Below are 60,335 nucleotides of genomic sequence, written 5' to 3'. Positions count from 1 at the left end.
AGCAGGAGATAACCAGAGCATGCACCACTCTGGCGAGGCAGTCTGCGGGCAGGAAGGGTCTCAGCCTGCGTACCAGATGGAACTGGTAGACAGCTGCCCTGGACACAGAACTGACCTGCGCCTCCATGGACAGCTGTGAGTCCAAAATTACTCCCAGGCTGCGCACCTGGTCATTCAGGGGCACAGTGATCCCATTCAGGACCAGGGAGTCCTCCACACCTGCCTGCCTCCTGTCCCCCAAGAACAGTACTTCTGTCTTGTCAGGATTCAACCTCAATCCGTTAGCCGCCATCCATCCTCCAACCGCCTCCAGGCACACAGGACCTTCACCACCTTCACTGGTTCTGATTTGAAAGAGAGATAGAGCTGGGTATCATCCGCATACTGATGGACAACCAGTCCAAACCCTGATGATCTCTCCCAGCGGCTGCATGTAGATGTTAAAAAGCATGATTGATGGGGAGAAGGAAGAGCGGGATCGGGGGGGGGGGGGACAGCCATTTCCCAGACCCCACCCCCCAAAAAACAAGCCTAGATTTATTTTCAAAACCGCCCCTGCAAAATCTGACCCGAGCAGGAGGCCAATTTTGCGGGCTGGTCCTCCCCTTCCGTGGCACGCGGTTGTCCCCAGCAGCCTCCGATTAGCAAAGCGGCTGGAACAGCCTGGGGCGGACTTAATCCTATGAGAGAAAACTGTTTGTTTGCGCCAAATATATATCTATCTCTATCTCCTCTTAAGAGCTGTCAACTTCCTGGTGGAGAGAGAGGCAGGAGAGGATCTGTTGTGTGTCTGAAGTTTGCAGGAAATTGGGGGAGGCTGAGTAATAGTGGGGGGTGTTGGCTTTCCTAATAATAATAATAATAATAATAAATTATTTGTTTGTACTCTGTGGGTGGCACTGTGGGTTAAACCACTCTGGGGATGCGGGTGGCACTGTGGGTTAAATCACAGAACCTAGGACTTGCCGATCAGGATGTTGGCGGTTCAAATCCCCGCAATGACGGGGTGAGCTCCCGTTGCTCGGTCCCTGCTCCTGCCAACCTAGCAGTTCGAAAGCACATCAAAGTGCAAGTAGATAAATAGGTACCGCTCCGGCGGGAAGGCAAACGGCGTTTCTGTGTGCTGCTCTGGTTCGCCAGAAGCGGCTTAGTCCTGCTGGCCACATGACCCGGAAGCTGTACGCCGGCTCCCTCGGCCAATAAAGCGAGATGAGCGCCGCAACCCCAGAGTCCGTCACGACTGGACCTAATGGTCAGGGGTCCCTTTACCTTTACCCTTTTACTCTACCCATATGACTGGTTTGCCCCAGCCGCTCTGAGCGGCTCCCAACAGAATATTAAAAAGACAATAAAACATCAGATATTAAAAAATTCCCTAAACAGGACTGCTTTCAGATGCTTTCTAAAAGCTTCTGACATATAAATGTAAAAATAGCTTTCACATGGAAGTTTACCCCAGGGGTGCCATCGTTCTGTCCCTTTGGAGGGGCTCATTTTAAAAAACAGGGCTGTGGATAACTTCGCTATGATTGAATACAGTGGTACCTCAGGTTACATATGCTTCAGGTTACAGACTCCGCTAACCCAGAAATAGTACCTCGGGTTAAGAACTTTGCTTCAGGATAAGAACAGAAATCTTGCTCCGGCGGTGCGGCAGCAGCAGGAGGCCCCATTAGCTAAAGTGGTGCTTCAAGTTAAGAACAGTTTCAGGTTAAGAACGGATCTCCGGAACGAATTAAGTACTTAACCGGAGGTACCACTGTATGCCTAAATCGTCAGCCCCCCTTTTTTCATCGCAGAAATGTTGCGGGCTGGCGAGTCAAGGAGATAAGTAACTCTACAGCCTTTAGAAGACATCTGAAAGCAGCCCTTTCTAGGGAATTTTTGTTTGTTTGTTTGATGAATTTATATATGTTGGAAGCCGCCCAGAGTGGTTGGGGCAATCCAGTCGGATGGGCGGGCTATAAATATTAAAATAATGATGCAATAAGACACCCCTATTTTCATTGGAGAAATGCTGGAAGGGTATAGATTTGAGGGTTGGCCAAAACCAAGCCTGCCTTTGTGCGTAGCAGTGAACCGGTGGAACTCCCTGCCTCAGGCTACTCTGTTCTGTGGCTGGCCAAAGACCTAGCAGTATATAGCTGCTGGTTCTTCTGCAATCCCTCGTAGCCGAGTAAGATTGTCTTCCATAAACACGGTTTTCACAATGAGTCTGTAAGGGACTGTGGAGGCCAATTCTGGATCCCCACGTCCTTCCACAGTGGGGACATAGGTTTCCGGGCGGGAGTTGATCCCGGTGAGGGTTTGCCTTCCTCTTAGCACGTTTCTCCCTTTGCGTCCTGAGTTCAAGTGTCTTCAAATCCCACAACACCTTTGGTCAAGGCTGTTCTCCAACTGGAGCACTCGCAGGTCAGTGTTTCCCAGTTGCCGGTGTTCATACTACATTTTTTAAGACTTGCCTTGAGAGAGTCTTTGAACCTCTTTTGTTGACCACCAGCATTACGCTTTCCGTTTTTAAGTTCGGAATAGAGGAGTTGCTTTGGAAGACGATCATCAGGCATCCGCACAACATGACCAGTCCAACAAAGTTGATGTTGAAGAATCATCGCTTTGACACTGGCCATCTTTGCTTCTTCCAGTACACTGGCCTTAGTTCGCCTGTCTTCCCAGGTGATGTGTATAAATTTTCAGAGACTCCATAGATGGAATCTTCCGAGAAGTTGGAGATGGCGTTTATAAGTGGTCCACGTTTCAGAAGCATAGAGTAAGGTTGGTAGTGAAATAAGAAGAAGAAGAAGAAGAAGAAGAAGAAGAAGAAGAAGAAGAAGAAGAAGAAGAAGAGTTTGGATTTGATATCCCGCCTTTCACTCCCCTTCAGGAGTTTCAAAGCGGCTAACATTCTCCTTTCCCTTCCTCCCCCACAACAAACACTCTGTGAGGTGAGTGGGGCTGAGAGACTTCAGAGAAGTGTGACTGGCCCAAGGTCACCCAGCAGCTGCGTGTGGAGGAGCGGGGAAGCGAACCTGGTTCCCCAGATTATGAGACTACCGCTCTTAACCACTACACCACACTGGCTCTCAAATAGCTTCGTAAACGAGCATTTAGGTTTCCCTGCAAATGTGTCCCGGTATATATAGCAAGGAGATGGATAACCTGCAAACTTCCACAAGTTGTGGGCCTCAAAACACACACACCCTGTGATCTCTGACCACTGGGCATGCTGACCAGTGCTTTTGGGAGCTGGGAGTCCAAAAGCGTCCGGGGTGGTGGTATTCAGGTCCCTGTGTTCCTGGTCTAAGAGGATCAACGGGCCTCGCTCGATGGATAAGTTGCCCAGCTGAGCGGAAGGTCACGGAGGAGAAGAATAGGCCCTTTGAGAAGTTAGGCCTGGTACAAGGCAGTCATGAGACCCCTTTTAGCTTGGTCATGGGATTCAGCATCAGCAAGGAGACCCCCCCCCGCCCCGCCGCAATTAAGTCCTCTTAAGTCGATTTTCGGTTCCCACTTCCAAGCCCTGTCCGACTCGGGCTTTTCACGTGCTGGTCATATGAATGGCGACAGTATAAAACGGACGCCTGGCAGACCATTGGTTCCATCATCTGGAAAGAAGAAGAAGATGAGGCGTGGGTCACTGAGCTTCCTCGGAACGGGGAGCCCAGCTGCCGCCGGAAAGGAGTCACCCCCCAAAAAACAGTGTTGGTAAGGCGGCCGAGAATGGAGAAGACCCCTTAGGTATCAAGGAAGCGGGATAGATCTTGTTTGCAAGAGCCTTGGAAGTTTTTTAAGCAGAGGTTGGGTGGTCTCGGCTGCTTCAGCCGAGATTCCCGCATTGCAGGGGGTTGGTCTAGATGACCTTTGAGGGTCCCGGCTCGACAGTTCTATAATTCCACGGCGAGCGTTTTGCCACGGACGGGGTCACCGGGTGGGTCCCAAGCTGGTGGCATCCACATCGTACGTTCAAAGCGCGTGGCACCACAACCCTCGGCCAGAATTCTTTGGAGTATAGTTTGCTAAGGGTGCTGGGAACCAATAATAATAATAATAATAATAATAATAATAATAATAATAATAATAAATTTATATCCCCACCCATCCGGCTGGGTTCCCCCAGCCACCCTGGGCGGCTCCCAACAGAATACCAAGCGCAACAATAAAAAAGCGATAAAATATCAAACACTGAAAACTTCCCTAAACAGGGCTGCCTTCAGATGTCTTCTAAAAGTCAGATAGTTGTTTATTTCCTTCCTTTTTGGGGTAAATCAAGGGCTTTAACTCTATCCCATGGAGGTGACCGTCGAATGAGCGTGGCAGTGGTCCTCCTGAGAATCTCGGAGCCTTCTTTTTATTTCACGTTCCTAGTCCTCATGAGTGTAACGATTTAAAGAGCGTGGCTTTCATCTCAAAAGCGGAGCGCTCTGACAGCAGCTTATATTCGGAGGCACGCCATACTTTTCCTCCTCCATGAATTTGCCCAATCCTCTTTGAAAGCCACCCAAATCATTGGCCATTCCTGGCTCCTGTGGCAGGGAGTTCCACAGTCTGGCGATGATTTTATCCGCTCCGTTTGCGAGGCCAGGCAAACAAAAACCGGGAACGGCATTCCAAGCGCCGTCCGGCCGCAAATTCGCACAGCGGCTTTGATAAAGCTGACAGTTTTATTTGCAACTTTCATGGTCATGACAAGCAAGGAGATTTTAGAGTCTCCGATGAAGTTTAAAGAAACGGAAGGAAATGTTTGCTGTATTCCGTGCCAGATTTTTTCATTTTTAATCTATATGCTTAGACGATGCAATTTCTGTGCTAGGGAAAGCTAGATTTGGGAACCACTAGAAGGATGTAAAACCATCTCTTATTTTGCATGGTTTGTTTTATTCTGCAGAGTATGCATTTTTTGCATGTATAATAGCTTTGTAATTTCTCACGGAGGGGGAGATGGGAGACTGTGGATGTTGTCTTCTGGAACTGACCACACCCTGTCGAGGTTTGCAATCCGGAACTCAACAAAGAGAAAGGATGTGTGCTCTGTTGGTATAATAATAATTATAATATTAATAATAATAATCATCATCATCATCATCATAAAATACCCCGCGCCCATCTGGCTGGGTTTCCCCAGCCGCTCTGGGCGGCTTCCAGTAGAATACAAAAATGTAATAAAATGCCAGACGTTAAAAACTTCCCGATACAGGGCTGCCTTCAGATGCTTACTGGATAAAACCAGATTTACCTCCCCATTTCGGAGGTCATGGGGCTTTTGTGAGCTCTGGAAGAGTGCTGTCTGCCACGGAATACGCACAAGCAGTGCCACTTCTGTCAGTTCCAACACACCAAAAACGTTGGGTTAAAATAAAAATTGACACACTGCTGACAATTTTGAGGTCTTAACTCCCCCCTGGGCTCCTTGGGGAGGGGTCAGGGCTGAGATAGGGAAAAACACACACGAATAAACTAAAGAAAAATAAATTAGACGTGCTGGCAAACTTAGCATGCGCTGAAAGCCTCTGTCTCAAGGAGCTGGCGGTTTAGGTATATTCAAGTTTCTAATCCTCATTTTTTTTCTTCCCCCTTTCCCCTCCCACTTTCTTTTTTTAAAAAAAATAATAAAGTTTTTATTGATACAACAAGAAAAAAGAAAAAAAACACAAATACCAAATTACACACAAGAATAACTATAGACATATAATTTTCTTAGCAAAAGTAAAACATCTATTGGTCTTAACACTAAAGACCCAACCTCGCGTCTATTCCATATTTCAAATTCATATTACTTATTGCCAATACACACTTTTATCATCATTAAACTTATTCTTAATAAATCTAATTTCTTATATCTACCTTGCAACTATTACTGAAGTTCCTCGAATGCTGCAACAGAATTTAAACTACTATATTTATTTTTCAGATATTCGTTGAAAACCTCCCATTGTGAAACAAATTCCTGTTTTGATTTATTCTCCTTTCGCAGGACGCCGAATCATCTTGCCTTCCGCTTCTCCTCGACACGTTCTTTCTTTTACACCTCTATTTGTCCCCTTCTTTCTTTCTCCCCCTCTCTCGTTCCACTCAATTGTGTCGAAGGCTTTTCAAAGGATGGGACTTGTCCCCAGAGGATTCCCGCACCCCCACCGCTAGGCTTTGTGGTTTTCCCTTTGTCATCCTATGCCTGGGAGATTCTCGGGAGGCTGGGATAGTAAAGGGAAGCTCACGTAGCTACGGGCCCAGCTCCGGGGAGGAAGATCGGGGAGACACCCTCAAAAAGCGGCAACTTCACCTGAACATCCCCTCTTCCTACTCCATGTAACTGACAGCTGACTCAGGAAGAATGAAATAAATTTAATGATTATTTAGTTAAATTTGTTAAGGTAAAATACAGTGGTACTTCGCAAGACGAATGCCTTGCAAGACGAAAAACTCGCAAGACGAAAGAGTTTTTTGTTTTTGAGTTGCTTTGCAAGACGAATTTCCCTGTGGGCTTGCTTCGCAAGACGAAAACGTCTTGCGCCTTTTTCTTAAAACCGTCAGTGCATTCCTATGGGAAACCGTGCTTCGCAAGACGAAAAATTCACAAGACGAAAAAACTCGCAGAACGAATTAATTTCGTCTTGCGAGGCACCACTGTAACCGGAAACAGCTTGCAGATACTTAATAGGCTTAGGATTTTGTTTATGTTAAGTGATGAATTAATATGCTTAATTATATAAGGTGAAGATTTAAGGATGTTCATGTCTAAGTTAAATGTTATAAAAATTGGGATTTGGAAAACCGTTAAAAGGACATGCAATGAAATTCAACTAAGGGGAAGCGAGGAAGTCACTTAACAAAGTTAATAACAGTAATTTTCAATAAGGCTATGATTTATGTTTGTCTTGTGTGCTTGTTTGTTTATAATATTGTGAAAACCAATAAAAAAATTTTTTTGGGGAAAAAAAGTAACTGACAGCTGACACCGGATCCGCACCCGAAAGCTGCTGGACTTCCCTCGCACAGTCTCGGCCACGACCCTTTTATATACAGAGCTTGAGGGCTAGAAGCTTGACGTCTTTAAAAGGAAAGAATGTAAGCTGGAATTCTCAGGGCAATTGCGTGGCCGCTGCTGACACAGGCTGTCTTCTAAGGTCCTCAGCAAGCAGAGTGAAATTGGAGAGCTTCGCCGGTTACAGCGTGGCGCTGTTGATGCCAATGTTGCAGGTTCGATCCTCATACGGGATGGCTGCATATTCCTGAATTGTGGGGGGGTTGGACTAGATGACCCTTAGGGTTCCTTCCAGCTCGACGATTCGACAATTCTACGATTCTATTCTTCGCAAGCAAAAAGTAGCTGTCCTCTGAAACTCCTCAGAGAAAGGATGTGGTATTAAAAATTGTAAGACGTTGAGATAAACTGTACTTTTAGGATTCTCCAGTGGCGTAGCGTGGGGGGTGCAGGGGGGGCTGGCCGCACCGGGCGCAACATCTGGGGGTTAGGGTTAGGGGGCGCAAATCCACGGGTTAGGGGGCGCAAATCCACGGGTTAGGGGGCGCAAATTACTTGCTTTGCCCCAGGTGCTGACAACCCACGCTACGCCACTGGGATTCTCATTTGTATATAATTATCTCTAACCTGTACATTTTTTTTTCTTTTTTGAAACGGTGGTCTATTGTTTTATGAGCCGCTGGGCAACTGCGGAGAAATGGGACACTGCTTTTGGGGAGCGGGGGCTGAGGGGGCCCTGAGAATGTAAGGAGAGACACGAACCCCAAAATGTTGCTTTCAAAAACATACTCCTCCGAATTCAATGAGACTGGCTGCCTAGCGGAATAGCTCTAAACTTAAATAATAAAAATAAAAATTTATTGGCATAAACACATACAGTGGTACCTCGGGTTACATACGCTTCAGGTTACATACGCTTCACGTGTTCCTGACCAAGAGCAGCTAGGGAAACCACGTTGGGTTCATTACGTCCGATGCATACCTGGCGCCAGGTGAGACGGTTTCGGGCCGCCGTTTATTCCATACCGTTTCGTTTTAATTTCTCCACCGCCTTTCCATCTCTCCTGTGGTTATTATCTTCATTGCGAAACAGACAGTGCAGGCAGACGAAAACAATACCGTAATGACAACTAATAATAATAATAATAATACAGTGGTACTTCGGGTTACAGACACTTCAGGTTACATACGCTTCAGGTTACAGACTCCGCTAACCCAGAAATAGTGCTTCAGGTTAAGAACTTTGCTTCAGGATGAGAACAGAAATTGTGCAGTGGTGGCAGCAGGAGGCCCCATTAGCTAAAGTGGTGCTTCAGGTTAAGAACAGTTTCAGGTTAAGTTCGGACCTCCGGAACCAATTAAATACTTAACCCGAGGTACCACTGTACAGAAGAGCTTTCCCAACTTTCCATGCTGGCGACACCCTTTTCAGACGTGCATCATTTCGCGACGCAGAAATTCGGCTTTACTAGCAAACCTGTTTTCCTAACAAGCCCCAACATTCGCGCGACACACCTACAAACTGCAGCCGGCAAACCAACGTGTCGCCGCACATGGTTTGAAAAGCTCTGACCTACAGAATACAAAAAAATTGACAAAGAAAAATAAACGTGACAGTAGAAAAATAAAACAGAGACACAGAGGTTTTTTTTAAAAAAGCAACAACCAGGAAATGACTGAAAAGAAAATGCTGAATTCAGTTGTTGCGTATGAGAAGAAAATTACAACTAATTCAGATCGCAGCTGCCGGATTGGGGACTCGGAGTGGCTGCTAGGACCATATAACACTGGCCCTCAAAGTTCTTCACAGGCTTCCGGTACGTTTCTGAGCACAATTCAAAGTGTGGGTGCTGACCTTGAAAGCCCTAAATGGCCTCGGCCCAGTAGAACTGAAGGAGCGTCTCCACCCCCATCGTCCAGCCCGGACACCTGGGTCCATCTCCTGAGGGCCTTCTGGCGGTTCCCTCCCTGCAAGAAGTGAGGTTACAGGGAACCAGGCAGAGGGCCTTCTCGGTAGTGGCGCCCATTCTGTGAGGACAAAATGTCTGAATGGTGGGGAGGAACTGAAAAGGCCACCTGGAGCTCCTTAGAGGAGAGGGGGCCTATGACTATAATAATAAATAAATTAAATAATAACCAGCATTCCCTGGCGCGTACAAGAAAAGGCAAGAAGGAAACCTCTACTTAAAATAGGCATTCCCTCCTGGGAGTGCCTAATAATAATAATATTTTATTTTATTTTATACCCCGCCCATCTAGCTGGGTTGCCCCAGCCACTCTGGGCGGCTCCCCAAAAATATATTAAAAAGCACAATAAAACAGCAACCATTAAAAACCTGCCTGAACAGGGCTGCTTTCGGATGTCTTCTAAAAACCAAATAGTTGTTTATCTTGTTTGTGAGTAACTATATAGCCTTTAGAAGACATCTGAAGGGAAGCTTTTTAAAGCTTTTATTATGTTTCTGTGTATGTTGAAAGCTGCCCAGAGTGGCTGGGGCAATGCAGTCAGATGGGTAGGTAATAATAATAATAATAATAATAATAATAATAATAATATCTGTTTGACATCTGATGGAAGGGCGTTCCACAGGGTGGGTGCCACTACTGAGAAGGCCTTCTTGCCTGGTTCCCTGTAGCTTCACATCTCGTAGGAAAATAGCTCCACTTCTCCGATGAAAATAGGGACGTCCTATTCCATCCCCTCCAACGTTTTTCCCTTGAAAAGAGGGACGTCCTATTCCATCCCCTCCAACGTTTCTCCCCTGAAAATAGGGACGTCCTATTCCATCCCCTCCAACGTTTCTCCCGTGAAAAGAGGGACGTCCTATTCCATCCCCTCCAACGTTTCTCCCCTGAAAATAGGGACGTCCTATTCCATCCCCTCCAATGTTTCTCCTGTGAAAAGAGGGACGTCCTATTCCATCCCCTCCAACGTTTCTCCTGTGAAAATAGGGACGTCCTATTCCATCCCCTCCAATGTTTCTCCTGTGAAAAGAGGGACGTCCTATTCCATCCCTCCAACGTTTCTCCCCTGAAAATAGGGACGTCCTATTCCATCCCCTCCAACGTTTCTCCCCTGAAAATAGGGACGTCCTATTCCATCCCCTCCTACGTTTCTCCCCTGAAAATAGAGACGTCCCATTCCATCCCCTCCAACATTTCTCCTGTGAAAATAAGGTAAAGGTAAAGGTACCCCTGCCCGTACTGGCCAGTCTTAACAGACTCTAGGGTTGTGCGCCCATCTCACTCAAGAGGCCGGGGGCCAGCGCTTTCCGAAGACACTTCCGGGTCACGTGGCCAGCGTGACATTGCTGCTCTGGCGAGCCAGAGCTGCACACGGAAACACCGTTTACCTTCCCGCTAGTAAGCGGTCCCTATTTATCTACTTGCACCCGAGAGTGCTTTCAAACTGCTAGGTTGGCAGGCGCTGGGACCAAACAACGGGAGCGCACCCCGCCGCGGGGATTCGAACCACCAACCTTTCGATCGGCAAGCCCTAGGCGCTGAGGCTTTTACCCACAGCGCCACCCGCGTCCCTGTGAAAATAGGGATGCCCTACGGAAAAGCGGGAGCTTCCAGGATTAGAACAGATACCGGGACGGCTTCTGTAAATCTGGGACTGTCCCTGGAAAATATAGACACTTGGGAGGGTCTGATCTCATGGTTGTGAGTTCGAGTCCTATGTTGGGCAATTGATTCCTGCATTGCAGGCGGTTGGTTGAGATGATCCAGGGGTTCCTTATAATTCTACAATCCCCAGTCAAAGAAGCAACTATCTTTGATAGATTGAAGAACGTCCTATTTAATGGAAGTATCCTCTCCTGCGTAGGTGTCCTGGGTGCCTCAGCACCCACAAAACTCCCCATAAACGGCCTTGGTCCAGTATATTTGAAGGAGTGTCTCCACCCCCATCGTTCTGACCGGACACTGAGGTCCAGCTCCAATGGCCTTTTGGTCATTTCCTCCCTGTGAGAAGCCAAGTTACAGGGAACCAGGCAGAGGGCCTTCTCGGTGGTGGCGCCCTCCCTGTGGAATGCCCTCCCATCAGATGTCAAAGACAACAACTACTACAGTGGTACCTCAGCTTACATACGCTTCAGGTTACAGACTCCGCTAACCCAGAAATAGTACCTCAGGTTAAGAACTTCAGGATGAGGACAGAAATCACGTGGCGGCAGTGGGAGGCTGCTAAAGTGGTGCTTCAGGTTAAGAACAGTTTCAGGTTAAGAATGGACCTCTGGAACGAATTAAGTACCACTGTACCAGACTTTTAGAAGACATTTGAAGACAGCCCTGTTTAGGGAAGCTTTTAATGTTTGATGCATTACTGTATTTTAATATTTTGTTGGAAGCCGCCCAGAGTGGCTGGGGAAGCCCAGCCAGATGGGCGGGGTATAAATAATAAATGATGATGATGATGATGAAGAAGGGGCCCGGGCACCCACCAATTTCGGTGCCAGGGCATGGCACCCTCTTGAGCGCGGAGAATGACTTTTCTTTCATGGATTTTTGATGGGCGGCGGGCCCAAAAGTTGTCGAGTTTTATGGGGAGAGATCTCACAAAGCGTTGCTGAGCTTTTGGGGGGAGAGGAAACTCCCACGTGCGCAAAGTCGTGAGAAACTCCCCAGCCGCAGTCTGCGGGATTGCGCCCCAGCCTGCGCCAAGAGAGACGCGCCGGCATCGCGTCCCAGCCTGGTTTCTTTGCGCTCCACCCTCTGCGCGCTCCTCCCTCCGACGGCACCCAGGGGTGGAGACTGGCCGGGTAGGAGGGTCAAACCGTCGCAGCCTCAATTGCCCTCGCCCCTGGCGCGTGCACGAGCGCGAGAGCGCGCACCGCCCCAGCCTGGGCGGGGACGGTCGCCGGCGTCCCTCCCCTCCTGCCGTCTCTCCACGTTGCGCCAGGGGCGAGGCGGAGCAGCGGCGGCGGCGGCGGCGCGCAGCCTGTCCATCCGAGGAGGAGGCGAGGAGCCGCCTGGACGGCTTTTTTGGGGAGAGAGGAAGGCGGTGCCATCATGTCGGGCTTGGATTACCTGGCCGCCGAGTGCCTCGTTTCCATCTCCACCGGAGCCCTGTTACACCCGGCCGCCGGAGCCAAGGAGGAGCGCGGGGCGCGCCCCATCGTCGCGGCCCCGCCGGAGGCGGCGGGGGAAGCCCTGGGAGGAACACCCGACGGCGCAGGCAACCTCTCCGGCGCGGCCAAGAGGCACCGATGCCCGTTCCAGGGCTGCGCAAAAATCTACGGCAAATCTTCCCATCTGAAGGCGCATCTCCGGACGCACACGGGTAAGGGCCGCCCCCCCCAGCCCGGGGACAGTCTCTCCCCCCCCCCACCTCCATCTTACACCCGAGGGGGGTCTTTGCCTCCCCTTCATAACATATCCCCAAAAGTGGATAGGCATTCAAACGCGCGCCATGTGATGGATTATGCGGGTTTACTGGGGGCCCCCGATATTTCGTTCAAGGTGGCACCCTGGGAACCCCGAGGCCCCCCTCCCCTCCGGCCGGTTCCCGCCTCGCTTTCCCGCCCCCGCCCCACCCCCGTGGCCTCCACCCACGTGGGGAGACCGCGCCTCGCTCGCTGGCTCTGGGCGGCGTCGACGCACGCATTTCCTGGGTTTGGGCTCGGGTGATTACGCAGCCCACCCACGTCGCGATAGAGACCTCTGCGCCGTTCTCTCTTGCCCCCCCTTACGAGGTGCCGCCCGGGCGCGCCTCCGTCGCCTTACCCCCCCCGCACGCCCCCGCGCGTGGGCTGAGCGATCCCGGCCCCACGTGCTCCCAAAGCGAAAGCGCGCACGAAGAGCGGAGAGGGTGGGATGCGGAGACTCGCAAGAGTGGGCAGCTTGGGTTTAGATCTGTCTCGTATCCTATCGATATGTCTCTTGAGGACCAAAATCCCAGGTTCGGTCGAGCCTCCGGGGCCAGGCGCAGTCTACCTCGGCCGCCGGAGAACAAACAAACAAGCGTATTTGATCCGGTAGGGCTTTCGCTTGCCAAAAGACTGGAGGATGCGCCGGGTTCTGCATTACGCCCCTGCCTAGGGGTGTAAGGGGGTGGGGTGGGCTAATCAATACAAATCTGAGGTTCTGCTTCTCCCCCCTCCACCCACCCCAACAAAAGCCTGCCCCGCCCTAGCAAAAATCCTGGCTACGCCCGTGTCCCTGCTCCCTAATTTGAAGAAAAACCTTATGGAAATCTTTTCCCGGCTTCAAATCTCGCCCACTTCTTGTTTGGCAAATGTCTTGCCATGTGGGGCGGCGGGTGTGGCCGGCCTAGGGTGGCCTGATTTGGGAGGGGGGCGGGTGGGAGGGACCTGCTGTGTGGAAATTTCAATTTGGGGAGGGGTTTGGCTGTGGCTTGGTTTCTTGGCTTTCCACCCAGACGCGCTGGGCAAACACAACCTTTATACACACCCCCCCCCCCACAAAAAAAACCCCATCAGAAAGTAAACACCTTAAGAGAGTGGGTGGGAAGGTTGTGGCGAAGTGGGATGGGCACGAAACGGGCAAAGATCGCTTGTGCCAGCCCTGGAATTCGACTCTCGGGGAGACCGGTTACCAACCGAAAACCTGTCCTTTTACAGGAATTTGCGGGCGGGCGAGAGGGAAAATGGCACAGTGTCCAATTCCGATTTTGTATTAAAAGGGGCGGAACTGTTCGCTGCTAGAAAAGTATGTGGCTTCCCTGGTTCGGATTCTGGACATTTGCACCATGCCAGCAATGTGCTGAGTTAAAAAACTCAGATACGGTGGTACCACGGGTTAAGTACTTCATTCGTTCCGGAGGTTCGTTCTTAACCTGAAACTGTTCTTAACCTGAAGCACCACTTTAGCTAATGGGGCCTCCTGCGGCTGCCACTGTGCCGCCGAAGCAAGATTTCTGTTCTCATCCTGAAGCAAAGTTCTTAACCCGAGGTACTATTTCTGGGTTAGCGGAGTCTGTAACCTGAAGCGTATGCAACCTGAAGCGTCTGTAACCTGAAGCGTATGTAACCCGAGGTACCACTGTATAGCAGCTAATCGCCAAACAGCATCTTAAACCCAGGCTACTGTCACCACAACAGAATGTCTGCGACTTTGTTTTGGCCGCGTGACTTATTACTATAATCATCGTTATTCATTTCTATACTGCGTTTTATTAACAAACAACAAATCTCAAAGCGGTTTACAACACATTAAAACGCCAAACAAAACCTGGAATAAATAAAAAAACCTCAAGCTTCACGGAGACTTATTTCTTTTCCTTTTCCCCCCAGATTTTTTTTATTGGTTTCCACAACATTATAAACAAACAAACACATAAGACAAACAAACATAAATCATAGCCTTATTGAAAATTACACTTATTAACTTTGTTAAGTGACTTCCTCGCTTCCCCTTGGTTGAATTTCATTGCATGTCCTTTGAACGGTTTTCCAAATCCCAGTTTTTATGAAATTTAACTTAAACATGAACATCCTTATATCTTCACCTTATGGAATTAAACATATTAATTCATCACTTAACACAAATAAAACCCTAAGCCCATTAAGTATCTGCAAGCTATTTCCAGTTAGTTTAACTTAACAAATTTAACTCAATAGTTATTAAATTTATTCCATTCTTCCTGATACTCCTCCTCCTTCTGGTCCGGACTCTTCCGGTTAGGTCGGCTAGCTCCGAAAAATCCATCATCTTCATCTGCCATTCTTCTGTTGTTGGTAATTCTTGGGTTTTCCACTTTTTAGCTAACAAAATACGAGCAGCGGTTGTGGCATACGAAAATAATTTAACAAATCCAATTCTTGGCACATACATGCAGAGAGGGAGAGCTGTCAAGAGCTTGGAACAGATAGTTCCTTCGATGCAGAGCTGTTAGCGGCGATTTCACGGTGTGTTTATAAGTCCCCATCTTGCAAAGGCGCAAGCCAGCCTCAAAAAGCTTTGCCGAGAAAAACAAAGCGTCAGGGCTTCATCTGAGTAAACAGACACTCCAAAAGGAGAGAGAAGAGAGGGGGGAAAACAAAAACCAGACTTTTGCTTGTGCAATCCTGACATCTGCCTGCCCGGCTTAGCTTTCCTCCCACGAAGAGATTAAGGGCAGCGAACTCTCATGGGCATGAGCTCGGTTGCAAAGACATCTGTTGCGGCACGCTCCTTTGGCACGGCAGAGCCCAGTTAACCTAAGTCAAGGTTCTAGTCCTCATGCGGCCCAAATAAGGACCGGTTTACAGTGTGGTCCCTTGGTTCTCAAACTTAATCCGTTCTGCCGGAGGTCAGCAAAGCGTTCCAAAACCAAGGCGCGCTTTCCCATAGAAAGTAATGCAAAATGGATCAATCCGTTCCAGACTTTTAAATGTAAAGGGACCCCTGACCATTAGGTCCAGTCGTGGCCGACTCTGGGGTTGCGGCGCTCATCTCGCTTTACTGACCGAGGGAGCCGGCGTACAGCTTCCGGGTCATGTGGCCAGCAAGACTAAGCCGCTTCTGGCGAACCAGAGCAGCGCACGGAAATGCCGTTTACCTTCCCGCCGGAGCGGTACCTATTTATCTACTTGCATTGGTGTGCTTTAGAACTGCTAGGTTGGCAGGAGCAGGGACCGAGCAACGGGAGCTCACCCCGTCATTGCAGGGATTCAAACCACCGACCTTCTGATCAGCAAGTCCTAGGCTCTTTCTTTTTTGTAATCTTAAGTTGAGAGGTGTATGATGTTGTTGTTTAGTCATGTCCTACTCTTCGCGACCCCCTGGACCAGAGCACGCCAGGCCCTCCTGTCTTCCATTGCCTCCCGCAGTTTGGTCAAATTCATGCTGGTCTCTTCGAGAACACTGTCCCACCATCTCATCCTCTGTCGTCCTCTTCTCCTTCTGCCCTCCATCTTTCCCAACATCAGGGTCTTTCCCAGGGAGTCTTCTCTTCTCAAGAGGTGGCCAAAGTCTTGGAGCCTCAGCTTCAGGATCTGTCCTTCCAGTGAACACTCAGGGCTGATTTCCCTCAGAATGGAGAGGTTTGATCTTCTTGCAGTCTATGGGACTCTCAAGAGTCTCCTCCAGCACCAGAACTCAAAAGCATCCATTCTTCTGCGATCAGCCTTCTTGATGGTCCAGCTCTCACTTCCATACATCACGACTGGGAAAACCAGAGCTTTAACTATACAGTGGTACCTCAGATTACATATACTTCAGGTTACAGACTCTGCTATCCCAGAAATAGTACCTTGGGTTAAGAACTTTGCTGCAGGATGAGAACAGAAATCGTGCTCTGGCGGTGTGGCAGCAGCAGGAGGCCCCATTAGCTAAAGTGGTGCTTCAGGTTAAGAACAGTTTCAGGTTAAGAACGGACCTCCAGAACGAATTAAGTACGTAACCAGAGGTACAACTTTGTTGGCAAGGTGTATGTATCTATGTATGTATGAGGTGTATGTATCTACTTAGAATGAGTTTGTTTCATGTTATGGTTTGTGTTTGCAAGCCTTGCATTTATCAATAAAAGTTTTAAATAAATAAATAAGGAATAAATCGTATCCACCCTGTTACTCCAGCTTACCGTGAATGACTACACGATTCACATTCACACCTTTAAATATACTTTTGTTAAGAAACCAGAAGCATTTTTGCTCGGTATTGTAGGGAATGAGATAAATAAGAAAGATAGGAAATTATTTTTGTACGCAGTAACATCAGTGAGAATATTGATAGCCCAGAAATGGAAGCAAGAAGAATTACCAACACTGGAAGAATGGAGAATGAAGATGATGGACTTTGCGGAACTGGATAGAATGACAGGAAAAATCAGAAATCGACGAGATCAGAGATTTACTGAAGAATGGGAAAAAATTTCAGAATATAGGCATAATTTAAGTGAAAAACAAATAACGCTTGTAACTTTTGATGAAGCTTTGTAAAAACGAAAGATTAAAATTGGAGTGAAATAAGATTTAATTTACAAATGAGATGAGAATTAAGAAATGTGTGGAAAATTGAGAAGGGAAGGAGCACCAGCCAAGTTGAGGGAAGTCAAAAAATGAGAATGGTTTCAAAAATTATATGAATTGTATTAATTTGTTTCATTTATAAAATGAATAAAAATTACAGTGGTGCCTCGCAAGACAAAAAGAATCCGTTCCGTGAGTCTCTTCGTCTAGCGGTTTTTTCGTCTTGCGAAGCAAACTCATTAGCGGATTAGCGCTATTAGCGGTTTTGCAGCTATTAAAGGCTTAAGGGATTAGCGGATTAGCTGCTAAAAGGCTATTAGCAGCTTAGTGCCTTAGAAAAAGGGGGTGGGGAGCGGAAAAAACCCCCCAGGAATCGCAAGACATTTTCGTCTTGCGAAGCAAGCCCATAGAGAAATTCGTCCTGCGAAGCACCTCCAAAACGGAAAACCCTTTCGTCTAGCGGGTTTTCCGTCTTGCGAGGCATTCGTCTTGCGGGGCACCACTGTATATATATATATATTCTATATTCTATATTCTATATATATATAGAATGACAACACAATTCACGCTTTGCTTTTCTCTCTGCGTTGCAGGCGAGCGCCCGTTCCCTTGCAGTTGGCCCTCCTGCCAGAAGCGATTCGCCCGTTCGGACGAGCTGGCCCGCCACCTGCGCACCCACACCGGCGAGAAGCGCTTTGCCTGCCCGCTCTGCGAGAAGCGCTTCATGCGCAGCGACCACTTGACGAAGCACGCTCGCCGCCACCCGGCTTTCCGCCCGGACATGGTCCGGAGACCGGAGTGCCACAGCGCCTCTCCCAGTGACTCTGCCGCAAGCAGCCTGGCCGGCAGCCCCGCCCACGACAGCCCCGCCCCCTGAAATGGCCCCGTTGCTACCCACCATGCTTTGCTGGCCCCAGCCCGCCAGGGACTCTCCGCTGGGCGAAGGGCGCCTGTTCCCGGTTCCCAGTTTGGGAGCCTCCAGGGAGAGAGGGTCGCCGCTGGCGATCGGAGCAACCGGCCCAGGCGACTTGCTTCGGTCCGCTCGATTGCAACTTTCCACCTTCCCCTGCCCCACGTCTGCCGAGGTTCCTGCCGGCGTCTAGGGTCCCCTCGCAGCCCCTTTGCCTCGGTTTCCCAACGCAAAGGGACTTTCTTGGTTGGGTGTCTCAAATAGCCCACCCTGCCGTTCCCGGAAAAGCCTGGGTTCTCGGCCCCCTTCCCCGGCTCCCCAATACTCAGGAAATGGGGGGAACGTAGTCTAGAACCCGCCAAACCTTTCTTTGGCCAGATGGATGGTTCTAGGAAGCTCATTTATATGGTACAATGGGACAGAGATGTCCGCAATTGCACATCACCTGGATCTGGTAACCAAAGGTAGACTGCCTCTAGCTGGGGAGGAACGATTGCGGTGAACCGATGATTCCGAGAGGCTCTTAAACAGGGTACGGTATAGTCTGAGCAGATCCGGCGTCATTTGTTCCCGGAACCCGGTCACCAGAGGTATATTCCCCCCTAAATAATCTATTCCTTGCTGTCACGGCTGCCCGCAATTAATCGGAAGCCAGCCTTAAAAGGGAAAATAAATACCGTATTTTTCGCTTTCTAAGACGCACTAGATCACAAGACGCGCCTAGTTCTTGGAGGAGGAGAACAAGAAAAAAATATATTCTGAATCTCAGAAGCCAGAACAGCAAGAGGGATCGCTGCACAGTGAAAGCAGCAATTCCTCTTGCTGTTCTGGCTTCTGGGATAGCTGCGCAGCCTGCATTAAGCTCCGTAAGAAGCACACACAGGAGGGAAAAAGTGAGTCTTAGAGAGCAAAAAATACGGTACGTTTGTGTGTGCTGCACAGAGGAGCGATCGCTCCGTCCTTCGCTCGCTCGCCAGCCAAAACCTGCTCACCTTGCTTCTCCAAAAATCAGGTGGGGTTTGGCTCGCAGCTCCCACCAGCCCAACCGAAAGCCAGCATGACTAGTGGTTAGCGGCGATGGGGAGACGAATGCCTCTGTTTGGAAAAAGCGCTCCCTTCCTGAAAGTTGAGGAACGCCTCTTCCTAGAACAGGGATGGGGACGCCTGTATCCTTCCGGGTGCTGGACACCAGCGGCCAGCATGCCCAGTGGGCGGAGGTCATGACCATTGGAATCCAATAGCATCCAAAAGACCCCAGTTTGGGAAAGCACTCTCCTCGCGGTCTGCATCAGAGGCCTGTTTGATTTGCATACCTGTCAATCCTATTCCCTGGGACTTAGCTGAGCATTGCTAGTGGGTAACCTATCCCTAAAATTTGTAAATAATTTCCCCCCTCTCTCCGAACCGGGTCCAAATTTTAATATCTGTACATAGAAAATGGAGGACCTGTTTTTATGGGTGTGGCTGTTCTTGTTATTTTTATATCGATATATATATAAACAGTGTAATTTATTTTATTTTTAAATGTAGAATCTGCATCGGTCTGGGGGGGATGTTGATGGAGTGGGGAGAAGGCTTAAGGATTTTATCCTGCTCCTTCTCCCTTTGCAAACCTGCCTTACAGCCAAGCGGCGGAGTTGGGAATCGCTTTGCCCACTTTCATGTGGACTAGGAACTTGCTTCGGTTTCCGGGGAGGCGGCGCCGCTCAGTGGGCAGCCCTGAGCTAGGTAGACCGCGGAGCCGGCAAGAAGCAGAAGTCTGTGTCGCCCAGGATTTGGGTGTTTTTGGACTACAACTCCCATCATGCTTGGTTAGCAGGGCCAGGGATGATGGGTTTTGTAGTCCCCCCAAAAACCCAACAACACCAGAGCCTGGGCGAGTTTTTGCGAGGGATTTTGGGCACGTTTCAAAGCACTTCCCTCCCCCCCTTCTTCCCCAGCCGAGCTGTATTTCAGGGTGTGGATAAAGAGAAATAGATATATGTGCGTGTTTTTAACGTGAGTTTCGGTGCCTTGGTGCTTCCGGAGGGCCGGATCGCGGCCCTTGAAGGCACCTCTTCCTTTTTCCTTGGTTAAATGCATTTGTGAGGTTTGCTCGCAGGGTGCAGGTACCCCCTCAGCGCAGGAGGGCGGGGTGTTTTTTTTAATTTGCCAAGCTGGCAACAGCCATATCTGCGATTGCTCGGTGTACGGGTTGGTGCTGGGCGGACCTTGGCGCCTGCGTGGCGTCACTGCCCGCCTTGGTTGCGAAGTGGCCTTGCTCCCTCCCTTGGAAAACGCCGTAGAGTCGGAGGAGCGAGTCACGGTGAGCGGCCGCTTTTCCCGCTTCCTCTTGCTTTTCGAGGCTCCCGTTTTCACCCCGTCGGATCCGGACTTCCGTCCAGGGTCCTTTGGGAAACAGGAGAAGGGATGTGCGCTTGCACTTTGGGGAGAAAAGCGACGTCTCCGTGCCGGTGCCGGATGATGGGGCAGAGAGTCTGCAAGCTGGTGGAGCGATGTCCGAACGCTTTGTGCAAAACCCCAAGCGCAATCCGGGATTTGCGCAAAACCCAGAGCGGAATCTGGGCTTTGCGCAAAACCCCGAGCAGAATCCGTGCCACCCTAGGCCAAGCTCACGGAGCCTTTGAGCCTGAAAAATACTGCGGAACTACACTTCCCACCATCCCTGGCAGCAGAGGCTGCTGGGATTTGTAGTTCAGCAACACCTGGCGCGCCAAAGCTTCCTCAGCCCTGAGCCAGATAAACCTCAGTGCTTCAGGTCTAGTGATTTAGGCCCTTCTGGGATACACTGCCCGGCCTCCATGAGGCCCTGGATTTGAACTCAAGACCGGAAGATGCCCATATCTGCAGCCTGGGAAGCGCAAGGCATTTTGGGAAGCACACCAGCTGACCAACAGCTGGGCCTTTTGCCTGGGATAATCTTCCTCCTTACTCCCATCTTAAAATTTCCTGAGTTCTCAGGGACTAATAAGGGAACCGTAATTCCCGTGCCCCCCCCCCCCAATTCCTGTTATCTGGGGAAATTATATATTTATGATCTCCCTTCCCTCCTCCCTTTGTAACTAAGCAAGAGATATTTTTTAAACGGAAGCAAGTAGATTTATTTATTTTTGGTTGAAAAGAATAGCGTGCGAATTAACGGGAAGCTGCGCGTCGGTTGAGTGTTCAGGGTTGGTTTTGTCTGTTTGCAATGCGGATTAGAATCGCCGTGCAGGTTTTAAGGGGGGGGAATGCTGGTTTTGGTTGGAGGCGCGACGTATGTTTTCCTTTACGGCCGAGAAATCTGCACCCACCTGGCGATTTCCACGTGCCGACAGGAGGCTGACTGCGTCCAAAGTCCTAATCTATCCATCTACCGTATTTTTCGCTCTAAAAGACGCACCAGACCACAAGACGCCCCTAGTTTTTGGAGGAGGAAAACAAGAAAAAGAATATTCTGAATCTCAGAAGCCAGAACAGCAAGAGGGATCGCTGCGCAGCGAAAGCAGCAATCCCTCTTGCTGTTCTGGCTTCTGGGATAGCTGCGCAGCCTGCATTCGCTCCATAAGACGCACACACATTTCCCCTTACTTTTTAGGAGGGAAAAAGTGAGTCTTATAGAGCAAAAAATACGGTATGTTTATTATGAGAAACGGCGAACACAAATGCCTTCATTGCATTTTCTTTTGAAGGATCTTCTTTGCGTTCTTGTCAGTCAACCCTGCAGATCTTAAAAGGGTTTTCAGACAGTTCCGTCGGCTCGGAAAACAGGAGCTGGTGAAAGCTAAAAGTATTTAATTAAAACTTTTTAGTTTATTATAAGACAAACAAAAAAGCAACAACCCCCAAACCTGAGGTTGCAGTCCTTAAAGCCTCTTATTACCCAGGAGCAAACCCCATTGAATGAAATAGGATTTCTCCCCCTGCGTAGCTGTGGCTATGTTTGCACTAGTAACATTGAACTGGCCGGTGTTTTTAAAAGGGTTATGTGACCCCAGGCTGCTTCTGAGAAAACTTCGTTCTTCGACTGCCCTAAATCTTGAGATCTCTTCCCCCTCTGAGACCCACACAAAGCCCCATGGCTGTCGTTTTTCTCCCTTGAAAAGCACAGGGTGCCGAAGGAGGAGGTTGGGGAGAATGCCAAACTTTCAAAGCTCCTTTCTCGTCTCTATGGGGCACTAGGTCTTTTCTCAAGATCCTTTGGAAACGGAAGAGTTGGGTGTGCAATTTCTGTCTTGGCAGGCAGGAGAGAGACATGGCCACCCGCGCAGCGGCCGAATATTTGCCAAAACAGCTGGCAAACCCTGCCGTACGGCTTGTGCAAATGGCGGATTACGCAATGTATTTATTTGACAACGTGTTCCCTTCTCCTGGTCTTCAAAAAACCCGTGCGTCGTGGTGGGGGTGAACGATTTGAGATATTGTCAATATCCCACCCACCCTTTTCCCCTGTTGTTTTTAAAGAAGCACTGAAGCTCGTATGTGTGTGCGTGTGTGTGTTTTGGGTGTGCCGCTTGAAAAATAAAAACAACAAACTGCTTTACTCCTGTGTCTTGTGCGCTGTTTGTGAAATAGATTTCCTGCATGCTATCGTAAACGGCTTGCCGTGTCTTAAGAAGGGATTCCTCGCTGCTCCGTGTGTTTGGGACGGCAGCTTTGTTTTTAAGAACATCAGAATTTTCTCGGAGAACAGGAAGAGTTGGAGGGCTCCCCAAAGAACATCCAAACCAACCCCCTTTTGGTGTGGGAATCACAGCAGTTCACCGCAAGACTGATTTGGGGTGGGAAAGGGGACTCTCTGTTATGGATTACAGTGGTACCTCGGGTTAAGTACTTAATTCGTTCCGGAGGTCCGTTCTTAACCTGAAACTGTTCTTAACTTGAAGCAACACTTTAGCTAATGTCGCCTCCTGCCGCCGCGCCGCCGGAGCACGATTTCTGTTCTCATCCTGAAGCAAAGTTCTTAACCCGAGGTACTATTTCTGGGTTAGCGGAATCTGTATCCTGAAGCGTATGTAACCCGAGGTACCACTGTACTGTTTTTATAAGCTATCTGCCAAGTTATTTAGGAAGAGAATTGAAGAAGACATGTTGTTCATAACACACACACCCCGAGTGTAGAAAATGCCAAAGTATGTCTCTTCCTTGTTGATATTTGACCTCCTTTTCTTTGGCGATTCCCTCGTAGCCGAGTAAGATTGTCTTCCATGAACACAGTTTTCAAAAGTGAGTCCGTAAGTGATTGTGGAGGCCAATTCTGGATCCACACGTCCTTCCGCAGTGGGGACATTGGTTTCCGGGCGGGAGTTGATCCCGGTGAGGGTTTGCCAAGCGTGCCTCCCTCTTAGCACGTTTCTCCCTTGCGTCCTGAGTTCGAGTGTCTTCTTCTTCTTTTTTTAATAATATTTATTAGATGTTTTATAGTTATAAAAAGAAAAAAAGTAGAGAAAGACAATACATAGATTCAACAGACAATACATCAACAATAAAAAAGATACAATACAACAATACTACACAAAAAAACACAAAAACATTTAAACACACATCCAAGTTTCATATCTATAGCTTTCATTTGCTTGTTTCCTCGACTTCCTCACACCTCCCTTTTTGTATTCTAGTTCAAATTAGCTGGTTCAACAAATCCTTTCCCTCTTCTTCAATTTTTGTTCTATAATTTATCCTAACACAGTTTAACTTTAAATTTTCCATTTTAACGCATTAACAATTTTTGTATAATTCTTAATAACACTTCTGCTAAAACCATGTAACTTCATTCCAATATTCTTCTAACATTCATTAATTTTGCAATATTTCTGTAAATATACTTTATTTTTTTTCCAGTCTTCCTCCATCGACTCTTCTCCCTGGTCTCGGATTCTGCCAATCATTTCCGCCATTCTGAGTTTGAGTGTCTTCAAAGCCCACGACACCTTTGGTCAAGGCTGTTCTCCAACTGGAGCGCTCGCAGGCCAGTGTTTCCCAGTTGTCGGTGTTTATAGTACATTTTTAAGATTTGCCTTGAGAGAGTCTTTAAACCTCTTTTGTTGACCACCAACATTACGCTCTCTTGTTTTTAAGTTTGGAATAGAGGAGTTCCTTGGGCAGACGATAATCAGGCACCCGCACAACATGACCAGCAAGCAACCATCACAGTTAACCGACGTGTGGATTCATTTAATAATGGAAGAAACACAACTTTATGCAAATGGGGTTGCAGATCTATAAAAATGATGCAGCGTGGCATTAAATGTAAATAAATAAAACCTTCGTGGAGGGAGAGACCACCACTTTGCTCTGTAATAATGAGCCACTTTTGACGTGCTCAGAGGCTCTCGGCGCACGGGAACAGGCCCTGCCTTTGATCATACCCAACTTCCAACCCAACACTGCCAAGTTTTGACTATTTGCTTTAGTTTTGCTGCCAACCCTTCTCCATGTTCCCTGCAGCAGGGCTCCTGTGCCTACTGTTCCAGTGAGAAAAATGCAATCGATGTCCCCCTATAGTGCATCTTTATTTTTGTGAGGTGAGAGAGGAGAAAAGACACTCAAGACAGGTCGTACTTTTGTAAAAAGTTTATTAAAAAAAAGTAAAAAAAATGCAGTTTTAAGGGCAGAGGAGCCTTTTCTGGAAAGAAAAAAAAAGTTGGCAGCCGGGAGACTTTTGCTCAGTTCCCTTTTTTCCTTTCTCCCCGACTTCCTTCTTTAAATCCCCCTTTCCTCTTTCATACCCGTTCTCTGCCCGTGATTTTATCCCATTTTCCCTTCCTTATTCCAACTTTCCAACAGGCACCTGCTTAGCCACCTCATGTCCTGGAAAGACACTAAAGTGGGCGTTGAAGGACCCTTCTGGCAACGAGCATGCGCTTTGGCGCAGCCCGACACCCTCTCGGCCTTTTGCCCTTAGCTAACATGGCGCCTTTTCTTATGGTTTAAGGAGCATGCGCAGTGGCTGCCCTCCCTCTCCCTGTCCCCGCAAACCGACGGCTTCAAATCAAGATGGCCGCCCCCTCGGGGCGCATGCGCGTTGTTGCCCCTCTCGAGCTCCTCCTCTCTTGTCTCGCGAGGGGAAGGCGTGGTTTCCGGCCCGCGCGGCGCAGGCGCGTTGCGGCGCGGCGAAGCCCCCGGCCTTGCCCTCAGCCAAGATGGCGGCGGCCTGACAGAAGAAGAAAGAGCCGGCGGTTGGCCTCGTCCCTTCTCCCCTCATGCCCCGCCGGGATGCTCCGCTCGAGCGGCTTCCTGCGAGGCGTCGACTGCCCCTTCGGCACCGCCTGCCACAGGCCCTACTGCCACTTCCGACACCCGCCGGGGCCGCCGCACGCCCAGCAGGGCCAGGCCAGGCCCCCCCCGGCCAGGAGCAGCAGGAGGCCCTCCGCCTCGGCAGCAGGTGAGGGCGCTCTGCGTATGCTCAGGGGCCGGGAGGGAGGGGGAGGGAGCCACGTCCGCCCTCAGGGGGAAGGCGCTCTGCCTATGCTCAGGGGCTCCGTATATCTATAGGTATATAGATAACAGAGCGCTCTGCATATGCTCAGGGGCCAGTCTGGGGGGAGGGGGGGGAAGGGAGCCACGCCCGCCCTCAGGGGGAAGGCACTCTGCGTATGCTCAGGAGCCAGTCGAGAGAGAGGGGGAGGGGGAAGGGAGCCACACCCGCCTTCAGGAGGGACGGCGCTCTGCGTATGCTCAGGGGCTCCTGTGCTCCCATATATCTATAGGTATATAGATACAGAGCGCTCTGCGTATGCTCAGGGGCCAGTCGAGAGGGAGGGGGAGGGGGCAAGGGAGCCACGCCCGCCCTCAGGGGGAAGGCGCTCTGCGTATGCTCAGGGGCAGGGGGGAGGGGGAGGGAGCCACGCCTGCCCTCAGGAGGGAGGGGAAGGCGCTCTGCGTATGCTCATGGGTTCCTGCGCTCCCATCCATTTGCCTACCTATCTATTGTGCTCTGCGTACGCTCAGGGGCCAGTCGAGAGGGAGGGGAGAAGGGAGTCACGCCCGTCCTCAGGGGGAGGGCACTCTGCGTATGCTCAGGGGCTCCGTATATCTATAGGTATATAGATACAGAGCGCTCTGCATATGCTCAGGGGCTAGTCGGGGGGAGGGGGGAAGGGAGTCACGCCCGCCCTCAGGGGGGAGGGCACTCTGCCTATGCTCAGGGGCTCCTGCTCTCCCATCTATCTATCACTAGGTATATCTTCATATCATTACCTTCCTATCTATTGTGCTCTGCATACACTCAGGGGCTCTTGCGCTCCCAGATATCTATAGGTATATAGATACAGAGCGCTCTGCGTATGCTCAGGGGCCAGTCGAGAGGGAGGTAGGGAGGGGGCCACGCCCGCTCTCAGGGGGAAGGCACTCTGTGTATGCTCAGGGGCTCCTGTACTCCCGTCTATCTATCTATAATGAGGTATATATCTTTCTCTCTATCTGTTGTGCTCTGCGTATGCTCAGGGGCTCTTGCGCTCCCGTCTACCTATCTGTAATGAAGTATATCTATTCCTCATTACTTTCTATCTATCTATTTATTTATTGTGCTCTGCGTATGCTCAGGAGCTGGGAGGGAAGGGGGGGAAGGGAGCCACGCCTGCCCTCAGGAGGGAGGGGAAGGCGCTCTGTGTATGCTCAGGGGCTCCTGCGCTCCCATCCATTTGTCTACCTATCTATTGTGCTCTGCGTACGCTCAGGGGATCTTGCGCTCCCATAAAACTATAGGTATATAGCTATAGAGCACTCTGTGTATGCTCAGGGGTGAGTCAAGAGGGAGGGGGGAAGGGAGCCACGCCCGCCCTCAGGAGGAGAGCACTCTGCCTATGCTCAGGGGCTCCTACGCTCCCATCTATCTATCTATAATGAGGTTTATATCTTTCTTTCTCTTGATACGGAAGGGGGGGGGCATGTCTTCTTCACCTCCTTCTTCGCTACAATATATCCATTTATTTCCAACTGTCAATGACAGAAGGGACTAAAATCTATAAATCATAGAAAATCAACGTGCCAATTTGCTCAATTTCTCTAGAACTCCATGACACCTTCCCTGTCCTCCATAATCCCTCAAGCAAAGTGTTAAGACCCTAATCCTGTCAAATCACACTGCCAAGCCTTGCCTCTGGGCAATGCCAGGTGGCAGACTATGCATACATGGACCATTGTCTTCTCATCACCTGGACTCAGGATGTGCTTATCTACGCATATCCCCAGCTCTGCATATTCCCCCTCCCTCCTCCATATGTTAATCCTGTGGAACCCAACCTCTTCTTAATATATTCATGATGTAATCTGTGTAACCCAACCTCTTCTTAATGTATTCATGATGTAACTGGGATGTATTTTGCACTGTATTCTGGGACATGGAGGGAAGTTTCAAAAGTTCATGTCACCCATTTCTCGCTGTTCAATCTCGCCTTGAACCTTATTGCGCAATAAACATGGATCTTCTGCAGTTTGCTCCTGTCTCCGGCTGAACTCATTTTCCTCCACAGGGACCCGCGGACTTAGTCCGACGAGCTGGGTGGCAGAGCAGCCTCGCACCCAGATTTTGCCGTTACACTCTCTATCTATTGTTCTCTGCGTAGGCTCAGGGGCTCTTGCTCTCCCGTCTATATATCTATATTGAGGTATATCTATATATCATTATCTTTCTATATATTTATCTGTTGTGCTTTGCGTATGCTCAGGGGCTCTGGCACTCGTATCTGTCTATGTATCTATCTACAGTATAACTAGATACATCTAAATATTATTATCTATATTTATCTATCAGTCTATCTCTCTGTCGTGCTCTGCGTATGCTCAGGGGCTCTTGCACTCCCATCTATAATGAGGTATATCTATATATCATTATCTATCTATCTATCTGTCGTGCTCTGTGTAAGCTCAGCGGCTCTTGCACTCCCATCTATGTATTTATCTATCTACAACTAGATACATCTATATATTATTATCTATATCTAGCTATCTAGCTATCTATCTCAACTATCTATCTATTGTGCTCTGTGTAAGCTCAGAGGCTCTTGCACACCCATCTATGTATCTATTTTATCCATAACTAGATATATTGATATATCTATCTTTCTGTTGAGAGGGAGGAAGGCACTGGGAGAGGAAGCCCCATCTGTCCTCACAGGAGGGGAAGGCACTCTGTGTATTCTCAGGGACTCATGTGCTCCTATCTATTTATCACTATATATATCAATATTTCTCTATCTTTCTGTCTATCTATCTGTCTATTGTGGTCTGCGTATGCTAAGGGGTTCTTTCGCTCCTATTTATCTATGTATCCAGTGCTTTTTTTATGGGGGTACATTTTGTAAATCTAAGTTTGGCCTCATTGAGGGGCAGTATTTCAATACGAGTAGGAATATGAGAGTACCCCTAAACATTTTTTTTTAAAAAAAGCACTGGCCTTGGCAAATGAATAAGCTTAACGCTTTCAGATAGGGAATCTCCCAATCTGAAAAAGCTGGGGCGGGGGGGCCTTCGTGTTTTACCTGCACTGTGGGGTCTCTGGAGGCTCGTGGGAAAGTTAAACATCAGAAAACCTAACGCCCTTGAAAACTAAAAGAGGGCAGTGTCTCTTTAAAAGCCATGCGAGTCTTGAAACCGGGACCTGTGACCAGTTTCCTCCAGCCTCTGATATATCTCTGCTGCCAAAGGAGACTTAAAATAAGAGTTGAAAGCATGAACAAATACCTCCGTTCCTTGCTAACGCACGAGAACCCAGGTAAATTTTTTTTTTTTAAAAAAAGATTGAATCCTGCTAGCCTTGGTGATCTTTCTTTGGGGTGCCAGGTAAAAAAAGATTGCTATTATTGGCCGCTCTCTGGAGGTGAGGCACGCTATAGGCGAATAGCCTACAATGCGGCTGGTGAATTTTGTATGTAGGCTGTGTAACCCTTCACTCTCAGCTACTTACCTGTGAAGCATTCTTGAAATCCTTTGTTTTCATCTAAGCTTTCCTGTCCTATATATCTATATATAGTTGTTGTTGTTTAGTCGTGTCCGCCTCTTTGTGACCCCCTGGACCAGAGCACACCAGGCATTCCTGTCTTCCACTGCCTCCTGCCGTTTGGTCAAACTCATGCTGGTGGCTTCGAGAACAATGTCCCACCATCTCGTCCTCTGTCGTCCCCTTCGCCTTGTGCCCTCCATCTTTCCCAACATCAGGGTCTTTTCCAGGGAGTCTTCTCTTCTCCTGAGGTGGCCAAAGTCTTGGAGCCTCAGCTTCAGGATCTGTCCTTCCAGTGAGCACTCAGGGCTGATTTCCTTCCGAATGGAGAGGTTTGATCTTCTTGCAGTCCATGGGACTCTCCAGAGTCTCCTCCAGCACCAGAATTCAAAAGCATCCATCCTTTGGCGATCAGCCTTCTTTATGGTCCAGCTCTGTATATATCTGAATATATCTGTATTCCCCCAAAATTTTATTGGTATTCACAATATTATAAACAAACAAACAAACAAACAAACACACAAGACAAACATAAATCATAGCCTTATTAAAAATTACAGTTATTAACTTTGTTAAGTGACTTCCTCGCTTCCCCTTGGTTGAATTTCATTGCATATCCTTTTAACAGTTTTCCAAATCCCAGTTTTTATGAAATTTAACTTAAACATTAACATCCTTAAATCTTCACCTTATAGAATTAAACATATTAATTCATCACTTAACATAAATAAAATCCTAAGCCCTTTAAGTATCTGCAAGCTAGTTTAACTTAACAAATTTAACTAAATAATCATTAAATTTATTCCATTCTTCCTGATACTCTTCCTCCTTCTGGTCACAGACTCTTCCGGTCAGGTCGGCTGCTAATTATAAGACAAGTTGGGTTAAGCTTTGAATTGCAGGTGTCCAGAAACTCATCGCCTCGTTTCTGTCTTTTCTTTCGAGGCAAATTTCACAGGGGTGAAACTCGGTTTGTGTGTAAAAGGGGGTGGAGGTCAAAATAGCTTTTCAGTTCCATTTTTCAGTAATGTTTCCTGAGCTGCTGCAACTTATGATGGTCCCTGACCCCCCCCCCCTTTGCAAGATTCAGCGCTGGCTAACACCTCCCACCCCCCAATGTTGCTAGACTGCAAGTTCCACAATTTCTGACCATTGGCCATGTGGGAGTTGGGAGTCCAAGCATAATTGGGGGGGGGGAATAGAAGTTTTCCCTGTCCCTCATCTCAGGACAGGAGCACCTCTTGTAAACAGAAGCATTCTCGCTTCTTCTTAGCTTCTTTCCTGATGCTCAAGAAAGGAGATTCCGACGAAACATTAGGAAGAGCTTTCTGGCGGCAACAGTGGAATGGGCTGCTTCGGAAAGTTGGAGGTTTTCAAGCTGCCCGTCACAGGATGCTTCAGCTGTGATCCTGGCATTTTGGGGGTTCAGCTGGATGGCCCCTGGGAGGCCCCTTCCGCCTCTGCAGTTCTGTGAGATCAGAGATGGGGAACCTGTGGCTTTGGGATCGAGTCCGGCAACCTCTTAAAGGCAGCACGGCGGCGTGGGGAGATCATTGGCGCTACCCTGGCAAAGACACTCCTTTTCAAAACGTCGAACGCATTTGACATTTCTGTTAGTTCTCAACAAAGAGCCGTTTCCAGGAATAGGTCGACTCCGCAAGTTTGGCCGGAGTGGCTTGTGGTGGCGGGAGATTTATATCTCTTCATTTTGGGGTGGCTTCTGTAAGCGAGCTTCACCGAAAGTCAACTTATCTCTGCTCTTCAGGCGACCGGCTTAAGAAACCTGATTAAAAACAGAGCCTTCTTGGGCAATAGTTCCTTTCCTAGAAGTCTTTGCATTGGGCAATTGTTCTGAAAAGCCTTTCCCCGCCGCTTCCAGTTTGGTTAAGGCAAGGTAGTACTTCAGTTCCTCCTTTTGGTCCCTTTTTCTCAGAGATTATGTCTGCCTAGCTAAGGCAGGGAGGTTATTTCCAGCTGGCAACAGTCCCCACAAAATAGGGGGAGTAGCTGTGTTGGGCTCATCGGTAATACCGTGCCAGAACTCTCGCCCTCTGGTCCAATACCATCTGTACTATATTGCTCTGAAAAACCAATAAAAAATGTGTTTGTGCTCTGCTTTTTAAATTAAAAGATACATAATCTGTACTGGCTTGGCAGCAGTCACTCTCCGGCAGTCTTTGAAATTTGCCAGGCCCCAGGCTCATTTTGAACCTGGCTATTGGCCACTTCACCACGCGGGTGGCGCTGTGGGTTAAACCACAGAGCCTAGGACTTGCCGATCAGAAGGTCGGCAGCTCGAATCCCCGCGATGGACGGGGTGAGCTCCCGTTGCTCGGTCCCTGCTCCTGCCAACCTAGCAGTTCAAAAGCATGTCAAAGGTGCAAGTAGATAAACAGATACTGCTCTGGTGGGAAGGGAAACGGCGTTTCCATGCGCTGCTCTGGTTCGCCAGAAGCGGCTTAGTCCTGCTGGCCACATGACCCGGAAGCTGTACGCCGGCTCCCTCGGCCAGTAAAGCGAGATGAGCGCCACAACCCCAGAGTCGGCCACGACTGGACCTGGGTCAGGGGTCCCTTTACCTTTTATGGGCCAATTGCGACCAAGCGAAGATGCCTGGGGATCGTTGGATCTTGACTGTTTTCACACACTAATGCCTCATCCTGCAGAATTCTGCCAGTTATATTTTATCTGCACAATCAGAATGAATCTCAGGAACCAAAATGCCTTTTCTGGGCAGCCTGAGCAGGAGCAGCAAACGGCGCTACAGCGAATTGTTGTCGCTTGTCTTCGCTTCCTCCCTTCTCACAGTTGTGCGGAATATCCCTATGTTAGGAATGGTCCGTGTCGCCATTAAGAAAAAGGTGGGAATAGGCCAATATAGATGTCGACTGCCCCTGGATCAAGGGACTTGCCTTCATAAAGTTCTCAGAGCTCTTAAACTAGCTCAGGGTTGTCCTCTGAACTAGCCAGATGAAAATCAAAGTGTGTCTGACTTTTGAGCCGTCTCGACCCAAAACGACATTCCATTTTGGCCACTGTAACCTTGGTTTAAGGAGCCAATTGGCACCTAGCTGATATATACAGCGGTACCTCGGGTTACAGACGCTTCAGGTTACAGGCGCTTCAGGTTACAGACTCCGCTAACCCAGAAATAGTACCTCGGGTTAAGAACTTTGCTTCAGGATGAGAACAGAAATCGTGTGGCGGCAGTGGGAGGCCCCTTTAGCTAAAGTGGTGCTTCAGGAAAAGAACAGTTTCAGGTTAAGTACGGACCTCCGGAACGAATTAAGTTCTTAACGTGTATCTGAGTTTCTAACACTCTGTCCTTGCCAGGCCAGCAGTTGATGCATCGCTGATGCAGCCTGGTGGGTTTTACGTTTATTTTAAAAATTAGATGGGAATTCTCAGAGAGATGCTAAGTCGTAACTTTTCCCTTTCTCTTTCCCCCCGCAGGGTGCGGCTATGACCCTTACAACCCGGAGCTTCCCAAGCCCGTGTCGCAGAGCCGCAATGGCTCCTTGGAGGACATGGCCGAGGCGGCGCCAGGCATCCTGGAGCTCGAGCTGGTCAACAAGGCCATCGAGGCCGTCAAGAACGAAGTCGAGCGTGAGCAAAAGAAGTACGAGGAGCTCTTGGGGACGGCGAAGGAGTACGGCTCTTCCGAGCCCCCGTCGCTGGTCTCCAAGGCCTCTGGCTCAGCAGCACCCAAGTCCTTCGCCGCCTTGGAATATAACCCCGGGGGCTACAGCGCGGGCGGCAGTGCCGACTACAATCCCACCCCTCTTGCGGTGGCCGCTCCTAGCCGCTCCACAAAGTACACCTTGGATTCCTTCGACAAGGCGAAAGGTAAGGGCAGCTCGCTGGAGTACGTGCCCACAGTGGTCACGCAGCCCAAGAGGTACAGTTGCGCCGTCGCCAAGAGCAAATACACCCTCGACAACTCCAAGCCGTCCACGGACCTGGAGTACGACCCTCTTTCGAATTACTCCGCCCGGCTCCTGAGCAAAGCCAAGGAGCAGAGGGGGGCCAAGAGGAAAAGGGAGGCCAATCCAGAGGAGGGGTATTCGCCTTCTCCCAAGAAGCTCTGCGACGCAGGGAGCGGCCCCGAGCTGGACGCCAGGTTCTCCGACTCGGAAGAGGAGCGCGACGCGGCTCCCGTCTTCCCTTCGAAACCGAAAGGGGGTCCGGGAAGCAAGCCCGCAGGCGGGAAGGGGTCCCCGCGGGCCGATTCCCGTTCTCGGCAAATGAAGGAGACGGCTGTGCAGTACGATATGGGGGACATCGAGGGCGGCGTCAAGGACTCGCCGGAGGAGGGGGAAAGGTTGGCCAAGGTGCCCCCCAAAAGGGACACGAGCGAGGGCAAGGGGGGCCCGAAGGAGAAGGTGAAAAAGAAGGCCGTCGGTGGCCCCGCGGCGGACGGCAAGAGGGAGCGTGGCAAGGTTGCAGACAAGGAGAAGGCGGAAGCGAAGGCTCAGCGCAGGAACGGGGAGAGGAGTAAGGAGAAGCACGGCAAGCCCCACGCCGACGGGCGTTCGAGGAAACAGGATGTGCCCCCCAAGGCTGCAAAAGCGGGGAGCTCTGGCACGTGCAAGAAGGTCCCGCAAGGACCCAAGAAATTGGGCAGCGTGAAGAAAGAGGGGAAGCTGAACCCGCCCGGGGTCTTGAGACCCAAGGCAGAGGCTTCGCAGGCCGAACGTAAAGACAAGCAGGGGAAGCGGCCCGTCTCGAAGGGTCCCCAGGAGAGCCCCGGTGCCAAGTGCAAGGCGAAACGGCGGGCTCTGAGCCACGCTGACCTCTTCGGGGATGAGAGCGGGGACGAGGGGCAAGCGGGACAGCCTCACCCCGTGGCCTTCCCGGACGTGAGCTCAGATTCGGACCGAGACGACGACGGCTGCTTCCTTCCGCCCCGGGACAACGGGGTGGCGAAGCGCCCGAAGGCGCCCAAAGCTGCTGCTCCTCCTCCTTCCTCCTCCTCGTCCTCCTCTTCCGACGAGCTCGACTATTCAGTCCTGGAGAGGGATGTGGACTTCGAGTCCGACCCCATGGAGGAGTGCCTACGGATTTTTAACGAGTCGACCGACGTCAAGACGGAAGACAAAGGCAGGCTGGGGAAGCAGGTAAGAGGTTTGGGGGTAGGTAGGTTGAGAAGGGGACGTGGGTGGCGCTGTGGGTTAAACCACAGAGCCTAGGACTTGCCGATCCAAAGGTTGGTGGTTCGAATCCCCGCAATGACGGGGTGAGCTCCCGTTGCTCTGTCCCTGCTCCTGCCGACCTAGCAGTTCGAAAGCACGTTAAAGTGCAAGTAGATAAATAGGCACCGCTCCAGCGGGAAGGTAAACGGCAATTCCGTGCGCTGCTCTGGTTCGCCAGAAGCGGCTTATTCCTGCTGGCCACATGACCCGGAAGCTGTACGCCGGCTCCCTCGGCCAATAAAGCGAGATGAGCGCCCCAACCCCAGAGTCGGCCACGACTGGACCTAACGGTCAGGGGTCCCTTTACCTTTTCCTTTAGATTGGGAACAAAGCCCCTGTGGCTCCGCTCCAACTTAACCCAAGTGCGAGCGCTTGGGGGGGGGGGGTTGCGCCCCCTTAGCAGTTCTTCTGAGTTTAGCTATTCCGAGCGAAACATAAAAACGGGAGGTGTTTCTGTGGCCAACACCCATTTACTCGGACCCTTTCGTAGAATTGGAATATAATTTTTTAGAGTTAGAACGGGTCACCAGGGTCACCTAGCCGAACCCCATGCAATGCAGGAATCTTTTGGCCGAGGTAGGATTCGAACTCTTGACCCTGGGGTTAAGAGTCTCGTGCTGTACCGTCTGAACTATCCACAACCTTTTCGAGGCTAAGGGCGATTTATCGCACAAATAAAAGTAACTCACTGGCACCGAGCATCAGGGTGGATCTGATTTAAATCACAATTTAAATCACGAGTCAGCAAGACTTTATTTAAATCATTTTTTTACAGAAAGACTCATTCTTGCTGGTATCATCTAAATATTTACAACCAGATGAAGGTTTCATTTTTGGAATAATACATTTTCAGAGTCGTTTTTACAGTTACATCAAAGATTACCGATTTGGTTCTACTGTTAGAAATACATAGACCGATATGGTGAGGTTTAATAAGTTAGCTGTTTATATTTGGACAACTTTTCTGCTGTGTTTTATTGGGAGGAGGAAAACAACCATTTCCTTAATAACAGTTTAAACAGTTTATTTAACTAAGGCAGTGACATCGTAGCAAATGTGTCCTTTTATTTAAAACGCACCTCTGGGTTTATTTGTGGGGCACAGGAATTTGTTTATTTTTTCCTTCCAAAATGTAGTCCTGTCTCCCACGTGGTCTGAGGGACGGTGGACCGGCCCAGGGCTGGGAAAGATTGCTGAGCCCTGTGCAGTCGCTTCTGCGAAGTGACTGCCCGCCCCACAAATCTTCCTTGTTTCGCTTTCGCTTCTGTTTTGCGGTTCCCCTTACTGAAAGGCGAGACTCTTTTCCCACCCTCCTTCCCAGCAAAACATGCAAACGACGGTGGAGCAGAAAGCTGTTGTTCCCTTTCGTTAACCCTCTCTCTTTTTATCTCCTGCCTCCCTCTCTCTCTCTCTCTCTCTATCCCCCCATCAGCCGTCGAAAGAGGAAGGGTCCGACGAAAAGCCAGCTGAAGACTGTCTAACCACGCTCTTTCCTGGCCAGAAGCGGAGGATCTCGCACGCGACGAAGCCAGGGAACGTAAGTGGATAGCAGGGGAGATCAAGAGCATCAGAAAACCCTTAGCAGCAGCTGGATCATGCCCAAAGATGCCCGGTTTACCATATTGGCCTGAATGTAAACCTCACTCTCCCCACCCCCTCCAAATTCCGACCGCGAAAAGTCGAAGCTTAAATCCGCCGCCTTGCGAAAATGGGCTTTTACCATACCGCTGCTGAAATAGACATACATTTTGGAATTACGGTGGTACCTCGGGTTAAGTTCCGGAGGTCCGTACTTAACCTGAAACTGTTCTTAACCTGAAGCAGCACTTTAGCTAATGGGGCCTCCGGCTGCTGCCACTGCACAATTTCTGTTCTCATCCTGAAGCAAAGTTCTTAACCCGGAGTACTATTTCTGGGTTAGCGGAGTCTGTAACCTGAAGCGTATGTAACCTGAAGTGTATGTAACCCGAGGTACCACTGTATACATTTTCAGAGTAGTTTTTACGGTTATATCAAGAATTACTGATTTGGCTATACTGTTAGAAGTACAGATCATTATGCAATTGTTGTGAGGTTTTTATAAGTTAACTGCTTATATTTGGGCAACTTTTCTGCTGTGCTTTATTGCCAGGAGAAAAACAGATCATTTCCTTAGCAACAGTTTGAACGATTCATTTAACTAAGACAGTAACATCGTAGCGTATGTATCCATGTTTGTTAACTGATGTGGTTAAACAATTAAAAACAAAACGAAAAGCTTAGAGGGAGTTTTAGTACACATGAAAAATGGAAAACAAATCCTTATTTCCTTGTTGGACTAAAATAGCAAATCTTTAACAGGATTTTTCCCCCGAAAGCATTTTATTTTAAAAATCTGATTTAAATTTTTAAAAAATCCGATTTAAATAATTAAAAAATCTGAATTTTCTTTTTCTTTTTAAAAAACAACATTGATTTTTCTCCACCCTGCTCTGAGTATTCAGATTTGCTGGGGTTCTGAATGTCGTCATCGGGTCTCAGACTCCCATCAGCCTCAAGGCAGCATAGCTCAATGGTCCCAGACAACGAGAGAGTCCGGCAATATGCAGAAGGCCGTAGGTTCCCTTCCTGAGAGAGGGGAACACCACTTTTTAGATCAGGGGTGGGTAGCAAACCTTTGGCCCTCCAGATGTCTTTGGACTCCAACTCCCATCAGCCCCCAGTGGCCACGGATGCTGGGATTTGTGGTCCAACAACATCTCTGGAATCTGTCCTCTCCTCCCTCCCCGGTTTCTTTTTATTGGAATTTTCCGCTCCGGAGGGGAAAGGCTTTGTTTTTCACCCCGTGAAACGAAACCAGAGAGCTCTTAATGGCCCGATGTTTGCGAGGTGTGTGCTGACCCATTTTTCTCCCTGCCTTGCCACGAAAGCTTTGTTTTGACAAGTAAGGTCTGTGGTCAGCACAAATAACGCCTTGTGCTTTTCGCCCAACCATCCATTAGTCGTCCCCCCCCCTCCCCAGATCTAACAGAGAGATAAGGGACATGGGTGAAATGAGTTGGAAATGGCAAAGCTCAAACATTTCACTGTTCCTTAGCACCGCTGTACCCGGACCACCTCGCAATGGGTTTGAGGCAGGCCATGGGGAGAGAACAAAGGCGGGCTTGCTACGTACTGGGTGTAACCCGTGTGGCGCTTGCCGGATCGCATCCCACTACAACAGGGGTCAGCAACCTTTTTCAGCCGTGGGCCGGTCCATGTGGGGGGCCGGACTATATTTTTTTTTGGGGGGGGGGAATGAACAAATTCCTATGCCCCACAAATAACCCAGAGATGCATTTTAAATAAAAGGACACATTCTGCTCATGTAAAAACACCAAGCAGGCCCCACAAACAACCCAGAGGTGCATTTTAAATAAAAGGACACATTCTGCTCATGTAAAAACACCAGGCAGGCCCCACAAACAACCCAGAGATGCATTTTAAATAAAAGGACACATTCTGCTCATGTCAAAACACGCTGATTCCCGGACCATCCGTGGGCCGGATTGAGAAGGTGATTGGGCCACATCTGGCCCACGTGCCTTAGGTTGCCTACCCCTGCGTTAAAACATGGACAGGATTTTAACCCCACTTAGGTTGCCTAACCCTGCACTACAAAGCCCATCGTCCGTCCCCAGTGGCTGATGGGAGGTGGAGTCCCCAGACATCTAGAACCCTATGCAAATTCAGCCAGGCGCATTTTGCATATATAATAATAATAATTTTTATTTATACCCCCCCCCCCCAGCCAAGGCCGGGCTCAGGGCAGCTAACAAGCAATAATAGAAACAAGTTGAATGAATACAACTTAAAAAAAGAATAAAATACCACATTAAAATATTGAAACATTAACATGTTAAAATGCAGCCTCATCGCAGGAGCAGAAAGGAAAAAGAAAGAGGGGGAGGGAATCAAATTGGCTCCAAGCCAAAGGCCAGGCGGAACAACTCTGTCTTACAGGCCCTGCAGAAAGAAATCAGATCCTGCAGGGCCCTGGTCTCATGAGGCAGAGCGTTCCACCAGGCCGGAGCCAGAGTTGAAAAGGCCCTGGCTCTGGTTGAAGCCAATCTAACTTCCTTAGGGCCCGGGACCACTAGGGTGTTGCTATTTATGGACCTTGAGCCTCTCCGTGGGGCATACCGGGAGAGGCGGTCCCGTAGGTACGAGGGTCCTAGGCCGTGAAGGGCTTTAAAGGTCAAAAGCAGCACCTTAAATCTGACCCTGTACTCCACCGGGAGCCAGTGCAGCTGGAAAAGCACTGGGTGAATATGCTCCCATGGCAGAGACCCCGTGAGGAGCCTCGCTGCAGCATTCTGCACCCGCTGGAGTTTCTGGGACAGCTTCAAGGGCAGCCCCGCGTAGAGCGAATGACAGTAGTCAAGCCTGGAGGTGACTGTCGCATGGATCACTCTGGATCATTAAGTGGGAGGGGCTGACCTTCCTGCCCCTTCCTTTATAATTGGTTCAAACTCTGGCCTCGGTTTGCCGCCCCCGGTCTTATCGGTGCCAACCAACCCCCTTCCTCTCCACGCAGGCTGAGGCCCCGGCCAAGCCCGTCTTCCGCCCGTACCGGCCCCCGACGGCCCAAGAGGTGTGCTACCAGCGGATCCAGCTGGCCCAGAAGCAGGCGGCCCAGCTGGCCCGGCAGCTGCCCCCCACGCGGCCGTCTCCAGCACCCCCGAGAGCCTCCGTGGCGATGCACAAAGGGGAGAAGAAGAGGATAGCTCACGTGCCCAACCCAGCTCTTCCTGCCGTGTCCAAGTGCGGTAAGCTTCTTTTTTAAAAATAATAATAATATTTTATTAAGATTTTCACAAAAGAGAAAAAGAAAAATACAAAAATAATAGAAAAAAACAATTAAAAACAATTCAAATTTTCATAACACATCTTGCATTTGCTTGGTTCCCGGACCTCCCCACACCTCCCCTCTTTGTATTCCAATTCAGCTTATTTATTCAGCAAATCCTTTCCCTCTTTACTTTATCCTTATCTTGATCTTAATATATTATACCTTTGAATTTTCACCTGTTAACATTCCGTTTTTACATATTCCTTCATACCGTTGTTACTAAAAATCCCTTAACCTCAATCCAACATCATTCTAACATTCATTGATTTTATAATATTTCTGTAAATAGTCTTTAAATTTCTTCCAATCTTCCTCCACCAACTCTTCTCCCTGGTCTCGGATTCTGCCAGTCATTTCTGCCAATTCCATATAGTCCATCACCTTCATCTGCCATTCTTCCAAAGTGGGTAATTCTTGTGTCTTCCAATACTTCGCGATGAGAAGTGCGGTTAGCTTCTCTGCTACAAGGGGTGGGGATTTTCCCTTCTGAGTGACAGGCCTATTTCAACATCTGGTAGAGCATGGGGTTTTGTTTTTGGTTTGTGTAATGGTCACACGTGTTTTGGGAGGGCACCCCCATGTTAAGATTCGAAGTGATGGCGACTGTTCTGTGTTTCCTTAAGAAAATGCGGAGTGCCCTTCAGGGTTAAAGAAAGAGAAGAATGCTGCAAAAAGTATAAAGATAGAGGTAATCTACATTAAGGTAAAGGGACCCCTGACCATTATAATAATAATAATATAATAATAATTTATTATTTGTACCCCGCCCATCTGGCTGGGTTTCCCCAGCCACTCTGGGCGGCTTCCATAGAAACCAAAAATACAATGCATTAGGTCCAGTCATGGCCGACTCTGGGGCTGCGGCGCTCATCTCGCTTTACTGGCCAAGGGAGCCGGTGTACAGCTTTCGGGGTTATGTGGCCAGCAGGACTAAGCCGCTTCTGGCGAACCAGAGCAGCACACAGAAACACCGTTTACCTTCGCAAGCCTAGGACTTGCCGATCAGAAGGTTGGTGGTTCGAATCCCTGCGACAGGGTTACCTCCCGTTGCTTGGTCCCTGCTCCTGTCAACAAATCTACATTAGACACAACAATTTAGAAAGAGTAAAAATTCCGAGGTCTTAGAACAAAGGAAGGAAGTCAATATGTGTATACATACGTAACGATTAGAATGATGATATGGTTTTATTTGTAGATGTGCGTTTTTGTTTTTTGTTTTGTTTCCCCCCCATGTTTTGTTTTGCTTGTTTGCACTGTTTTATTTTGGAGTCCATGTTTGTGATTTTTGTTGTAATTTTGCCTTTTGGGTAAACCACAGAGCCTAGGACTTGCCGATTAGAAGGTCGGCGGTTCAAATCCCCGCAATGGACGGGGTGAACTCTCGTTGCTCGGTCCCTGCTCCTGCAAACCTAGCAGTTTGAAAGCACCTCAAAGTGCAAGTAGATAAATAGGTACCGCTCCGGCGGGAAGGTAAACGGCGTTTCCGTGCGCTGCTCTGGTTTGCCACAAGCGGCTTAGTCCTGCTGGCCACATGACCCGGAAGCTGTATGCCGGCTCCCTCGGCCAGTAAAGCGAGATGAGCGCCGCAACCCCAGAGTCGGCCACGACTGGACCTAATGGTCAGGGGTCTCTTTACCTTTTACCTAACACATGTTTTGGGAGGACACCCCCGTCTTAAGATTCAAAGTGATTGCAACTGTTCCGCGTTTCCTTAAGAAAATGCGGAGTGCCCTGATGGGATCTGCAGGGATCCACTCTAGCTCCACTCTGCCCACCTCAGCCCTGATCTCTCCCAATTGCTCACCCAATAATCATTCCACTGATGCCAACAATCAGTGGGGTTTTCCGCAGTCCCTTTGCCGCGTTGGGTTCTGTTCGTCTTCCCCCTTATCTTGTGAAGTTTAAGTAAACATTGCATTCCATTCCCGCGCTGTTTCCAGTTTCACTTTTACAGCCGACGCCACACGGACAGGACAGAGAGGTAAGAGTAATATAAAACGATTATTATTATTTTTTAAGAAGCAGGAGCTACCTCATCCGTGGTGTGAACTTTCGTTAATTACAGAGAAACAGGATAAGCTTTTTTTTTTGCTTTGTTTTCCCTTGCCTGTTAAAATTAACGCCTCTTCTTTACGCCAGCAGCCAATTTGCATTGCGGGTGAGAATTACCGTATTTTTTGCTCTACAAGACTCACATTTTCCCTCCTAAAAAATAAGTGGAAATATGTGTGTGTCTTATGGAGCGAGTGCAGGCTGCACAGCTATCCCAGAAGCCAAAACAGCAAGAGGGATTGCTGCTTTCACTGCGCAGCGATCCCTCTTGCTGTTCTGGCTTCTGAGATTCAGAATATTTTTTTTTCTTGTTTTCCTCCTCCAAAAACTAGGTGCGTCTCGTGGTCTGGTGCGTCTTATAGAGCGAAAAACACGGTAATCTGCAGGGATATCGCTTCAGTTGTAATTAGTTCCAGTCTCAAAAAAAGTTAAAAGGAGGGAGGTTTTGCTGACCCGAGGCCCTAAAGCGGCGAACCTTGAGGGTTATTATGCATTGTCTGGCCGCGATGGCGGTCACTCTCACTCGGAGATGGTCCTCCGTATCTGAAAACAGCTTTTGCCTCCGGTGTGACGAACGGCTCCTTCAGAGCATAGGAGGCGAATCCCATTTAATCTCCCTGTCTGCACAGGGAGAGAGTACGTCACCAGAATCTTTGCCCTGGATATCGTAAATCTCTGCGTAGTTATCTCTCTCGGCACGGCAGCCGACAACTAGTCAGGCGCCTCTCCGCCCTGAAGGAGACATTCTGGAAGGTTCCAAAATTGCAGGGGGTGGGGGGTGCATAGAGAAATGTTTTGTCTTCCTCTCTCATTTTTTTTATTATTATTTGATTTTAAAAAGTGTAATCCTACAACAAAAAAACAATCCAAGATCCAACTATCGAGATTAATCTGAATCTCCTGACTTCCGCCCATCTCCCTTCCCTGGCTCCTGACGATAATATTTACAACTGCATATCAATACTTACCCAAATTTTTATCCTTCCAAATTATCCATACTTTACAAGTGTGATTAAAATCCTGCCCATGTTTTAGCCCAGGGGTAGGCAACCTAAGGCCCGGGGGCCGGATGCGGCCCAATTGCCTTCTCAATCCGGCCCGCGGACGGTCTGGGAATCGGCGTGTTTTGACATGAGTAGAACGTGTGCTTTTATTTAAAAGGCATCTCTGGGTTATTTGTGGGCCCTGCCTGGTGTTTTTACATGAGTAGAACATGTGCTTTTATTTAAAATGCATCTCTGGGTTATTTGTGGGGCCTGCCTGGTGTTTTTACATGAGTAGAACGTGTGCTTTTATTTAAAATGCATCTCTGGGTTATTTGTGAGGCATAGAAATTCGTTCGTTTTCTCCCCTAAAATATAGTCCGGCCCCCCACAAGGTCTGAGGGACAGTGGACTGGCCCATAGCTACCGATGGATTGAAACAGTACACTGTTTATTGCTTTCATTTTATGGATCAGTGGTCTGGTTAGATAGTAAAATTCATATTAAATTGCTGTTTTATGGGTTGTTTTTAAAAGTCTGGAACGGATTAATCCACTTTGCATTACTTTCAACCAGAAAGCGAACTTTGGTTTTGGAATGCTTTGGTTTCCGAAACGGATTAAGTTTGAGAACGAAGACACCACTGTATGGGTTTAGCTCTGGACGTTGTCCTGTTAGGTTTATCTGTTTTCTGCTTGCTTGTCCCCCATCCCTGTGTCCTCCCAGTCCTAGGAGGCCTCAAGAAAACCGCTTCTCCCGGGAGCACTTCCAACGGGGCTGAAGCCCTGTCCCTGAAAGCCCGCACGCTCTCCGGGATGGCGTCCAAGACGACCAACACGAACGTCCCCAAAAGGATAGCCCACGCTCCCACACTGCAGGTACAGATTCTCTCCACTGTCCCCCCCCCCCGAATTGCTTCACAAGGGAGACCGCAGAACGCAGGGGGCCAGACTGTTTTCTGCGTCTTGCCAGGGCCTCTGTCAGAGATGGGTTGTGAAATGCGCTAGGGTGCACAGAACCGTAGATCGGCAGCGTTGAAAGTAGTGAGGTGAGAATAGGGCTTTCAAGCTCAGCACCAACACTTTGAATTGTGCTCGGAAATGTACTGGGAGCCAGTGAAGATCCTTTAGGACCGGAGTTATATGGTACCGGCAGCTACTCGCAGTCCCCAGTCTAGCTGCCGTATTCTGGATTAATTGCAGTTTCCGAGTCACCTTCAAAGACAGCCCCACGGAGAGCGCATGGCAGTAGTCCAAGCGGGAGATAACCAGAACATGCACCACTCTGGCCAGACAGTCTGTGGGCAGGTAGGGTCTCATCCTGCATACCAGATGGAGCTGCCCTGGACACAGAATTGACCTGCACCTCCATGGACTCCCAACCTGTGTGATCTCTGCCTGGCTCCCTGCACAACCTGTCTTCTCGCAGGGAGGGAACCGCCAGAAGGTCCTCAGGAGATGGACCCCGGTGTCCAGGCTGGACGATGTTGGCACCAACACTTTGAATTGTGCTTGGAGACATCCTGGGAGCCAATATAGGTCTTTCAGGACCAGTGTTATATGGTTTTGGCAGCCACTCCCAGTCCCCAGTCTAGCTGCCGCATTCTGGATTAGTTGCAGTTTCCGGGTCACCTTCACGTAGAGCGTATGGCAGTAGTCCAAGCGGGAGATAACCAGAGCATGCACCACTCTGGCCAGACAGTCTGCGGGCAAGGAGGGTCTCAGATGGAGCTGGGAGACAGCTGCCCTGGACACAGAACTGACCTGCACCTCCATGGACAGCTGGGAGTCCAAAATGACTCTCAGGCTGTGCGACCTCTGCCTGGCTCCCTGCACAACCTCTCTTCTCGCCGGGAGGGGACCGCCAGAAGCCCCTCGGAGCTGGACCCCGGTGTCCGAGTTGAACGGTGAGGGTGGAGATGATCCTTAGGTCAGGAGAGGGGCTGTGGCAGGGCTTTCTGAGGTTGCCAAACCACAGTCCCCATCCTCATCTCACCGTTGTCCAGGCTGGAGTCTAGAAGGCAGTTGTTTTTTCAAACCCTTTTGGAAATCACTTTAGCCCTTGTGCGGCAAAGTCCAGTACAGTGGTGCCTCGCAAGACGAAATTAATTCGTTCCGCGAGTCTCTTCGTCTAGCGGTTTTTTCGTCTTGCGAAGCAACCCTATTAGCGGATTAGCGCTATTAGCGCTATTAGTGGTTTAGCGGCTATTAGCGGCTATTAAAGGCTTAAGGGATTAGCGGATTAGCTGCTAAAAGGCTATTAGCAGCTTAGTGTCTTAGCAAACGGGGGTGGGGAGCGAAAAAAAATCTCAAGACTCGCAAGACATTTTTGTCTTGCGAAGCAAGCCCATAGGGAAATTTGTCCTGCGAAGCGCATCGAAAAACGGAAAACCCTTTCGTCTAGCGGGTTTTCTGTCTTGCGAGGCATTCGTCTTGCGGGGCACCACTGTATCTCAACCGTGCCTGAGTGCCATAATAATAATAATAATAATAATAATAATAATTTATTATTTATACCCCGCCCATCTGGCTGGGTTTCTATAGCCACTCTATTTGTTTGATAACCTATTAAATATTAAAAGCTTCCCTAAAGAGGGCTGCCTTCAGATGTCTTCTAAAAGTTTGGTAGTTGTTGTTCTCTTTGACATCTGATGGGAGGGCGTTCCACGGGGCGGGCGCCACCACCGAGAAGGCCCTCTGCCTGGTTCCCTGTAACTTGGCTTCTCACAGAGAGGGAACCGCCAGAAGGTCTTGGACCTCAGTGTCCAGGGAGCCTTAAGCTCACCTTCATTCCGCATGTATTCATAGGCCACAGTTCTCCTCCCCGCCCCTCTTTCATCTTCACAACAGCCTTGCGAGGTAGGCTGGACCCAAGATGACTGCTTAGCCCCCCAAGGTCACCCAACATGACTGAGCGTGAGGATCTGAACCCAGGTCTCACAGGCCAGTCGCACATGCCGGAGCCCCACAGATCCCAGTAGCCTGTCGGCCGAATTCCTCAGGCGGATCTCTCCTCTTCCCCCTCCTTGTCCCTTCCCCAGAGTGCTACTTTGAAAAGACCCGTGATTCCCACGGAGTTCGGGGCTAAGGTCCCCACCAACATCCGGCAGAGATACCTCAACCTCTTCATCGACGAGTGCCTGAAGTCGTGCAGCTCGCAGCAGGAAGCATTCGACAAGGTTTGTACCTTTCTGCCAATAATAATAATAATTTATTATTTATACCCCGCCCATCTGGCTGGGCTTCCCCAGCCAGTCTGGGCAGCTTCCAACGAAATATATTAAAATGCAGTAATGCACCAAACGTGAAAAGCTTCCCTAAACGATGTGCCGTCTACAGGCCCTGGCGGAGGAGAAAGTGGTCTACGACCGCAGCACCAGCCGCAACATCTACCTGAACGTGGCGGTGAATACCCTGAAGAAGCTGCGCAGCGCCCTTCCCAGCCCCGCGCACGATGCTCGCCGTGGGTATCTTTTCTTGCTTGCTTCTTATTAAGGTAAAGGGACCCCTGACCATTAGGTCCAGTCGTGGCCGACTCTGGGGTTGCGGCGCTCATCTCGCTTTACTGGCCGAGGGAGCCGGCGTACAGCTTCCGGGTCACGTGGCCAGCAGGACTAAGCCGCTTCTGGCGAACCAGAGCAGCGCACGGAAACGCCGTTTACCTTCCCGCCGGAGCGGTACCTATTTATCTACTTGCACTTTGACGTGCTTTCGAAGTGCTAGGTGGGCAGGAGCAGGGACCGAGCAACGGGAGCTCACCCCGTCATTGCGGGGATTCGAACCGCCGGCCTTTTGATCGGCAAGTCCTAGGCTCTGTGGTTTAACCCACAGCGCCACCCGTGTCCCTTTTTATTATTTATTTATTTCTTCATTTCATTCATTCATGCATACATGCCCCACCTATCTGGCTGGGTTTCCCCAGCCACTCTGGGCAGCTTCCAACAAAATACTAAAATACAATAATTCATCCAATGTTAGAAGCTTCCCTAAACAGGGCTGCCTTCAGATGTCTTCTAAAAGTCAGATAGCTGTTTATTTCCTTGACATCTGACGGGAGGGCGTTCCACAGGGCGGGCGCCACCACCGAGAAGGCCCTCTGCCTGGTTCCCTGTAACCTCGCTTCTTGCAGGGAGGGAGCCACCAGAAGGCCCTCGGAGCTGGGCCTCAGTGTCCGGGCCATTGAGAAACAACAGACCTAACTTAGCCGTGCTCATTCATTTCAGTGGGCCTGCTCTGAGCTACGGCCTGCTAACTGCATCCGATCCACGGGTGGTTGCGCAGAAATTTGCAGACTCGAGCGTCCCTGGCTGGAGCCTGCCTTCAGAAACGCTTGCTAATGTGCCCATTTTGTACCCGGCTCCTTTCCCCCTTCCCAGGGATTGGCAACCGGAAACTGGTGTCTCACGAGGCCATGCTGGGAGGCAAACTGGCAGCCAAGACCAGCTTCACCTTGAACCGCTCTGCGGCCGCTCAGTTGCGGGCGGAAGACCTGAAAGGTAGGCTCCTCTTTGTGTCTTCTGCGTGTGTCTGTGTCTGTGTCTGTGTCTGCGCCCCCTTCCTTTCTTCCTTATGAGGACCTCGGTGCGTTTAATCCCTAAATCCAGAGCGAGGTAAAAAGGTAAAGGGACCCCTGACCATTAGGTCCAGTCGTGACCGACTCTGGGGTTGTGGTGCTCATTTCGCTTTACTGGCCAAGGGAGCCGGCGTACAGCTTCCGGGTCATGTGGCCAGCAGGACTAAGCCTCTTCTGGCAAACCAGAGCAGCACACGGATACGCTGTTTACCTTCCCGCCGGAGCGGTACCTATTTATCTACTTGCGCTGGTGTGCTTTCGAAGTGCTAGGTTGGCAGGAGCAGGGACCGAGCAACGGGAGCTCACCCTGTCATTGCGGGGATTCGAACCGCCGACCTTCTGATCGGCAAGTCCTAGGCTCTGTGGTTTAACCCACAGCGCCACCCGCGTCCCTAAAGGTAAAGATACCCCCTGACCATTAGGTCCAGTCATGGCCGACTCTGGGGTTGCGGCGCTCATCTCGCTTTATTGCCAGAGGGAGCCGGCGTACAGCTTCCGGGTCATGTGGCCAGCATGACTGAGCCGCTTCTGGCGAACCAGAGCAGCGCACGGAAACGCCGTTTACCTTCCCGCCAAAGCGGTACCTATTTATCTACTTGCACTTTGACGTTCTTTCGAACTGCTAGGTGGGCAGGAGCAGGACCGAGCAGAACACCGCAAAACCTTTGCGATCCCTCTGAAACCGGAAGAGCAGGAGCTAAAATCTCGGCTCAGCCGGTTTGATTTGAGCGAGCCAATCTCTTTGCCACCCTCAGGGGCCTCTCTCTACCGCCGGCTGAAGGAGTACGTGTTGACGGAGGAGGACCTGAAGGAGCACGGGTACCCCCTGCCGTGCCCCGAGACGTCGGGCCGCGCCGTCGTCTTCAATGCGGAGGAGAAGAAAACGACCGACGGTAAGCTCCGCGGGGAGAGGGGCGAGACCCGTGAGGGATTCTGGCTCGGCAATCCTCATATAGTATCGATCCGTTGCGTTTATAACCCCTCCTGTGTCCACCTCCCCGCTTTATCGCCAGTGACAACCCTGGGAGGTAGGTTGGGCTGAGAACCAGTGACCAGCCCCTAGGTTCACCCACTGAGCGCGGATTTGAACCCCATAAAGACAGGGTTTTTTTCCCCTTTGCAAAAGAAGCTGCACAACTTTGAGCTGATTCTCAAAAAAACTGGGCTTTTCATCTTTGCAAAAGAAGCTACAGTGGTGCCCCGCAAGACGAATGCCTCGCAAGACGGAAAACCCGCTAGACGAAAGGGTTTTCCGTTTTTCGATGCGCTTCGCAGGACGAATTCCCCTATGGGCTTGCTTCGCAAGACAAAAATGTCTTGCGAGTCTTGAGATTTTTTTTCGCTCCCCACCCCCTTTTTCTAAGATGCTAAACCGCTAATAGCCTTTTAGCAGCTAATCCACTAATCCCTTAAGCCTTTAATAGCCGCTAATAGACGCTAATAGCGCTAAGCCGCTAAGCCGCTAATAGGGTTGCTTCGCAAGACGACAAAACTGCTAGACGAAGAGACTCGCAGAACGAATTAATTTCGTCTTGCAAGGCACCACTGTACACAACTATGAGCTGATTTCCCCCAGAAAACAGGGCTTTCCCCCTTTCTTCCTCTAAAAACTAGGCGCGTCTTACGGTCAGGTGCGTCTTAATGGCACGAAAAACACAGCAGTTCACTGAATCTCTTTCTTTCTCCCTCCCCCAAATTTCTAGGCTCTTGCAGAGTTTGCTGCCGCTGCGGCACCGAGTACATGGTGACTCCGTCTGGGAACTGCGTCCGGAAGGAGGAATGCGTCCACCACTGGGGGAAGTTGCGCAAGCAGAGAGGTAGAGCGTTGCATTTGAGTTCTTTTATCCCGCAACTCATCCTTCCTCTGCAGGAGCTCAAAGAAAGTGGGTGTTTCCGGCGGTTTGCATCTTCTGTCCGTGCTCGGACTCCCTGCGCCATTCCGTCTTCGCAACAACCTGTTGGATTTGCGCAGAGCTGCTGCTTCTCGTGGCTTGGGAGCGGGGACCCTGAGGTTTCATCCAGCCCACCCCCCTCGCAATGCAGGAATCTCAAAGCATCCACGACGGACCCAACCTCCGCTTATAAACCTCCGAGGAAGGAGAGTTCACAACCTCCCGTTTGCGTATTTCTACCCCGCTTGGTTGTAAAAGCCGTTCCACCCCCCAAAAAAAACCCCTCAAAGAAGAAGAAGAGTTTGGATTTGATATCCTGCCTTTCGCTCCCTTTAAGGAGTCTCAAAGCGGCTAACATTCTCCTTTCCCTTCCTCCCCACAACAAACACTCTGTGAGGTGAGTGGGGCTGAGAGACTTCAGAGAAGTGTGACTGGCCCAAGGTCACCCAGCAGCTGCAGGTGGAGGAGCAGAGACTCGAACCCGGTTCCCCAGATTACGAGATTACCACCATATGCCATGAGTGCTCTGATGGTGTTTCCTGCTTGGCAGGGGGTTGGACTCGATGGCCCTTGTGGTCTCTTCCAACTCTATGATTCTATGCAGCTTCGACAAAGAGCCACGCTTTGAGCGTTGCTGTTTCCTCTTCCCTCCCTGGCGCCTTCCCCTTATTTATCTCATCCCTTTGCTTGTAAGCAATCATCATCGTTATTATTATTAACCTAAAACCTTTAGCGCTTGAGAGAAAGGCAGGGTGTAAATATTGCCTCTGCGTATCGTTCAGCTGGTACCTTCTGGGAAATGCCCTTCTGCTGATTCCTAAGCCACAGTGTCCTCCTTACTCAAGCTTTTCTCTCCCTTTCAGTTCCTGGCGGCTGGGAAACCCATTACAACTGCTGTTCTGGAGCGGTTGGTTCCCCCGGGTGCCAAGTCGCAAAAGTAAGTACTTTCAAATTTCCTTGGTTTCCTTTTAACTCGCCCGTCCTCCGTCACGGAGCCCCCAGGTGGCAGAAGCGTGGTTGCTAGATCTAGGCGCAGGTCGTAGTTCACCGGTAGAGCCCCTGACTTGCAGGCAGAAGCTCCCAGGCTCAGTCCTGCCCCCCTCGCAATCCCCAGGTAGGACTGGGAATGCTTGAAACCTTGCGGAGCCCGACCGGTCCGTGTGAACGTCAGCTAGGCGGTTTGAGCATCTTACTCCCATCCTGGTCCGACTGCACTGGCTACCAATTCGTTTACGGGCCCAATTCAAAGAGCTGCTTTCAACCTACAAAGCCTTAAACGGCTCAGGACCGCAGTACCTCAAGAACCGCCTCTTCCCATATGAACCTACCCGGACCCTGAGGTCATCTTCTGAGGCCCTCCTTCGTGTGCCTCCTCCTTGAGAGGTCCGGAGGGTGGCGATACGAGAACAGGGCCTTCTCTGCAGTGGCTCCCCGTCTGGAACGCTTTCCCCAGGGAAGTTCACCTGGCGCCTTCATTACACACCTTTAGGCGCCAGGCAATAACGTTCCTTTTTAACCGGTCCTTTGGTTGATCTGTTTTGCATCCTATGCCCTTTTAAAATGTGGGTTTTTTTGCGGGGGCGCAATTGGGTTGTTGTTTTTATTTTTATTAGGTATTTTGTGTTTTTATATCTTGATTTTTATTCTGTGAACCGCCCTGAGACCCCTGGGTATTTGTCGTTTAGTCGTGTCCGCCTCTTCGTGACCCCCTGGACCAGAGCAGGCCAGGCCCTCCTGTCTTCCACTGCCTCTCGCAGTTTGGTCAAACTCATGCTGGTAGCTTCGAGAACACTGTCCCACCATCTCGTCCTCTGTCGTCCCCTTCTCCTTGTGCCCTCCATCTTTCTCAGCATCAGGGTCTTTTCCAGGGAGTCTTCTCTTCTCCTGAGGTGGCCAAAATCTTGGAGCCTCAGCTTCAGGATCTGTCCTTCCAGTGAGCACTCAGGGCTGATTTCCTTCAGGATGGAGAGGTTTGATCTTCTTGCAGTCCATGGGACTCTCCAGAGTCTCCTCCCCTGGGTATAGGGCTGTATATAAATAATAAAATAATAAAATGATGATGGTGGCCTGCCTTTAAGCCTCCTAAAGCCATGTCCTCCTAAAGCCAGGCAAGGTGAAATAAGCCGTCTTCCTTCTCTCTTTGCCCCTCTAATTTCCTCCTCCCTTTTGCAGCAACACGTTCACGACGGCAGGAAGGAGAGCTTGGAGGGTTTCGTGAAGACCTTTGAGAAGGTGCCCAGCGCGGACGGAAACCCGGGCATCTACGCCTTAGACTGCGAAATGGTTGGTGGCACAACTCTTATCTATCTGTCTGTCTGTCTATCTATCTATCTATCTATCTATCTATCTATCTATCATCTATCGTCTATCTATTTATCTGTCTATCATCTATCTATCATCTGTCTGTACGTCTATCTATCTATCATCTATCTATCTATCATCTCATCTCTCTCTCTCTCTCTCCCATCATCTATGTATCATCTGTCTGTACGTCTATCATCTATCTATCATTCATCTATCTATATCTATCTATCATCTATATATCTATATCTATATCTATGTCTATATCTATATCATCTATATCTATATCTATATCTATATCTATCGTGTCTGTTCTGAAAAAAGATAACTAAAATCATAGCTCTCTTCCTTAACCGCTGGGAAACAGTCGGCCGAAAGAAGCAGCCTTGAAAGTTGTCAGAAATCTCTTCTCCCCCCTCCCCTTGAGTCCTGCCTCTCTGGACCCCAAATCGGTTTAATCTCTGGGTCGTTGAGTCAGGCGAGGGTTTGGCGAAGAGGGGATCAGGGCTGCCTGCGGAAAGGGAGCCTCCCTGAGTCACCCACCCCCCTCTAATCTCTCTCTCTTATTCTTCGGCTCCCGCAGTGTTACACCAAGCAAGGCCTGGAGCTGACTCGCGTCACGGTGATCAACTCGGAGCTGAAAGTCATCTATGACACCTTTGTCAAGCCTGACCACAAAGTGGTGGACTACAACACTCGGTGAGGGTAATCAGAGGCCTGGTCCGCCGCGCCTTAATGCTTCCCTTTTTCCTTTCTCCTTCTGTGCTGGACTTCCTATTTGGGGACTTCCCTGGCTTTTCCCCGGCCCACGTAGGACCAGTCTGGATAGTTGGCCTTGGTGAAGATTTGACGTTTTCATCCCCCAAAAGTTTTTGATTGGAATTTCCACTGAAACGAGGCTGCATTTTAATGTTGTACAGTGGTACCTCTGTGTCAGGAAGCTGCCATCAGTGCCGGAGGGAGAGAGCAAAATCCAGAGGGATTCCGGAGAGCGTCCCGGGATTGGGAGAGGCAGCCCATCTTCTGGGGAAGAGAATCAGCGTAGCACCAGTGGAGAAGGGGGGCAGATGGGGGAAGCGGCGAGGCAGTCCCATGACTCCTTGCCGGGGACCAGCGGGGAGAGTAGAGGTCCTCCGCTGCCCACGCCCTCCTTGCGCAGAAGGCTTTCGCACAGAGAGAGTAGGAGGAGACTAGGCGTCAAAGAGCTTCTTTGCTGGAAGAAGTTAAAGAAACGCCCACTGACGGATTCTGCCAGCGATTGAGACAGCCACGGGCGAGTGGCTGTCCGGACAGAAAAGGTTCACTCAGGCAATCCAGCCAGGTGTTTGCACCGGCTTACGCACGAGCAACCCCTAGAACCATTACACTCGGGTCAAGTACTTAATTTGTTCCGGAGGCCCGTTCTTAACCTGAAGCTGCTCTTAACCTAAAGCACCACTTTAGCTAATGGGGCCTCCCGTTGCTGCCGCCGGAGCACGATTTCTGTTCTCATCCTGAAGCAAAGTTCTTAACCTGAAGCACTATTTCTGGGTTAGCAGAGTGTGTAACCTGAAGCGTATGTAACCCGAGGTACCACTGTATTTTAATCTTGTTTTTAAGTTGTATTTCAATCCATTTTTTTTCTACCTGGTGTTAGCAGCCCTGAGCCTGGTCTTGGCTGGGGAGGGCAGGGTATAAATAAAATTTATTATTATTAAGCATTAGGTGCAAACTGTGCCCAGCTTCTTAACCTTCAGATTGCTGGCCTGTCTAAACCCTAGTGGCAAAAAGTCCTCCAGAGACTCCAATGTCTCCATCTCCCACACACAACAGCCTTTCTGGCAGGCCAGCCAAATCAGCTTAGTTTTTCTTTTTAAAAAACCTTGTTTATTGATTTTTCACAAAAAAAAAGACCGTAAGTTGACTTCCTGTCCTCCCAAGTTTAGTTTTTCCCTTAAGTTCCAAATTGTGTGGTTCCTCTGCTCCAAAATGAAATGGGGCAAATTCTTCCTTCCTTCCTTCCTTCCTTCCTTCCTTCCTTCCTTCCTTCCTTCCTTCCTTTCCTTTCCTTTCCTTTCCTTTCCCTCCCTTCCTTCCTTCCTTCCTTCCTTCCTTCCTTCCTTTCCTTTCCTTTCCTTTCCTTTCCTTTCCTTTCCTTTCCCTTCCTTCCTTCCTTCCTTTCCTTCCTTTCCTTTCCTTTTCCCTTCCTCCTTCTTCCTTCCTTCCTTCCTTCCTTCCTTCCTTCCTTCCTTCCTTCCTTCCTTTCCTTCCTTTCCTTTCCTTTCCTTCCTTCCTTCCTTCCTTCCTTCCTCCCTCCCTCCCTCCCTCCCTCCCTCCCTCCCTCCCTCTCTTTCTTTCTTTCTTTTACGTATTTGTTTATTTCCTTCCTTTTTCTCAGCCTGAGACCCAAGGCCAGCTTATGCAGATAAAATGGGAGGGAAAAGCTAAAAACATAGAAAATACGAGAGGTTCATATGAGGGGATACGGTCTTTCAAATAGCCTGTACATTCTGGGGACTGTGCCAAAATTACATATAGTCAAAACACACACTGGGTTCAAGGTCAGGCAGGATTGCCAAAAGTCTCTCTCTCTCCCCCCCTTCCGCTCTCTTTTCAATGATTATCTATTTTGCCAAACGCTTAAATCTGAATGCTCACAAGTCAAATGCGAGTAAGTTGCGGGTTTACAAAAAGGGAGAGCTGGAGACTAGCCTATAACTCTCAAAAATGGATATTTTGTTGGTTTGTTTTCATACATAAATTGCATTGTCGTTTTCAAATTTGACAACAATCATCATGAGTTGACATTTACGTAACATCCTTGTTTTGACTTCCCTCCCCGCCCTTCTTGGTTTCTTGTAAAAAACGTTTTCAAAACTTTCATCTCCCCCTTAAATCATTTTGTTTGTCACTCTCTGCATTTCTTCCGAAGCCAGCTTTTAACTGCTTGCTTTTAAATTAATCCTGTTAATGTGTTTAATTGCTCGCAGTAATTTTTTAGATAATCCACACATCTCCCCCATTCATTCTTCTTTCTTTCTTATCTTTTTTTGTTGAGTTTTACATTGCAAATTTAAATTCCAACATTAAACATCAACATCATCATTTAGGATTCCCTGAACCCTTCGATTCCCCTCTGGCCTTTCACGGTTACCATTTTTATCAATCTTTTTTCCCGCTGCTTCATTTATTTTCTCTATTGTTCTTAAATAATCCATTTATTTTTTTACCTTAATTCTGACTACATTACGAGCGTTCATCAAACCCTTCCAAACGTTTTTAGTTGTTTACAGTGTTCTCTTAAATACATCGTAAAATTTCCCCATTCCTTCTTAAAGTTTTAGAAGACACCTGAAGGCAGCCCTGTTTAGGGAAGCTTTTAATGTTTAATTGGTTACTGTATTTTAGTGTTCTGTTGGAAGCCGCCCAGAGTGGCTGGGGAAACCCAGCCAGATGGGCGGGGTATAAATAATAATAAAAATAAAAATAAAAGTTCTTCTTGGTTTCTTAATCTTCCCTCGAGTTTTGCCGTTTCTGCAGAGCCCCTTAACGTTGTCACAATTCCTCTTCATTCGTTGGTGGGACAGCATCCTCTTTCCATCTCTGCTCAAAAGAGCTGCCAGGAGACGCCTTGTTGTTGTTGTTTAGTCGTTCAGTCGTGTCCGCCTCTTCGTGACCCCCTGGACCAGAGCACGCCAGGCCCTCCTTTCTTCCACTGCCTCCCGCAGTTTGGTCAAACTCAGGCTGGCAGCTTTGAGAACACTGTCCCACCATCTCGTCCTCCGCCGTCCCCTTCTCCTTGCGGCCTCCATCTTTCCCAACATCAGGGTCTTTTCCAGGGAGTCTTCTCTTCTCCTGGGGTGGCCAAAGTCTTGGAGCCTCAGCTTCAGGATCTGTCCTTCCAGGGAGCACTCAGGGCTGATTTCCTTCCGAATGGAGAGGTTTGATCTTCTTGCAGTCCATGGGACTCTCCAGAGTCTCCTCCAGCACCAGAATTCAAAAGCATCAACGCCTTGATCAAGCGGCAATTTTGACTGCCTTCGCAAGGGCAAGTATTCCCACCCGTTTGACGGCGCTGATCTTTGCCTCCGCAGGTTTTCCGGCGTGACGGAGGCGGACCTGGAGAATGCCTCCATCACCTTGCGGGACGTCCAAGCCGTCCTCCTGAGCATGTTCAGCTCGGACACCATCCTGATCGGGCACAGCTTAGAAAGCGACCTGTTTGCGCTGAAGGTAACGGGAGAGTTCTGGCGGGGCAGTTCTGCTTGCTCTGGGGAAAGCTGGGCAGCGATGTATCAGCCGCAGGGTGGGCTGGGGTCGTTTCCCCCTTTTGAGCGGCTTAACAGAGGAGTCTGTGCCCCTCACCCCATCCAGACTGAAGCAACTGAGCAACGCTAGATCAGGTGGCTATCCCCCAAACCCATCACAGCATCCCATCCCCCAGTCGTACAGACAAACCCCAAACCCGTTGCCGTATACTCCAACCTTGTTTATTCCCAGAGCCGCAACTCTCCAAAGCATACCTTCTATCTCCCTGGTTCCCAGCACACATGCCCCACCGGGGGGGGGGGGGGGGCAATCTGATTTTTAGAGAGGGAGCCAATTCGAGAATGAGCTATTAACAGTGAATGGCCTTTTAGGCTTCCACGTGAATAGGAGCTCACTTTTTGAATAATAAGAATCACCGTATTTTTCTGTATATAAGACGCCCCCTATTTTGGGGCAGGTGACGCGGGTGGCGCTGTGGGTTAAACCACAGAGCCTAGGACTTGCCGATCAGAAGGTCGGCGGTTCGAATCCCCGCAATGACGGGGTGAGCTCCCGTTGCTCGGTCTCTGCTCCTACCAACCTAGCGGGTTGAAAGCACGTCAAAGTGCAAGTAGATAAATAGGTCCCGCTCGGGGACCATTAGGTCCAGTCGTGGCCGACTCTGGGGTTGCGGCGCTCATCTCGCTTTACTGGCTGAGGGAGCCGGCATACAGCTTCCGGGTCATGTGGCCAGCAGGACTGAGCCGCTTCTGGCAAACCAGAGAAGCGCATGGAAACACCGTTTACCTTCCCGCCGGAGCGGTACCTATTTATCTACTTGCACTTTGACGTGCTTTCGAACTGCTAGGTGGGCAGGAGCAGGGACCGAGCAACGGGAGCTCACCCCGTCATTGGGGGGATTCAAACCACCGACCTTCCGATCGGCAAGTCCTAGGCTCTGTAGTTTAACCCACAGCACCACCCGCATCCCCTATTGCGATGTTTAGCCGGTGATGATATCGCAAAGTTGGCAGCCAGATAATTGCCCGGGTCCAAGTGGGGGGTCTGAGGACGCGTTCCTGGTGGCGCGAGGGTTTCCACTGGTGCAGAAGAACATAGCGGAAGTACTTGGGGGAAAGGGAAACCCTTTGACCCTGTCTGCGTCCGTCTCTCCCGGCAGCTCATCCACGGGACTGTGGTGGACACGGCTGTGGTCTTCCCTCACCGCCTGGGCTTGCCTTACAAGCGAGCTCTGCGCACCTTGATGGCCGACTACCTCAAGCGCATCATCCAGGACAGCGGTGAGATTTCGGCGCATGGAGGGGGGCGGGATGGGAAGCAAGGGAGAGAATCCGTGGGGTCTTCAGTCCGCCTTCCGCCCCCTCCGCTCCTGAGCTGTAAAGCCCTGGCCCCCGAAAACCAGCCTCTAAAGACCTACAGCTCCAATTCCACACACCCCAGTGCCCTTCTTTCCCATAAAGGAATAGCCTTACAGTCCCGCTTGGACTACTGCCATGCGCTCTACGTGGGGCTACCTTTGAAGGTGACCCGGAAACTGCAATTAATCCAGAATGTGGCAGCCAGACTGGGGACTGGGAGCAGCTGCCAAGACCATGTAACACCAGTCCTGAAAGACCTACATTGGCTCCCAGGACATTTCCAAGCACAATTCAAAGTGTTGGTGCTGACCTTGAAAGCCCTAAACGGCCCAGTAGACCTGAAGGAGCGTCTCCACCCCCATTGTCCAGCCCAGACACCGGGGTCCAGCTCCGAGGGCCTTCTGGCGGTCCCCTCCCTGCAAGAAGAGAGATTGTGCAGGGAGCCAGGCAGAGGTCGCACAGTCTGGGAGTCATTTTGGACTCCTGGCTGTCCATGGAGGCACAGGTCAATTCTGGGTCCAGGGCAGCTCCACCTGGTACGCAGGATGAGACCCTCCCTGCCCGCAGACTGTCTCGCCAGAGTGGCGCATCCTCTGGTTATCTCCCGCTTGGACTACTGCCATGCGCTCTCCGTGGGGCTACCTTTGAAGGTGACCCGGAAACTATAACTAATCCAGACTGGGGACTGGGAGTGGCTGCCGGTACCATATAACACTGGTCCGAAAGGATCTTCACTGGCTCCTAGTACGTTTCTGAGCACAATTCAAAGTGTTGGTGCTCATCTAGAAAGCCCTAAATGGCCTCGGCCCAATATACCTAAAGGAGCGTCTCGACCCCTATTGTTCAGCCCGGACACAGGTCCCAGAGCCAAGGGCCAAGATTGATTGATTGATTGAATGAATTTATATACCGCCCTAATTCCAGAGGTCTCAGGGCAGTTCACAGAAAAGATCAGAATATGTAAAATCGTAAAAAGAACAATAACCCAATAGAACTACATTTTAAAAGGGTATAGGATGTCGTTGAGGTCAACCAGAGGCCTGGTTAAAAAGGAATGCTTTTGCCTGGTGCCAAAAGGTGTATAATGAAGGCACAAGGCAAACATCCCTGGGGAGAGCATTCCACAGACGGGGGGGCCACTGCAGAGAAGGCCCTGTTCTCATATTGCCACCCTCCGGACCTCTTGAGGAGGAGGCACACGAAGGAGGGCCTCAGAAGATGACCTCAGGGTCCGGATAGGTTCATATGGAAAGAGGCGGTCCTTGAGGTATTGGGGTCCCTCACCACCCCACCCCAATTCCTCCCCATCTTCCCGAGTCCCTTTTTGATCACCCCAAGGCAGCGGTGACTAAACTCAGCCCTCCAGCTGTTTTGGGACTACAGCTCCCATCATCCCTAGCTAACAGGACCAGCGGTCAGGGGTGATGGGAATTGTAGTCCCAAGCATCTGGAGGGCCAAGTTTGGCCACCACTGTCCCAGAAGATGAGTCACAACTCTCTCTTTGTTTTTCTTCCCGGCAGTGGAAGGCCACGACTCGAGCGAGGATGCCCGGGCGTGCATGGAACTGATGATCTGGAAGATCAAGGAAGACGCGAAAGTGAAGCGGTGATAGAGGAGGAGCCGCCGCCGTTCTTTCTCCTTCGCCTTTTCCACTTTTACCGGTGCAGTGCAATAATAATAAGGACAATAATAATAACGATAACGGCCTCTGGGGAGCCCGGACCTTCTCTCCCCCACTTTTGTGTCTGCAGGTATCCCTGCATAGCTGCTGCTGGCGCCGCCACCACTCTTCTGCCGTCACACTGAGAAAGCGTGTGACCTCGCGAGGCTGGCCGTGATGCCCTGTCCCCCACGACCTGTAGGCCCGCAAGAAAACTCCAGGATAAAATCTGAGCGGCGGCCTAACTCCCCGAAACCCCGTCCTGTTCGCAAACCTCAAAAAACGGAAGCTTCTCCTTTGGGGACTTAACATGGGGCTCCCTTTTCGCTGCCGCACGTCGGGAAGTCGGCCGTGGAGACTCGGGCAAGCTGCGGAGGCGCTGGCAAGCCGCGCGGGGGCTCTGATCCGGCAGCGGGCTGCCTCCAAACCCGCAACACCTGGGGAGAAGGCGGAGGCGGCGTGCGGTTGGCAGGGCAGAAGAACTGCCGGCACGGAGACGCGTTTGAGTCCCGGCCGTGGGTACGGCAGGGCATTGCGCCCGCGTCAGGAGCACTGGGGGCCTTCGGTGCGACCCGCAGCAAATGGGCCCCCCTGCAAAGAGGGGGTTCCCCTCACCCCGTCTCTCAGCGCAACAGGCCCCCCTGGTCTCTGCTGCCTGCATCATCGGACTCCTTCCCGAGGCAGAGGATTGCCCCGTCGGATTGCCCCGGATAAGGGGCGGGCAGTCGTTCCCACGAAGGGGTCCGCCGCCCGCCACCCGAGACCCGGAATCGGCAGTTGCGCAAGTCCTCCAGGGTGGAAAACGGGGCGTGAGCGTGGGCAGAGTCGCTGCAGGGACCCTTACGATTTGTCCGCCTTCGCAACTGCAAATCCAGGGAAATCCACTGTTCAGAGCATATCGCACTTAACTTCCAAGCTCAACCACGACTTTTTGAAAAAACACTAGGAAACGCTTCTTCCTAATAATTGCTAATCGCTGCTCTGTGAATGCCCTGTGGGGAAACTTAACCCAGCTCGCTTGGGGGGGGGGGGGAATGCAGGTGGAAATATTTGCCTTGGCGTAAAACAGAAAGTGGGGTGATGCTTGAATCCACCTTTTCAAATTCACACACGCTCAGTTATCCGTGAGTGTAAATAACAATGTTCTAGGAACAGAGCAAGTTAGAAGACAGGGTGGGGTGGGGGGGGGGTGTTGGTTATCTATTTAAAACAAGGGGACAATTCTGCACTACAAGCTATTTTAGCTGACAAAACTCGTCCCTCCTCTGTCCCCCCGAATTTTCATTTAAGGAGAGAGCCTAAAATGCTCTCTTAGAGAGTTTTCAAGTGTTTCCCAACGCCGTCGGAACCCGTTCATTCCCTTTAAATACCAGTTCCATGTTTCTTGCAGCTCCCAGTCTGCCCTCTTCCTTCCTCCCTTCCAGGGTAATAAGAGGAGAAAGCAAGTCTCCTCAGCCCCTGGGGGGAAAAACCCCTATTATTATTATTAATAATAATAATAACCTTAGCGCAGGTCGACCTCCTCTGCAGTTGAGCTCAGCCGTTCCCTGGTTGACGATTCCCAAATCTCCTTTGTTTTGTTAACACTGTACAGTTAATTAAAAAAAAACGGGCTCTGTAGACTTTGTATATGGAGAACTGCTACCTGTTAACACTATTTTGTAAATGTCTTTTTTTTAAATAAATAAACAAAAAATCCTGGCTATTTCTGGTGAGCACGATTTGTTGTTTTAGAGATTATCTCTCTCTCTCTGTGTGTGTTATTCTGCTTACTGGAGAGTGTGTCAGGGATAAAGGGGTGTGTGTGTGGATAATCCTGAGATTTTATTTTCATAGAATCATAGAATCATAGAGTTGGAAGAGACCACAAGGGCCATCGAGTCCAACCCCCTGCCAAGCAGGAAACACCATCAGAGCACTCCTGACATATGGTTGTCAAGCCTCTGCTTAAAGACCTCCAAAGAAGGAGACTCCACCACACTCCTTGGCAGCAAATTCCACTGTCAAACAGCTCTTCCTGTCAGGAAGTTCTTCCTAATGTTTAGGTGGAATCTTCTTTCTTGTAGTTTGGATCCATTGCTCCGTGTCCGCTTCTCTGGAGCAGCAGAAAACAACCTTTCTCCCTCCTCTAGGTGACATCCTTTTATATATTTGAACATGGCTATCATATCACCCCTTAACCTCCTCTTCTCCAGGCTAAACCTGCCCAGCTCCCTTAGCCGTTCCTCATAAGGCATCGTTTCCAGGCCTTTGACCATTTTGGTTGCCCTCCTCTGGACACGTTCCAGTTTGTCAGTGTCCTTCTTGAACTGTGGTGCCCAGAACTGGGCACAGTACTCCAGGTGAGGTCTGACCAGAGCAGAAAGGTCACAACTTAGAAAGGTCACAACTTTGCCGAAAGCTTCACGTACGGAAAGCCAGAAACCTTCAAGTTTAAATCAGAGAGGGCCTTCGGTTTCCTCCGTACTTGGTCTAAGTACCACCTCTG

At 49.8% G+C, this 60,335-nt stretch overlaps 2 protein-coding genes and 2 long non-coding RNA genes across 5 annotated transcripts; 3 read left to right on the top strand and 1 right to left on the bottom strand.

Annotated features, from left to right (window-relative positions):
• Positions 1 to 6,856: 6,856 nt before the first annotated feature.
• LOC310668247 lies at positions 6,857 to 7,397 on the bottom strand. Its single transcript, XR_014506670.1, has 2 exons — positions 7,162 to 7,397; positions 6,857 to 7,106 (listed from the first exon to the last, which is right to left on the bottom strand). It is a non-coding gene; the product is annotated as an uncharacterized lncRNA (long non-coding RNA).
• Positions 7,398 to 7,578: 181 nt separating this feature from the next.
• On the top strand, positions 7,579 to 8,606 carry LOC310668688. Its single transcript, XR_014506796.1, has 2 exons — positions 7,579 to 7,882; positions 8,174 to 8,606. It is a non-coding gene; the product is annotated as an uncharacterized lncRNA (long non-coding RNA).
• Positions 8,607 to 11,883: 3,277 nt separating this feature from the next.
• Positions 11,884 to 19,317, top strand: KLF16 (KLF transcription factor 16). Its single transcript, XM_083421983.1, has 2 exons — positions 11,884 to 12,260; positions 17,484 to 19,317. The coding sequence occupies exons 1-2, from the start codon at positions 11,990 to 11,992 to the stop codon at positions 17,765 to 17,767; spliced, it is 555 nt and encodes a 184-aa protein (XP_083278109.1). The 5' UTR covers positions 11,884 to 11,989; the 3' UTR covers positions 17,768 to 19,317.
• A 5,555-nt stretch (positions 19,318 to 24,872) lies between these two features.
• Positions 24,873 to 59,555, top strand: REXO1 (RNA exonuclease 1 homolog). Of its 2 annotated transcripts, none has more exons than XM_083421389.1 (16): positions 24,873 to 25,163; positions 32,172 to 33,835; positions 35,343 to 35,447; positions 38,466 to 38,697; positions 42,542 to 42,693; positions 44,856 to 44,993; positions 45,154 to 45,277; positions 46,191 to 46,310; positions 47,143 to 47,280; positions 48,091 to 48,204; positions 49,143 to 49,216; positions 50,452 to 50,562; positions 51,164 to 51,279; positions 54,654 to 54,792; positions 55,988 to 56,108; positions 57,708 to 59,555. In XM_083421389.1, the coding sequence occupies exons 1-16, from the start codon at positions 24,995 to 24,997 to the stop codon at positions 57,794 to 57,796; spliced, it is 3,606 nt and encodes a 1,201-aa protein (XP_083277515.1). In that variant the 5' UTR covers positions 24,873 to 24,994; the 3' UTR covers positions 57,797 to 59,555. The 2 variants fall into 2 exon arrangements, with proteins under 2 accessions (XP_083277515.1, XP_083277516.1); XM_083421390.1 differs by lacking the exon at positions 24,873 to 25,163 and adding an exon at positions 28,437 to 28,493.
• The last annotated feature ends 780 nt before the right edge of the window (positions 59,556 to 60,335 follow it).

This window comes from Podarcis tiliguerta, assembly GCF_965153285.1.
Source record: "Podarcis tiliguerta genome assembly, chromosome: 18".
NCBI classification, from domain to species: domain Eukaryota; kingdom Metazoa; phylum Chordata; class Lepidosauria; order Squamata; family Lacertidae; genus Podarcis; species Podarcis tiliguerta.
Note: the sequence above shows the minus strand (reverse complement) of the source record. Positions and strands in the feature narration are given on the sequence as shown.

Excerpts from the sequence above, each read along its gene's own strand:
- KLF16 (XM_083421983.1), top strand. The coding sequence starts at position 11,990 with ATGTCGGGCTTGGATTACCTGGCCGCCGAGTGCCTCGTTTCCATCTCC. Across the intron at positions 12,261-17,483 it reads GCATCTCCGGACGCACACGG|GCGAGCGCCCGTTCCCTTGC; the intron begins GTAAGGGCCGCC and ends TCTGCGTTGCAG.
- REXO1 (XM_083421389.1), top strand. The coding sequence starts at position 24,995 with ATGCTCCGCTCGAGCGGCTTCCTGCGAGGCGTCGACTGCCCCTTCGGC. Across the intron at positions 38,698-42,541 it reads TCCTGCCGTGTCCAAGTGCG|TCCTAGGAGGCCTCAAGAAA; the intron begins GTAAGCTTCTTT and ends GTGTCCTCCCAG. Across the intron at positions 56,109-57,707 it reads GCGCATCATCCAGGACAGCG|TGGAAGGCCACGACTCGAGC; the intron begins GTGAGATTTCGG and ends TCTTCCCGGCAG.